The sequence below is a fragment of the Candoia aspera genome, chromosome 2, assembly GCF_035149785.1.
Source record: "Candoia aspera isolate rCanAsp1 chromosome 2, rCanAsp1.hap2, whole genome shotgun sequence".
NCBI classification, from domain to species: domain Eukaryota; kingdom Metazoa; phylum Chordata; class Lepidosauria; order Squamata; family Boidae; genus Candoia; species Candoia aspera.
The window spans coordinates 207835843-207907931 of NC_086154.1; the positions used below are offsets into that span (position 1 = coordinate 207835843).

Consider the following 72089-nt stretch of genomic DNA (forward strand, 5'->3'; position numbering starts at 1 on the left):
TTGTGAAGATGCTAGATCTAAAGAATTATTCAAGCCTGCCCCTGGATCTAAAGCTAATAAGTACTAAAATGGATACAAGAAGAATCAGGTTGGGAATGGTTGTGATTCAGCTAAAGGTCAATATAGCCAGGGAAACAGTTTGCAAGGTCAGATTCTAAGAAAGATATCACAAGGAGTGATTCTACTTCAGGCTCTACTACCTGGTCATTCTCTGCAGGAAGCTTTGGATTGCATTCTCATCCCCTGATATCTCCTTCTGAGAAGAAAAACCCAGAGCAGACACAACAATGCTTACTTCAACAATAGTTTTATTATTGTAGAGTTGTGAAGGATATCTCTGTACAATCAAGCCTTTTAAGAAAAAGATAGAAGTTGATCACATGTAGGACACACATTCAAGGACTGTGTTGCAAGCAGCAAAATTATCCAGTTGCTCAGAAATCTTAAAAAGAAGCTTATTTCCTTCATGTGTCTCTACTTTTGGATGGTGTCCCTTCACATGTTTTGCTCCTACTCTTCACTTTTTGGTTGGAGAACCTGACTCCTTGCCATAACCTCTTTCTGCCAAGCTGAGTGGAAAATGGGTTGGGATTACTCTCAGTGGTTGATGGAACAGTCAGCCAGATGTTTAGACTGGATTTGGCATTTTTGTCCACCTACTGAATCCTTCCCAAGGACCTGGGATACGCAGATGTTGTTCTTTAATAATATTAAAGGTATTGTTGCAGGATGTAAGCTGTTCCAAGTAAAGCTGCCTTTTGCAACTGACGGTGATTTTGTCAATGCCGATAGTGTTCAAGTGGTGCTCCAGATGTTTTGGAATTACACCCAAGGCACCTATTATTACTACTACTACTACTACTACTACTACTACTATTATTATTATTATTAATCCCACCTTTTAAATATATAACTCAAGGCAGCAAACATACTTAATACTCCTGCCTCTTATTTCCCCACAACAACGCTGTGAGGTGGGTTGAGCTGAGAGTGACTGTCCCAAAGTCACCCAGCCAGCTTTTGTGCCTAGGGGAGGCCTAGAACTCATAGTCTCCTGGTTTCTAGCTCAGCACCTTAACCAGTATGTCAAACTGGCTCTCTGGTTTGACAGGCTAGACAGCTGGTGTCAGCTTATAAACCCAACCAGTTGTGTGTGGTAGGGCTCAGTATTTTAGGAAGCGTGATTTCAACCTCATATTTGGAGATAATGGAAATGCAACGAAAAGGCATTTAGAGAGAAACTCAGATTCAGTGGACAAGAGAATAAATCCCACCACCACCTCACTTCCAATTAATGTTTTTCCCATTCAGTTTTCAAAGTCCAGATGGAGACGTGGCAGAAGTAATCAGTGGACAGAGAGAGTTACACACCCTCACCCATGCAAATGACCCTAAACCCATGACAGCAAAATGGAATGTGTATGTTTCTTTCATCATGTCTAGTTTGAGCATAAAAATGAAAAAGAAAAAAAATCTTCATTGTTCAGACCCTGAGCTGAAACTGCATGAGTCAGACAAGGTTTCTCCAGAAGTTTCCTTCCAGATATGTTAGGAGTAATGGCTGGGAATTCTGGGAATAATACTCAACACATCGGGGTGGTACCAGCCTGGGGAAAACTGAACTAGGAACTCAGAAGAGAATAACCCCTTTTGTTATGCCTTATCCTTCACTAGAATTTTTTATTATGTAAAATACCTTCTCTGCTACATATGATCTGACAAAGCCATTTTTAATGGTATAGTCATATGCTTTAATAATATGAATGGATTTAGGAATGCTTTAGGGAATATAAACCCACATCCGGAAACACAAAGGTTAATCATTTGTGCCAATTGCTGACCAAGCATTGTTGGCTTCAAGGAATCAAAACTAATCAGCTAATCACATACGTGCCTGAAGCTTTCCAGCATTTGTCTCTTAGTACTGAAGTATAAATTCTACTCTGTCAGTATAATGAAGGGTGTAGATTAATTGTGGTCCTCCTCTGGCAAAATCCTTTGCTGTTCCAAGGAATTTATCTTTGATGTCTAGTTTCAGTATAAAATTGGCTCTTCCAGTATGCTATTCAGTTCATTGCTTAATCTGGGAGCAGGAAATCTGTAATCTTCCCAATATTTTTGGACTTCAATTCCCATTCTTCTGAATGATACTGGTTATTTTGATCAGTTGGTTAGAGTCCAGCAGCATCTGAAAAGACATACCAGTTTTATCCCACTGATAATTTAAGACAGGGGATACAGCTATCATTCTGGATCTTTGGAAGCATGTGGCTATGATAGTTTTGGATCAGGAATGGGCAACATTTTAGCCAGAGGCTAGTGCAAATAAAGCAGTGTTGCTGACTTGCATCCTCCAAGCCACTTGTGATCATTCCCTGATTACAAAAAGACAATTGATCAACTCATATAATTCTGGATTACCTTTCTGGGTAATTCAATAGGCAAAAAAAGAGAGAAGAGAGAAAAAAGAAAGGCCTCATGTACCTAGTAATACTCTGGTCCAGGGCAGTCTGTTTCAGCTTTGTTTAATTCCAGCCTGTGCTCTCTTACCCCACCTTCAACTATTCCCAAAGGGATTGCCTTCAATGGAGGGGGTGGGATAAGAAGCTCTCAACTCCTGGTATCCTGGGTCAAATCAGTCACCTAATTCTGTACCCTGCTAGCTCCTCACCAAATGATTTAGGGTTAGGGTTACTGTTACTGTGGTCCAAAAACGTTTGTGACTTATAGATGTATGCAAAAGTTTAGTCACCCGTTGTCAACTTGTGTATTTCATTCATCCTATAATGGAAGAGAAACTGACACAACCTCCACATCTTTCTGGAAATCTGAAAGTGTACTTACTAGTCATGTGCTGCTGTTTATGGATTAAGAATAAGAAAACAGTAGATATGGCAAGTGCATACGTTTAGACATCCAGTACTTTGTTACTCTCAGAAATAACTTCCAAACATTTCCTTTACCTAGCTAAGTCTTTCTATTTTTGCTTTTAGAATTTCCCCCCACTGTTCCTTGCAGAACTCTTCTAAGTAAAAAATATATTTATGTCTGTTTACATGCTCTACATGCTTGAGATAGCCCCACAGATTTTCAATAATATTCAAGTTTGGGTACTGGGACATCATTCCAGAACCTTTATCTTTCTTTTCTGTAAGTATTTCACAGTTGATTTGAAGGTATGTTTTAGAATGTCATCTTACTGAAATAGCCAACCTCTTTTTAGCTGCAGTTCCTTCAGTGATTGTAGGACATTAACTGCTAGGATGTGTTGATACTTAATGAAATCCATTCTTCCTTCCTTCCACAGTATTTCCAGTCCCATTGGCTGCCACACAACCCCGAACTGTAATAGAGCCCCCCTGTGCTTAACAGAGGGCAAGCTTTCCTTTTTTCAAATGCTTCACCCTTTTTTTCCTCCAAATATATCTTAAAAGGTTGCAGCCAGATCGTTCAGTTTTTATTTCATCAGTACAAAGTGCTGTTCCAAAATGTTTCATGGGTTTTCTTTTGCATATCTTAAGCCATGACTTTTATAACCTTTTTTGACAAGTGTCTCATGAAGACTATTGTTTTATAAGCAACACTTAACTATGGACCTGTGGACAGTTATTCCAGTGTCAGCTTAATAAACTTATCAGCTAGTCATTTGTGGTGATCTGTTATTTCTATTTTGCAGAGATTTTTCTTGGTCCTTGAGATCTTGCCTTAACAATTCAATTTCTTAATAGTGTTTTTCAACAGTTGAAACAGCTAGCTGGAAGTGTTTAAAGATTTTTTTAGTCTTCCTGTGTTTTGTAAATGTGAATTATCTTCATCTATGAATGCTCAGATAGTTGTTTGGAGGAAAAGCACATGACCTTTGATTGTAGAGAGAAGAAGGATCACTTTCAGAGATGTTAGAAGGGTCAGCAAATCTGTTCACTTGTGGAATTGTCTTCCCCAGGCTAACTGTAAGCCAAACACCTTTTTGGGCCTAGCCACTTCACAGTAAAAAATAAAATAATAGTGAATCGACTAGAAAAATATCCAAACTTCTGTGCCTTCCATATTCACTGTTTTCTTATTTTACTATACATGAATAGTAAGCATGAACTCTAATCTGCACAAAGATGTCATGTTTAACTTCATACTACATAGAAGCATCAGTCTCTGTGTATTGATTGAAATGCACAGTTTGACTAACTTCAGTATAATTTATTTTATATCTTACTCTCATTTAATTCACGAGAACATTTCATTAAAAAAACTTTTTTGTGTGTGGTAACTTTCCTTTTCTACACATTTGCCCTCTTCCTCTGTCTTCTTTCTTCCCACCATGATCCCTTTCTACTGTTTCCTCACAACTTTAAATTCTGAACATATTAACACAGCAGGATATAATGGTTGCCTAGAGGTCTGATATTATAATGTTTGTTTAATTTTCCACCTTCGTTTCTGCCTTAGTTTATGGTTGCAATAATAATAGAAATGTTTAAGTAATAAACATTACTTAAGAGATGTGTATTTAGGTACATTGGAATTAAGCAATGATAAAATTTGCTTTAAAACCTTTGCTACTTTAAAAACAAAAGCAATATTGAGCTTGTTAAATTTCTACCAACATCTCCAATTTGAATCAAGAAAATATTCCTGGCCCTATTGATTCCTCTGACTCATTTTATAACAACTGCAGCATTTCATAAAATGAGGAAAGGGGCAGCATTCAGTTTTAAGGTTTTAACAAACTTGATTGTTTAGTGATTGAAAGCTTTGTTGCAAGGTGACAAAGGATCTATTCTATGCAAGGAGGCTGGTTCCACCTGTGTAGTATGAAAATGATCCAAGCTCAGTGGTATCATTTAATAAGAATAAATCAACCTCCTCATCATGAGTGGAGTTTAACAGATTAAAGAGTGGGTGTATTAGCTCTGATTGCCAGTGTGAGTACTGTGGGCACTTTAAAAGGATGTGTGAAACAGATTCAACCTCTATATTTGAGCAAGTACAAACTCAATCTTCATATGGCATATCAGCCAGCTGTCACCCTAGTAAGGAAAGCCTCTATACGGGCTAGGAAGAACAATCTTCTGTGTGGGGTGTACGGAATCTTATAGGAGTAATTGGGGAGTGCCCAGGAGGAGAGGACAATTTGCCAGTATATTGCTAAATAAACTATAGTCATATTGACTAGCACTAAGGAGACCAAGGTTCTAACTGGGTGATTTTGACAGTCTCTGTCTCTTAGCTTAACTGAACGACTAGGGTTGTTGTGAAGAAAAAATTGGGGAATGTCAAAAGAGGAAAAAGATAAGCTTTCTTAAGCTTTTTAAAGAAATGTGGGTTATAAGTCCAAATAAATAATCACATGCATATTTTATTCAAACCTCTTTATTTTTCATTATTTACTATTTAATAATTATTTACTATCAGACTGTTATAATACAGTTCCATGATAAGTATAACAATTTATTTTCTTGTCAAAAGAGACATTGGTTAAAAAGCACTGCAAATTTCATTCATTTCAGTATCCATATCTAGAATAAATTACTACTATGGTATATTTCATCAACCATTTGTGAAAGAGAACAATGTACCCACAGAACAGGCAGTGGGACATGCATTGATTTATGGTAGAAAGTTATGGAGGATTTCTTTATTAGGTATGCACACATACCAAACATTAAATTTAAGGAACTGGTCTTTTAGGCACCATTATTTCCCAGAAGCTTGTCTTACTCCATACAGCTTCATCCATTTTAGTCCAGCGTAAGAGGAACCCAAGTATTCTTCCAAAACCGATTCACAGAGAATCAAAAGGTGGATGCATTCTCTAGATACAGGGAGCAATTATAACCTTTTCCATTTCCTTTAGTTGTTTTTCTCTGTCAGCTGGTTTTGCATCAGTCTCAACATCAGCCAACTTGGCTGGAATCCAGCTTCACCTCATATAGACCTTGGGAAAAGTGAGGAAAGGTCAGTTGGCAGAAAATATTATACAAACCTGAGTAATGTAGTTTACATCCTGAAGGCATGACAGAAAGCTGTCAAAAGAAAAAAAATACTTATTTAGAAAACAAAAATTTGGCTTGCCCAAGTTGACTTATCACCTCCTAACTGAAGATTGACCAGTGTGATTAGAGCACATTGCCTAAATATTGTATTTGTTCTTCTTTATAGAAGGATCTCTATCACATCCCACAGAACCCAGAGGCCATTCTCATTAAAATAGAAGAAAAGAAAAGAAAAGAAAGAGAAGCTGAGTTGCTCAGTGTGCAGGAAGTAAATTCTTAAATGTATTTATCTGTCTGAAGAAAATGCTCTTGGTATTCTGGCAAACCAGGCATTTGCTAGCTTTGTATCAGGATAGAAAACTTGTTCTCTGAACTTGTGGATCATACAGTTCATGCACAAGAAAATGGCATGAATGGGCTTGGAAGGGTCCTCAGCATTTGTAGAAAATCTCCCTGAGTAGGATTCTCCACTTACCAAAATTTTAAAAAGCTGAGTGTGCTCAGTGGGAGTGGAGTGGAGGCTGGTTGGGAGAAGAAAGAAAATGGAATATTTGGTCAGAATGGAGAATCTGGGCAGAAAATATGGCAAGCTACAGCTCTGATCCCAAGCACTCAGCATCTGCAACATATTACTGCTTGGCCACACTTTTGCATTTATTAGTAGACCAGAGATCCCCAAAGTTTTGAGGGCTATGGGTACATTTAGATTTGAGGAAATAATTGCTAGACAAAGAAACAAAAACTTAAAAACTAATTACAATGCAAATATATATTTGACATTAATTTAAAAAAATGCCAAGAAAAATGGCAATAGCCAACAATCCTCCCAAATACAGAGACACCCATTTCCCACCTTAGAGCCGCATTTTCTGCTCATCTCAGGACACTTCCCACTACTTTCTTGGCTACCAGGCAACCTTTGCTCTTCTAGTATGGCCCAAAGGCATTTTGAGGGAAAGAAAGGTAGGCAGGCAGGCAGGCAGGCAGGCTGATGTTGGAAGCCTTTCCTCCCAAACATTAATAAAAGATAAATTACACAAACCTAAACATTGAGAGGGATGTGTGGTCTGGAGGCATCAGCACATTCATAGGCAAATTGTTGGGGAGCTAAGGCCTATATAATTTCCTGAGAAATATAATCCTGCTCTTTTTTAGAATAAAGAAATAATTTCCATCTACCTTTTTTTCTGACCAATTAGGAAACCAAGAAGTTCCATCGGGAGAAAAATGTTTAAGATAGATTTTAGATTTGTAACAGATGGGAAATATCTAAACTGAAGTTGACAATTGTTTGTCCCATGGATGGATTAATTTCTGCAGTTGTTTTATCTGTCTGCTGTGGCAAGCCAGCTAAATTTTAATAACATGCTGCATAAAGTTTGATAATATTTACTTAGTTGTTGCATTTATATCTCACCTTTCCTCCAGGAGCTCAAGGTACAAGTTTTCAAAAATTTGAAGAGGTAGAGTATCCTTTTAGGTTCTTGCATACCACAGGTAGATCTGTCAATTCCAGACGCATTTTTTACATCTGCAAAATATGGTCACAGGCTCCCAACCTAGTATCTTCCAGAGATGTTGGGACTACAACTCTAATAACTAATATCAGACTGAAGGATTTAAAATGTGAATAGCTTTTAGAAATACAGAAATTATACATAGATACCATAAGGCAGGGGTGGCATGCTTTTTCAGCTATGGCTGCAAGTTGTCCTCTGGATGGCCACCAATGGATTTTTTTTTTTTAACATTTCCTGTGAATTAACAATGGAGTTCAGGCTGGAAGGAGGTGTTGGAAGATCTCATTGCACCTTCTCCAACTGTTGATCATGAGGGGAAATAGTTGAAGTCAAACTTAGAGTAGGGATTGTTTTTTATTCCCTCACTGACCTTACCTAGCATGCATTTATTGATTGCTTGAGTGATATCTCTCCATTTGTATAGGAGCTCAAGGCGGCTTACACAGTGTTTCCTCCTCCTCTTTGTCATCATGCGAGCTACTACACCACACCAGTATATTACTGCACCATACTGGCTCTTTTTAATTGGTTAGACTGACATTTTCAGGGCTACCCTCATTTTTCAGCTTTCTTTCTCTCTCCCCCTCTCCTTCCTCTCGTAGTGGAGTAGATATATCATTGCCAAGCTTCATGTAGCATGGTAGACTACATGACCTTTTATCCTTCTACTTGGGATACAGCTAGATTGGGTATTTTGGCTTTTTATCTAAATGCAGTTTCCTAATTAAGTATTCTCTTATTTAAGATAAACCCTATCTCCAGAAATCCTTCTATGAATTACGGTATCATTTTCACTTCTCTTTCCATGTCTGTGCTGCTTCATACAGCTACTCAAGTCACACAGTGGGAGATAATGCCTTTCAGAGGCTTCGCACACCCATATCCAGCTATATGTTGGTGTTTCCATGCTACATACACTGCTGGAAACAGCTATTTTGCCACCAAAATTTAGTGCCACAGTTTTAGGTTGCTTTGGTGAGCTATAAATAAATTGCTGCCACCCTCACTATAAGCTATAAGCCTATCAAGCTCCACAATACTTCTAGCTTTTAAAAGGTTAAACTACTTCACTGTGGCTTCCAGCACCTTGAAAAAAGAAGGTAGTATGCATATATACTATATATATACCCATATATATCAGAAGGTCGGCGGTTCAAATCCGCGTGATGGGGTGGGCTCCCATTGCTAGTTCCCAGCTCCTGCCAACCTAGCAGTTCGAAAACATGCAAATGTGAGTAGATTAATAGGTACTGCTTCGGCGGGCAGGTAACAGCGTTCCGTTTAGTCATGCCGGCCACATGACTACGGAAGTGTCTACGGACAAATGCTGGCTCTTCGGCTTGAAACGGAGATGAGCACCGCCCCCTAGATTCGGACACGACTGGACTTAATGTCAAGGGAAACCTTTACCTTTACCTATGCATATATACAGTACATAGATGTAGGTGTAGATGTATGACATACTATACACACTGGTGAATATGCCCAATTCATTGGGTGTGAACCTAAGATAATAAAAATTAAAACAATAGTTTGTAAAAAAAACATAGACGATTCATAGTTTGTGTAATATGTCCCAGCCTGTCTTAGCCTTAATCAATATAACCAGGTTTCATTATCAATGCTGATTCTGTGAAATTATGGCACAACAGGCTTGGACAGTTGCTTATTTCAGTAGTGTAAAATCTGAATCTGGTTGGCTTCTCTTGCCAGCTTTCAATGCCTGCCTGGCCATACAAAATAATCCTTTGGTATTGTTGGTAACTAGGCATGCATTTATCATCTTGTGGTGGAGATAAAGGTACAGTAGTAGATGGTTCCACATTCTGTTGCTGATTAACTGATCTAATAGAAAGTTCATCTTGATTATATATTTTGATAATGGTCAGAAGTTCTACTCCTCCATTAGGCACAGAAGCTGATTTTGAGCTGATCATAATTTCTCAGCCCAAATCACATCACAGGGTTGTTGTTCTGGGGAAAATTGGAGGAGGGAGCATTATGTTTGCCATCTTGAATTGTACAAAATAAAGGCAGGACATAAATAAAAACAAATCACAGTCCATTGAAGCAAGGTGAATATAATTGTTTTTTAACTTTAATCTTACATTATGTAGCATTGAAGCCCTTTCCACCTTCGTTTTGGATGGAAGCAGTTTTGTCATAAGTATTGGTATGAACAACAAAGAACTTAAAATATTGATGTTACATACATGAAGCATTGCTGACCTGTGGCAAATCCTTATCTATCCATACCTCACCATTCAGCTCCCTTTATGGATGTCTTCTTCGCCTCTTCCTCTTCTTCTTGCCAACTTTTTTAATGCTGTTGAGGCAGTTGACACTGCAGCCCCTGTGCAGGGCAGGGTCACTCCTGTGGTTTCACTATATCCCTAAGCATAATAAGTCAGAGGGTGATGTGGATGTTTATACAGGGATACTGGGTACATGGCTGCGTGGGACAGAAGAGTCCACTATTTTTGGTGATCTTTTGGCCACCTCAATGGCCTGTTACAAGCAGTAACATAATGCTGAACATTTGTGGCTGGTGTTTCTCACTCAGTACATCAGATGATTATCCAGTTACAGAGCCTGCAGTGTGGTGATTGATGGTGGCTTTGCACACAGTGGCTTTTGTTAGCAGGGCAGGGAATCCAACTTTGACTCTAGTGCAGTAAGGCTGAGGGAGCAGGGTGCACAGCAGGCCTGCTCTGCCTGCATGGCAAGGGTGTGCTTTGGGGGCAACCTGCTTTAAGACAACATGGTTTCCCACTGGCACCAGCCCTGGATGAAAGGAGGGCTATGTGGCTGTGTGAATTTAGCCAAGACAGTGGGGAGGGGGAGGATAGCAGTTCTGTGTATGGTAAGGGGAAGGGAGAGAAAGAAGAGAGAACGTGGAGCTGGAAAAGCAAGTGAGGGGGAAGAAACTGTTGGACAGAAGGGGAGTCAGGAATATGGGGGCACAGAGACCATCATGCCCAGAGTGCCCTAAAAGTGCTGCTGTGGGGAAGAAGCATGCTGAGAAAAATAACTCTGAGGGACTATGAGTGATACTTCATTTCTAGTGAAACTATTCTCACCAGGTCTGCTGTTAAGGAACAATTCTAGAACACAAGAAACTATCCTCCACTTACAAATTTCAAGTGAAAGGAAGTTTACATTGAACTACTCACAATCTGCAATGGTAGGAGGAAAGGAGAGGAGAGGGGGAACCACCCTCTGGGGGGAAAAGAGGAACATGATGTCTGTGCTTTATTTTATATCCGTTGTTTTGGTCTTGCTTTCCTGTTCTCTTGAGTGTTAGTGTTCTCATTCTCATTCATGTCATTTGTTTTGCTTTCATGCCAGGGAACTGTTCTGTTTGGTAAATGGCCTGTTTTGAAGCAACAACTCCAGAACTTATGTACTGCTGCAGACTGGACTATAGATCATGTTGGTTTCAGAGGCAAGCCACACCTCCCTTTACGTTTCCAACATCAGAATGGAAATCTTGAGGGCTTGACTTAGATTCAAGTCCACACTTGGCCATGGGTGGACTTGAGTCTAGCTCCCTGGGTCTAGCTTGAGTCTAGCTCTCTGGGTGGCTTAGAGGCAATCAGAATTCTCAGTTCAGGCTACCTCACAGGATTGTTGAGGGAGAAACTGGACGACTGTATCATAGATTGCACTGCCTGCCCACCTAGTATATGAATACAAATTAAATAAACATCAAATACTCTGACTGGACAACTGTTAGGACAATAAAAGGAAAACCCTTGTAGGGTCCTTCCTAAGTACAATCCCCATTATTTCTTTTCATATACTCTCAGTTCAGGCAATTTTGCTATTTTTTTTGAAGGACAGCTAAGCAGCTAGACCTGAGTTAGCACAGAGTCAACATTGGAGAAGTCAGAGACTGACAACAGTTATTTGCCCCAGGCAATCTCTTGCAAGTGAAGGAAGCCATCCCTTTTATCTCTTTCATAAAATTCGATGTACCATATCTGAACCTTGTGAATTGACTATATATAGGCCAGTGAGAAAGAAACCAGGTGAAATCCAAAACACAGATAATATGGACAACAAAGTGATCAAAATCAATAGTGCTGTCTTATTAAATCTGCTCTATATTTTTTAAAAAAAACTGAATTGTAGAATGTCTTCTTGACTATTATACTTAGCATTTCAGTATGGAGCCACTGCAGGTGAGCAAAATTTATTCCCCTCCAGTGCAGGCTTTGTAGATGGAGACACTGACCATTAAGTCACTGCAGTGAAGCTACCTTCAAAAGTATCATACCTTGATGAAGTATCATGATGTGCAAACACAGCTTTTGGCAGAAAACAGTTCTGTGGACAATACTGAGTCAGATAGATTAAAAGCCTGAATAGTAAAAAACTTTCTAGCAATAAAATACTCAGGGCAAGACCAGTTTAGCATGATTCCTGCTTTGTAAAGATATAGACTGGCCACCTCTTCCTAGTATGAACCAACCTGAAGATACTTTTAAGAATTTTGTCCAACTTTCTGTTGGAGCTTAGCTTTTCCTTATATTTATCAAGTTCCCAGCTTCAGTTTAAATTGGCATTTAAATTTAAGTTCTTGAAGTACACTTAAGTATGATATAAATACCTTTCTAAATACCATCATTGCTGAGATAAATCCTCTTGAAAAGGCAGGAGCTAGAATAGCCCTCCTCAACCTCATGCCCTTCAGATGCTAGAATGAATGAATGCATGCTTTACAGCTGAAAGCTATGCATCCAATACTTTAAACATAACATGCTACATTATACCATAGCACATGAGATTTTGTTAGTCCCAAACATCACAGGGTCGTAGGGTAGAGAACATCAAGTCTGAGAAGACCATACTATATGCATAAATTGTACCCAAGCATCAGTTGTACTGAACACTTCCTACTGTAAGAAAAAAGATTTGTGAAGAAAAACATTTTAACACCTATGTACCATTCAAGTTTATGGGAGGGGAGTACTGTAGTCATAACGGATAGAAAATATTGTATTCATGATTATGCATTTCCCATTCATTGTATCAGAGCTGTTTCAAAGCTAAACCCTAGGAAATCTTTTGGAAAGGGCTGTCCCATGCAAGGAAAGGCTGTTTTTCCTGCAAAGGTTAGTTGGCCTTATTTTTAGTTTTCCAGCGTTAATATTTTTCCATTTTTGCAAAGGAAGTGTAAGGAACTGCCAGTACTAGAAATTAAATTCCTTATGTACAGATCTAATATGGTACACAGCCAATAATTACAGTTACACCATTAAAGTTGACACCAATCCAGCATTTTCAGAAGAAATAGCAGAAATGAAATGAATGCCTATAGAAGTCCTATTTTAAAGGGTACTGAAACTCTGAGCTAAAAGGGGAAATCTAACTAAGGCTGTAATTCAGCTAAGGTTATAAATACACTTACTTGGATATATCACTGAATTTAATCAGACCTACTTCTAAGAGGGTTTCACTATTATGGCTATGAACAGTTATTGTTAATTAAATCATAATTTATGATTTAGTTTTATTCTGAACAGTATGCATTTTATTTCATATGCATGAAATATATCTTGAAATACTGTATATTTCAAGAAAAATTCTTACTAACTTCAAATGAAAACAGACTTTTTTGTATTGATATTTTCTTTTTAAAGCAAAGAGGTTTTAAAAAAATCACACTGAACTTGTAATGAAGTTTCAGTGAGCACAGATATATTACTTCCATTAATTTGATCAAGTATTTATAAAACCTGCCTTTTAAAAACTGCTTACCTCTCAATATAAAACATACACAGGGCATGGTTCTGAACTCTTTCCCAAGCTTGCTTCCTTATAGATATGCAAGAGCACCATCTGCTGAACACATCACTAAAGTTTTTGAATAAGTATTGTCTAACCTTCTTTGAGAACAGATATAAAAAAATAAGTAAAATTAAAAGAACAGATGGGAGCATGTAAAAACTTGGGCTATAAACTTAGTAGTAAGCTTCTGAACATTAATTATAAACAAAATCGATCTGTAAGCCCAAGATCTGGCCACCCATGAACTACAATGCCAGCTACATCTCTATCCTAGAGAAATGGCATTTGTTTGAAGTTAGTTCCCCACCAACAATTTCATCTGACTATTGTTGAGCCAAAATAACAGTAATGACTATTTAGTAATGATTGGATGATGCTATGAGAATAATTTAAGTCACTGTTGGGGAAATGGTCTGAGACAGGATGCAAGTTAGTAATCTTGTGGCAACAAACTGAAGAAATGAAGTCAAATCAATCTAAATATACAACAAGTATTATTCAACAAACACAATATATATCATTTTAATACATTCTGGAATTAAAGGCACCATGCTAGACAATGAATTGAGAAAATTCTCTCTTCATAAGAAAACCCTTCATAATAATTTTTCCATTTCTTTCCATGAGTGTGTTCTTCAGCCCTTCTGCCAAACTTAAATCCACATGAATGGAAGTATTCCCAATCAGTACTCCACTATTTGTGTGTTTTTTTTTAAAAAGCAATACATCTTACTGGAAGATTCCTTCCTTCTTCATTATACTTAAACTTTTAGTCCATTACTGTATTCCTGGACCAGTGTTAATGCCAAGAGAACAAGCTATTCCTGTAACTACTCTGAAAATATGCAATATACAGGCTAAAACTCCGGTTCAAAATTATAATGAGAACATTAAGAGGAAACAGCTGACATGTAGCACAATCTGAAGATTACACAGAAGTCAGTCCTATTAAGTTCACTGAAACTTAGCAAAAGGTAAATGTAGGTCCCCTGATTACCTACTGGTGTATAAATAATATAAACAAACTGTAAATAGCATAACAAGATGCTAGGTTGCAATCTACATATCTAGGATTAAGCCCAATGAATTCAACGTGAATTACTTCTGAGTGGAATGACTGAAATTATACCATTACAAGTTTTAAACCAACACTCCTTTCCTCAAGGCTAAAGGTTTAAAATGGTCTCCCTAAACTTGAACTAAATAATACTGTATGTGTACTGCATAATATTCATTGAAAATTAAAAAGTTTATAATTTACATTAATTGTATGAAATTCTGTAGCTTGCTTTTCTGGAATCTTTGTAATTATCTTTCAAAATTTGCAAACATTTTCTTTTTAATTCTGAAATAGATTATCACATATTTAGAGACTGATAGGAGAACAAATGTAAACTTGCAGTATATAGGAAGAATTAATCATTTCCACTGGAGGAATTAAAAGTTATGAAAGTCTTCCAGTAATTTTGATTAAAAGTAAAGACATCCTCTTAAACCAGAAAATAAATCTCAATTCATTTCCTGAATCAATTAAACTATTTTTTCTGCTTTTTCATCTGAACACATATACTTGACATTTTTCATGTTGAGAATTTTATATAGGCCAACATTATAGTAAAGAGATTTTATTTTAAAAGGAATTACATGGCATAGCTAATTAATCAAAAACTTTATTCTATTAAATTCAGGTGTTTTGCTTTGGTGTGTCACAGAATGGAACATTGTCTCGCAGCAGCTCCTTTCTTGGTAGAAGCACTGGAAGAAAAAGACATTACTTGTTAGATTTCCTACGCTATTGTTTAAACAAAAGACCATTGTCTTTCTATTCCTCTAACAATAATGGAGATTGTAGAATTAGAAGCAGTATTTTCTACAAATAGCAATTAGCTAAACTAATTACAAATATATGTATTTAAATGATCTGCCCACTGGAAAGACCATTCAATATTCTTCATCCATCCATCCATCCATCCATCCATCCAATTTGTCATTTTGCCATAGCCAGGACATTTCAGCAAGTGATGGCATCTGTCTAGGCTTGGAAATTAAGCAGAGTTGGAATTAGTTGGAATTAGGAAAACATAATAAATTGGAGAGTTAACTATAAAGATTTCATTATTGTACAAATAACGATAATAATAATAATGATGATATTTCTTCAATATTCCTCTATACATTTAAATTTAAGAACTACTTGAAGCTAACAATCACTGTGCCATAAACAGAACATGAAATTTGATTAAATCCTGAAAGGTAAACACATATACCTCTATAAACATACCTAATAAATCAAATACACTATACCAAGTTTAGTTTAGTATATGCAGTACTCAGTATTAAACTGTCTACTTTAATAGAAGTTGAAAAGCGGAAAATCTTTACTTACACACTTTGTTGGTATCCACGAAAACACCTTGTAGGACACATGTTCTAAGTATAACTTCCACATCTGAAGCAAATTTTATCAGCTGTGTGGAATTGAGAAGCAGAATTCAGAATAATTCCCCAATATATTTTACTTCCTGAATATCCATGAAATGTCATTACCTTACAAGTCTATTATACATTTCATAACTGAAGCTTTCAAAAGATGTTATCTTTGATGCTGAAATTACTATATTTATTTTATATATGCTTTAATAGAATATGGATTTTTTCTAGAACAGGCAAGATATATTCATCATGAGGAGAAGACTTAATCATAAAAACAATGCATTTCCTTCCAGAACAGAGCAAAAGGGACCTTTTCAATATATTCACTTTATAATCTCTTAAGAGTACCTGAAACTGAGTTTGTTTAATGATCTCTCTTTTCCTCTTTGACATTATATTTTTATTCTTCTAATATTAATATTAAATATTCATGTTAAAATCTTTAAATAGCTTATGCTGCACTTACTGCTAGAAATCCATACAATGCCATCCTATTGCTCCAAAGCAGCAGAGCTCTAGCTGGACAGCTGCTAAAAAGATCTCACACTTTATTAAAACACAAAGCCATATAGCAAGAATATACTACTTGATACACAGGTATTAATTACTGTAGCTTATTTTGGTTTCAGAATGCAGTGTTATAATTTTATCATCAGGTTCATGAATAATTTGACAGTCTGTTCCTCCAAATACAAATAATTATCTGCACGAGTCAGCTTGTAAGAATATCTGAGATACTGACTGAAAGAATAACAATCCATGAAAAAAATATTTTATTTATCATATTTTTATCACCACCCATCTCCCCCACATGGGGGAAAAATGCATGTCTTTCCTTTAGCCATCCGTTTTCAACCATCTAACATTTTGTGAAAGCTACATAAATTCATTTTTTACAGTTGGGATTTTAATATTGTCAAACACATGACCACTTGCTGAATTTGAGATAAGTTTTTTTCTTCAGGCAAGAGAACCTAAATATCAGTGATTCAGGGGATTAGACATTGCTGTTCCAATTTTAAGGGGGAGAGAAAATTACAAAATAACATAATCTACTATGCCAAATTCTGCAAGAAGACTCTTACATCAAAGATTGGTTCAGTTAAAGATGTCCATTTACCTATCCTGTATGCACATAAGTACTTGTTCCTGTTTTACAAGCAAATTATTATTCCTTTGAACAGATTCTTCAAAAATGCCTTTCTCCCTAATCTCTCTCTTTTCCCCTGTCAGATCCCCTGGCATTCAGTTATAAATGGTGGCATTTGTAGGAAAAGAATTCAATGAGTGGGGGAATGTTTCTGAAATGGAACAACAAAGAAAGCTTATTCACTAGTTTGGCACAGGTGGCAAAATATAACCCTTATTAGCTCATATGCTAATAAAGTTCAAAATAACAGTTATGGTAAGGGTGGAGGGGATTAGTAACGTATTCTGTTAAACAGAGAGGCAACAAAATTGTGGGCCAGTGTTTCTCAACCTTGGCAACTTTAAGATGTGTGGATATCAACTGCCAGAATTCCCCAGCCAGCAAGGGGTTGTTAGGGGACCCCATGTTAGGGGACCCCATACAATTCTCTTCTCTTCAAGCTACAACAAGAATTCTGCAAGAGATAGCATTCTAAGAAGAAAAATGAAGTAACTGTTGTCTCTGCTCAACAGCTGCTTGCTCCTAATTCATCTCTGATTATTGCTTTGCACTGTCTTTCCCTTTGAATGTGAAGCAGAGAAAACTACCAGCATGAAACAGAGATTCAGCCACTGACTTTCAAGCTGTGGTTTCCAATATAAAGGTACAGATCACATTTGTATTTTGTCAGTTTCACTGTATGGTTTCTCTTCTCAGAGAACAGTTAAGAATGCTAATTTTACGAAGACAATCACAATTGTTTGCTCGTAATCTCTATCCTCTTCTTGTTCCTAATCTCCTCTGTGTAGTTAATACAACAACTTAGTACACTTTGTAATAGTTAAGCTATCTTAAGTTGCAGTGCAGAGTTGTACTTAATAGCAAAAACCAATTTCTATGCAAATACCTCAGCTATTTTTTCAGGAGAAGTCTCATCTTTATTACTTTTGAATTCTTCATTTATCTTAAGTCTTGCAGCTGAATAAAAGGAGAGAGAATGGGGATTTTAAAAATTCTATTTATTCAGCTTTTCGTTAGCAGATAAAATAGATTCTTCTATAACATATTATTTCAGTTAGCCATATACCATCGAATGTTACCAGATCCCTCATATATTGGATTGAAGATATTTAAAAAGATGTAGTTTGTTTCCTCAACAGCTAAGTTACAATATATGGAATTACAAAATGTCACTAAAAATCCCAAATGCGAGTTATATCTAGAAATAACTATTGCTCTGATTGATATTAAGTATTTTCTGGAGAAAATGATCAGGGATTCTATATTCCCTTAATGATAATGTTTGACTCAATTAATATGACTGTGCTCTGCTAGAACCACAAACAATAAGATATGCCTGGTAAGCAGCTGACCAAGTTAAGCATGTTGTAGGAACATCAATCTTTCACCAAGTAAGGATCCAATCACCTGGAACTTTAGAAGTCAAGTACAGCATTTTGAATTCCATCTAGGAACATTTAAGATAGCACTTAACATGAATAGTATATTGCTGACAATACATTCAAAGCAGCTAACAAATCTATTATATATTACACAGTACAGTATTAGCTGGTATGATCTTTCTGGAAAAATGACATTATTGAGGAATGAAATGACAGCATTTTTAGAAAAATTAAACACAGTACAAGAAAGTGCATACCATTTTAGATAAATGAAAATGCATACCATTTAGAGAAATGAAGCCTTGGAGCAACACTTCATCATACTGATGATGCAGTTTTACTCTCCCATTCAAGATATGCCTTAAATGTCCTCTGAATACTGCAGGCAAAATTCCCACAAAATAAATTGGGGGAAATCTAAGACCCTGATCTTTGAGAGGAAATTCAACTGCCATAAATGGCTGGTTTGGGACCATCCAGTTGAGCAGGTGAGATGCTTTAGGTATCTTGGCTTAACTTTTACCACTCTTGTCCTAGTCAACCCACTGTTGTTCTGTTTTTCAGAAGTCAGAAGCCATTTTATTTTTGCTTCTGTGTTTTTTTTATTCAAATGAGATGCTACATTCCAGCTCCAATTGGAAACTGTATTGCTAAGCTGGCCACACAACTCCTATATGGAGCTTCTCCCATGTGGATAAAAATAGTATCTCAGGGGCTCTGTAATATTCAGGCCCACTTTTTGAAAGTCCTCTTAACACTACTCCACTATGTACGAAATGCCGTAGTCCTTTCAGACAAGACAAAGCCCATTGGAAGCCAGAGCATGCTGCAACTAAACTAGCTCAAAATGTATGTGTTCTATTCCACTTTGGGATTACTTTCTTACCTTGTTGATGACCCATTTATTAGTTCCTAATTTAAAATTATATTCCATAAAATTAGCCAAATTGGCTTTTCTCCAGATCACCTATTTTTAATGGGGCATACTTCAGCTTTTTATTAATTAGGCAAAGGTTCTGGGATATAAGCTCACAGGACTTGATTAATAAAACTAACCCTGTTTTCCAGTTTGTTTAGGCATCTATTACCAAACAATTGGTGTATGGCCTCATATTTAACCCATGTAAGTCATAGTTCTTAAATCAGGTCACTTTTGCCGAGGCGTGATTAAACGTCTTTCCATCACAGATCTGGATGAGATAAAACTTTATTTCTCCTTTATTGATTTTTCAACCAGGCTTTTAAAACCATGTTTAAACATTTTATCTTACCTGAATTTAGGCCTCTGTGACTCTGGCAGTAGCCAAATTTTTGGCTGCCATGATTAGATGCATGAAAAAACTATTTTCTGAATGATCTGTTTCCCATGAAATGTCAAAATGTAAGTTGTTTTCTTTCTTATTATGCTAGTTCTTGGGTCCTTTGACTATACTATAATAAACTTTTCATTCATATTGATCTTTTTTTTCTTATCTGGTTTCAACTGAGTTGTTCTAATGCATGAGTGCATATCCCTTCTTTATTTAGAAAATCAAAATAACTTAATGTTGTGCATTGAATGCGGGACAAAATATATATTGAGATCATGAAGCATAATACAGTATATTGATAGAAGGTCCAGAGAGTTTTACATTATTTTAAAATTTCAGGAAAAATTTTCAAGTATCCATAGCAAGGATGGAAAATCAAGGTTTAGAACACACACATTTAAATGATAGTTGAGTGATGAAACAGGTTTTTATCCTGAAGTATATATGGATGAAAAAAATGAACAGCTTTGTTTTTCTGACCTCTCCATATGGAATCAACCTGCAAAAGTCTGATTTATTTTAACAGTCTCCTTTGAGGTTGCAGGGGAGAGAAAGAGGGTTCTTGTTCCAGCAGCCCTCCTGCAAATTTCAGTCCCTTCTCCAACAGCTTCTTGGTGGTGAAGCTGGTAAGTCATCTCCCTCTTACACATATTTGATCTGAATGCACGTGTGCCAGCTTGAAGTTAGCCAGGCAGACTTCATCTTCTCATCTGACTGAGGAAATCTCTTTGGGGTCATAATATGAGACTTGTAGATACATAGAGGAAATTGCATCTTTTAAGATAAAAGCATGGAAAGAAAGACTGATTGAATAAACAGTGAAGCAATTAGAATTCAGTACTGGGGAATTTTATAATGAAATAAGATGGACTCAATGCATATACAGAATGACTTTTCAGAAAAGCATAGAGGTCCAAACACAACCTAGCAGTTCGAAAACATGCAAATGTGAGTAGATTAATAGGTACCGCTTCGGTGGGCAGGTAACGGCGTTCTGTTTAGTCATGCCGGCCACATGACCACAGAAATGTCTACGGACAAACACCGGCTCTTTGGCTTTGAAACGGAGATGAGCACCGCCCCCTAGAGTCAGACACGGCTGGACTTAATGTCAAGGGAAACCTTTACCTTTTTTACCAAACACAACTGCATACTAGAATTAATAATCATACCTTAAAACTATGTTTTTAAGTAGCCTTCTGTTGGAGAAGGGATTGAGCACTTGTTCCTTTCTCAACGCTCAAAAAAGCCATAGAGCAGGCCTGCTGGAACAGGATTATGGCTTTTTCTCTCCTCTGCCATTTCAAAGGAGGGCATTTTTCAAAAAATCATGCTAAGAATTTTTGCAAGTTGACTCACATAGTTGTTAATTACTATGTAAAAAGTTCCACAACAAACTTCATAAAAGTTTACAGCAGCTTCCCTCAACACAATTGTCTTCAGGTGAATTTATACTCCCATAATTATTAGCATAACCAACGCTGGCTAGAGATTATGGGAGTAGGGCACCAGTTGCAAAAGGGTGAGTGATACTATAATATATACATTAGATGTTAGGGTGTGTTACAAACTTGTTTTACAAAAAACACAAGAATTCTTACCGTCTAAGCTTCTGGTGTCATTTTTGAAAACATTCTGCCTTGTCCTATGCAAAACCTTGAAAACTTTCAAGACCTGTAAATGCAACAGAATGTTAAAAGTTTTACATTCTCATGTTAGAGAGGAAGCATCATTTGCTCAGTTAAATTTGAAGAATATCAGGGAATCAAAATATAGAAAATCTCCAAGAAAAAACATTTGGTCAAAGGAGAATGAAATGAAAAAGATTCCTAGAAGCAGCAACTAAAGTCTGATATGATAGCAAGCAACTCACATTCCTCACTCTCACTTGGATCCTGGTTTGTGGTGACATCAGTGAAACTCAGAGCAGAAAAGACCATAATATGATGGGTATTAGAGCCATAAATTCTTTGTCTGATTCTTAGATAGGCAAGCCTCCAGAAAGTGACAGAAAAGTTGTTAAAGAAGACATTTCACAGATATTCCAGAAATAACAATATATCTGACACAATAGTTTAAGATTTAAAAAATTTAGTTTTTAGTTTAAAAAGTCAGATTGGCCCTGACCTTATTGGCCTTCTGGAAGGGCCTGAAGACTTGGATTTCCCATCTTGCCTGGGGATCTGGTAGTGATGATGCAGAGCCTGCTAGATGGTTACATTATTAGCATGTTGGACTGCACCCTTGCTGAAAAACCATTTTTTAATGGTTTTTCATAGTTTTTACTGTTTTAATGTGTTTTTAAAATGTTTTTGTTGTCATGATTTTGGTTACTTTTTAAAAATGTTTTTGTGTTTTTAACTTTGTGAGCTGCCACGTATGTGAGTTGGGCAACATACAAATAAATAAATAATAAAATTTGACAGAGATGATGCTATCTCAGGGCATCTGGTCATAACTATGTTAAACATGAGATATGGACAATTAAACAAGTATTAGATTAGGAAGAGAGCCAGTAGGGTAGAGTGGCTAAGGCATTAAATGGGAACCAGGGAGACCGGGCTTCAGGTCCACCCTTAGCCATGGAAATTCTTTCCCACTCTCTCTCAGCCCAAAGGTTTGCTGTTGTGGGGGAAAAATGGAAGAGGGAATGCTGCCTTGAGCTACAGTTCTGAAGGAAAGGCAGATGTAAATCTGATAAAGAAACACACAGGTAAACTCCTGTTGAAACCACTCTTGCCATCTGCTCAGTTACTTCTTGCATACAGTTCAGATAGACAGTTAACCAACTCCTTTACATGCCTTGGTTGTTTGGGTGAATGCTGCACTATGCTAAACTAATCTTTTGATACTATTTTTGCCCATGTTAACCTATAATAGAACTGTCTTTTAGTAAAAAGAGAGAAAGGTACTTGAATCAGAGAATTGTTTAAAGATAGAAATTGTGTAATTATACACCAAAAAATCAAACTAAGAGAAATTCGTATTTCAAAAATGCTTAAGTGTGGTAATGGTTTAATTAAACAGAGACAGACATGGGTATTGTTTTTAATATAGAACAATCATATTATTAGCAGTAAGAATCCTTATAACACTTATTTTTGCAAAATCCAGTTCTTAGTTTATACACAAATAGGTGGAAAAGAAATTTTAAAAGTAAAGTAACTGTTTTCATAGTTCTCACATTTGACAGTGTGGAAAGAAAGATATAAAGAGTATCTAACAGATAAGCCAAAAACTTCATGATACCAGCCTGTTTAATTTGACCAGTGGAGTGGGAAAAACTCCCATAAACATACTAATTGGTTAGGCAGAAAGACCAAAATACAGTAATGACACCGGAAATATCCACAAATCAATTTAAATTGGCATGAATACTGTTTTATAGGAAGAAGAGAAAGAAAAGTATCCTCATGAACTGAGATAGCATCAAAGAGAGTAGACAGCAGAATGCAAGTATAGATTTATAGGTTATTTTGTTGCAATGCTTAACATTTTTATAACATGCACAATTATCAGGGATTCCATAGATGTATCTTTCCAGGTCAAAAGGGGCATCACCTACTGAATTTCTGCTTGTCCTATAACTATTAAGGATACATGAGTTTAAGAGAAGAAACAAAAGTGGCAATAGTAGTTTTTGTGGATGGGGGTGAAGCAATAGACATTTCTTCTCATTCAACATAAAGTCTTTGTACCCATTTAAATAAGAACCAGTTTGGTGTAGTGGCTAAGGCATCAGGCTAGAAACTGGGAGACCCTGAGTTCTAGTCTCACCTTAGGCACCAAGCCAGCTGGGTGACCTTGGGCCAGTGACTTTCTCTCAGCCCTAGGAAGCAGGCAATGGCAAACCACTTCTGAAAAATCTTGCCAAGAAAACTGCAGGAATTTGTCCAGGCAGTTGCCAGGAGTCAACACTGACTCAAAGGCATACACACACGCACACACACACCATTTAAAGAGTAAAAAACAGATTAAGACAGAATGGCTTATTCAAGACTGTGAGAAATTCAGGGCTCATTAATTATGTTGAACTGTAAAATTGTGTTTATTAGCTTCTGTCTTAGTGTGTTGTGTAGAGTTGTATACAATAGGGCTCTACAGCATTTTGGAGGAAGTTTTCAAGGATTCATATACCATATTCATATTCTGAAAATCAATCATAATAACAATGTAGTCAGGCAGTAGAGCAAGAAAAGTCAGAAAAAGTGGAATAAAAACATCTCTTACACATTCATAGGTGCCATATTTTGCATGCATTCTAATTATAAGACAGTCTCATATCCCTCACACTATGTTCTCTGGCCAACAGCAAAACACTACACCAACACCCCCTTCCCGCCCCCGCCCCCGCCCCCGCCCCCAAACACTATCTAGCCTGCGCAGCCGCACCAAGCCATCAACGAACCTCTGCCCTTCTCATTGCTGAAGCCGCTGCTCTTGGAGGAAGCTGTATAATAGACGTTTCCGGGAGGGACAGCCACGCCCACCAGCGCACGTTATTGGTTCCATGTGACCCAATAGAGAACGACGCTTCCACGACAACCACAAATCAGCGAGTATCTTCCTGTCCAGCATCCTAAAACGGGAAGAGATAAAAGATGACTCGAGAGCTACACATATAGAGTAGGACAGTTACCTGCAATGTGAGAGGAATAAAACGGGAGCAAATCTGCAGGAAAGGGAACGGAGCGTGAAGCATCAGCATTCCGCTGACCTAGTGTTTTTCAACCTCATCAACTTTAAGATGTGTGGACTTCAACTCCCAGAATTCCCCATCTTAAAGTTGCTGAGGTTGAGAAACACTGCTGACTATGCACAAAACAGAGAACAATTTGAATTTTTTTTACAGTTAATTCAATCCTTAGGTTTAATAGTAATCTAGACTATATTGCTTCATCTTCTCATTTTTCAAGTGACTTTTCAAAAACATAACAAACAGATAACATTCTGGTCTGGTTTTCAAACTATGATTATTACTAGGTATGGACTTCTCCCCCCTCCCATTTTTTTGTCTGTTTTGTCAACATCTTTTTGTGATCCCCCCATCTCAAAAATGCAAACCTGCAGTTGAATAAATAACGGATATAAAGGCAATGCAAATTAGGAAAAGAAATGTTAAAATATAAAACTGATTACTAGAGAGGGTGGGCAATGACTGAAAAGAAAAGGCGACAGCTATGTATAAAACCTATACTAACTTATGAGAAACGCTGAACTCATTTAGTGTATAATTATTCTCAGCACTTTATTGCCGCATCATACGATTGCCCCCCCGCACTTGCTGCTCTTCGGGAAAGGACGCAAAATCAAGAATAAAATGACGGGCAGGGAATCGACCAGTAAGATGGAGAGTTCTATCAGCGTATCGCTTTGATAGGGCAGTCTTGTCGTTTGTTTCCCACCCTACGCTCGCTATTGGTCAACTCTAGGGGGTGGGCCCGGGGTGTAGAAGGTAGGAGGTTCGAGGCGCCGGGCGCTTCTCGGGCGGAGATGGCTGATGAGATCCGCAAGGCTCAGGTGGCTCAGCCGGGCGGGGACACCATATTCGGAAAAATCATCCGCAAAGAGATCCCCGCCAAGATAATCTTCGAGGATGAAAAGGTGGGGAAGCGCGGATGAGCTCGGCGGCTCCTCCTCCTCCGCTCTTGGGAAGAGTCCGCACTCTCATGGCTGCGGCCATAAGCGGCCCAGGTCCATTTGCCTTTTCTAGCCACATCGCCGGGCTGGACCGCGACTCGCATGATTTCAAGCCCCGCTCCGTGGCTGCGTTGGCTTGGAACTGTAATCCCATGGTATGTGGGTGGGGTGCAAAGCGAGTGCCTCGCTCCCTTCCCCCTTGAAGCCAGATAGGCGGCTTTGGAAAGCCACGAGCAGGCTCTCAAGCTCCCCCACCCCCCTTCCTCCACGTTTTCTTTTTTTCCTGAAGCGTGGCTCACGGAGGTAGACTGCTTTTGCACGTGGAGGCTCTGTTTTTCGTGCCTCCTCCTCCTCCTCCTCCCCTCGCCCCCGGAGAACGAGCGAGAAGGATATGTTACCTGCAGGTAATGGGTCCGCCCCTGAGTCCTTACGTTTTCCGTTCCGAAGATGAAACTTCTTCAAATTCTTTAGCGTAATTCTAGCAAGGCAGAGATCAGGGGACTAACTCCCCCCACCATTGCAGCCTCTTCTTCTTAATTAGAAGATAAATTTCAACTACTGGGCCCTTGTCCCTGCATGGTGTTTGTATAATTTCACATACACATGGCAGGAATATGATTTCTTTTTTCTGCTCTGTCCTCATGATATCTTCATTTCATCCCAACCCATAATGACTAGAAAAGGGAATGCTATGTACTTTCTCTTTGCGCTTCAGGAGGAAAAGTGCAATATAAATCTAATAAATAAGTAAATCATTGGACTTTTCTTCAAAGTAATAGGTGACAGAGCCTAACAGATTTTGTACACCTTTGGGCTAGGTCAGACTGAGGGAGAAAACACTAGTATATCTAAGGCCAATGTAAGATTGTTTCACGCCTGTGCTGAGGACAAGATGAAGACACCATAGGAACATGCTAGAAAAATACGTTGCCGGAGCATGTTACTGCCATGGTTAGATGCAAATGAGGAAAAGCCTATTATGAGCAAACCCAATCCCTGACTTGTCTCTTCCCTCTAAATCCAGGAATTAAGTAAAAATAAAACCTGGTTTGCAATTCCCAACTCTAACTGCAAAGGAAGAGTCCCAGGCTGGAGAAGATTTGCTCCTTAGGGCCTCTGAAGACATTCTGATACTTCCTTCTTTCTCTGTGGCTCTATTTTGGCTACAGTCTTGTCTGTACTCAGTCTATGATTGGAAGGAGTGTTATCATTTTTAGCCAGGTTATTTTTAAGGATCCTAGTAGAGTGATATTTTAAAAACGTGTGATTGCAATTCAACAAATCCATTTGGATTTCTCACAGTCTTCATGTCCGTAACCCCTAATAAAGTTTTGCTTGAATTGTTAATTGTTAAACTACTAAAGCAGTGCCTTTTTCCATTCAGTGCCTTGCGTTCCATGACATTTCTCCACAAGCTCCAACTCATTTCCTCGTGGTCCCCAAGAAACCTATTGCTCAGTTGTCTCAAGTGCAAGATACTGATGAAAATGTAAGTATTGCAAAAGGGCTTTTTATTTGGTAGCAGCCAGGTTTTCAGTAAGAGTTACTTCAGAGCAAAGTTTGAGAGATCTGAAGAACAATGGGTGAAGTTTTGGCATGTTGGCTGAACCAGCAAAAGCTCAGAGTTTTATGCGAGTGATGTAGGGTGATCATAATATACATGTAACACTAAAGGATATACATTTAAGTTTTCAAGAGTTTTGTTCAAGGCTTTATTTTTTAAAAATGTTACAGATTTGATTGAAAAGAAATCAGCCCCCCCTCCCAGATTAGTTTCATATTTGTCAACAGAAAGAGCTATTTTCTTAGCCTATGGGGGTGGTGTGGTGGAAGGAATATATTATTGATAGCATGAGGAATGGTAAATTTTCCTGGAGAATTCTATAATTTGGCCATATAATTTTGTATTAAGACTATGGTATTTTATCAATTTTCTTTGAGCTTATACTGTAATTCTTAAAGCAGGTAAAGTTCATATACTATACATTGTGCAAATGATAGAGCTACTTAATTAATAAATGTAGGTTTAAAAATAACTGGCATTGCTGCTAAATAACTTCAGAATGTATTACTGACCTTCATATCTGCTGATCAAACAGGATTTTTTGTTATAGGCAAGAGACCAACAGTTTGTACTTTTAAATAATGTTAAGGTGGATGCTGCTCTTCTTACATCACTGGCTGCAAAGAAGACCTTTGTTAAATTTTAATTGGAAATGTGTTTTTTTAAATTCTGTCAATTTTGTTTTCTTCAGGAATTATTAGAGTAGATTACATATTTTTATTCATTTCCAAAAACAGATGAAGACTAATGGGATGTTACCTGATCACTTGAGAAGAAATGTACAACAGAGTTAACTTCTCTTTCTTTTATCTTTATTTGAAGCTTTAGTGTGTGCAGTTAAGCAAAGCAGTGGACCTGCAGATAAGGAATATAAAATAATCCTTATTTGCTGCCAGAAGCCCTGTTTGTAAGCTTACTGATAGCCCCAAATCTTTCATAGTAAAATTAATAGTTTTGTAGTCTATTCTAGATATAATAAATTGGTCTAACTGTGAATATATATCTTTTGGAGATACTGTGTTGTCAAAATCAGATTTCAGTGGTTAGCTCCAATGGTATCTGGGAGCATTAACCTATCTTGGACTGAGAGTACCTAGATGGTTAAACTGAACTGAAATATATTATTATAAGATATAAGAACAGATTTGGATGGATAGGGCTTACTTAAATTGAGCATCTGTAGAAGAAATAACATTTCTAAAATGAATGTTTTGCATGAATAATTTATAACTGACATCCTTTATTCCAAAAATCTAGTTTCAGAAATTTAATGCCTTGTTTCAAAGGGCTATTTGGGGAAATGGTACGCTTCATTTTTCACCAAAGATGCTTCAGTTTTCAAGGAAAAAGTTTTTAATTTTTCACATTCAAGTTTAGCCCATATAGCGGATCTTTTTTCTTGAAATGATGATTGGCAAATTTTGCTTTCTGGAACCTTGCCCTCGTGGGCTATCTTGGTATTAGCATATTTAGTTAGGTCCAGCTATCTTGGAAGCTGTGGAAATCCGTCTTACTAATTTTTTTTTTCATTTGTTCAACATCTTTTAGGAAGCATTCTTTATGTTCAGCTAATTATTGGAGATTATGGTGCTCAGAATGTAACACTGGATTATATGATGTGGTCAAGTAATAGCTTCTGTTTAAAATGAAGAATTTCATATATTTGTCAGAAAATGCATTGATTTTTGTAGGCTTATTTTCTTTGAATTAGAGACCAGTGGTTTGGCAGTTAACAGGGCAGTAGAAATTGATATTGTACAGCTTTAAGATTTAAAAAAAATAATATTACAAAACTGGAAGGATACCCATTCTCAGACGGTTATACAGTGGTTAGGGAAACTAAATACTTTTGCTGTATTTGAAAAAAATTCAAGAAGACTTCTTGCCAGAAGTCCCGTTTCAACCTCATTTTGAAATATGCTTCGGGTATACTAGTTCTTACGTTTAGTTTCTCCTTCCCACTTGCCTCAGGCAAGGGTTGAAGATACAGGCATTATTTCTTTTGGGAGGAGATAGAACAGCAAACCCTCCTATTCTGACCCTGCCTTGCTAGAGAGGGCACACCCATCTTGTTGCTCATCCAGCAACTCACATGGCCAGGATCAGCTGAATTACCAGATGTCTCCCCTCCATTTTTTCTATTTCACATTCTCTTCTGCATGGCCCATTACCGTTACCGTGGCCAGCAAGGTCATGGCCAGCAGTGCTCTGCCTGTGGAGAATTGTAGGAGCAATTCAGTTGCTATGGCCAACAACAGGTACTGACTTCCACCTCCTGTTTCTTCACTGCACTCCCCTCAGAAGACCTTAACCAATACCGTGGCTGTCAAGGTGTCAGCCATGAATCAGGCAACAGTAAGAGTCTCTGAAGCTGCTACTCCATGGACTGCCAAGGCTTCAGAGGGGACTGGAGCTGGTGACTCTGGGCATCCAAATTTCCCATCCCCCTTCACAAATGGGACAATAGTTCTAGTTCTCATCATCTGGTTCTGCTAGGTAATATCCCTCCTTGAAGGCCTTTGTGACCCTACAGTCACCAGAGACACCTGGGGAAGGCTAAGGCTGGCTATGGCTTCCTCAGATCAGGCCTGAACTAGTGTTACCCACCCCATGAGAAATAAAATGAGTGAGAAACACCGTATCAAGGCTACTCAATTGAGATGACCCTAGGAGAGAGAGTAGGAGAAAATTGTGCTAATCCCTGTCCTTCTCTTCTACACCAACAAAAATACGGAGGCAAAGGCAGTAGGACATTAGGGTATACCTACCATTACTTTTGTCCCTACCACACCCAATGCAGATTCTTGGGTGGGGGAGCAGGGAGGGGGAGGCAGAGACCCTGAAAATAAGTTGCACTAGTCTCAACACCATCCAAAGGGTATTGCATTTTTCCCACCACCAAAAATGGAAGATACAGACACCAATGGGCAGGAGACTAATGGAATTCTATGGATCCACATAATTTTGTATGCACAAGTCCAAAAGATGGTCTTAAAACCATAGAGTTGACCCCATCCCGTCTAATCCTGAAGGCCATAAATCACATCTGAAGCATTCAGGTGCTCAAACAGGTTCTTCTGTTTTGAGAGAAGTATGGTTGGGTCACGACCATTCAGCAACCATTCAAAGTTACAATAGTGCTGAACGAATGGTACAGAGTTATGGCTGTTGCAGTGTCCCTGTAGTCACGTGATCATGATCCAGGTGCTCAGCTTCTGGCTCACAATTACAACATTGCAGTGAGCCGCAGCCATGTGATTTCCAATGTTCCCTACCAGCTTCCTACAAGCAAAGTCAGTGGGGAAGCTGGCAGGAAGTTAGAAGTTGTGGTCATGTGAGGTCCTGTGGAGTCCTTGCTTAACAATAGCAACTGGGACTGCCGGAATTGCCTTTGCTAAATGACAGAGTCACATGACGTTGCGCTTTTCCAGTCCCAATTGCTGTCATAAGCTGAGCACTACGTACAATAAAATCTGGATAGTTCTTACTATGTAAGGTGTAGAAATTATGGCTGGACATCCTAGCCAAACTTCACTGCCTTATACAGTAACTATCTGTGAAGCCCAGTGCTGTCACAGTTGTTAAATTTCCAAACAAGGTTTATTTGGATTGCATACTATATTTAGTTATAAATATCTAGAAGCTCAATAAATAATACTTACAGTATTAAGTACTTACAGTATTAAGTAAACACACTTTGTATTGTTACATTTTCAGTATACTCTAAGGGTGAACACTACTCCTGTTTAGTAGCTGCCATGGCTAATAACAGATTTCTTAATGGTTTCTTACTTTCCCCAAGTTTCTGCCTTGAATGGCTTTTTAAAAGTTAGTTATAATAGAGTATGAGGAAATGTTGCATCTTCTCTAAACTTTTATGCCAGTCTAGAAGAAGGAAGAACTGGGTTTCAGCCTTTTTTTTTTTTTTTTGCTGTCACTGAGATAATCTTCAGTGCAACAGTCAGTAAATCTGCAGAAAGGAACACCTGAGATGGTGGCTGAATATGCAAGTTGCTTTCCCCTTTTTAAACTGTATGTTCCCCACTTGTGTTGAATAGCTAGGTTCACACGTACTGATGCTGAAACTGCACTGTATGAGTACACTCTTCATATTGAACTTGATTTTTGTTTGGCTATTCTGTGACGTTTGTTTGTTTGTTTATTTTCCTTTATGTCTTAGAATGGTGTGTTTTTCTTTTCTTTTTCAGCTTCTTGGACATTTAATCATTGTGGGCAAGAAATGTGCAGCTGAATTAGGCCTGACTAGAGGATTCCGAATGGTTGTGAATGAAGGTCCAGATGGTGGTCAATCGGTCTATCATGTGCATCTCCATGTGCTTGGGGGACGTCAGATGGATTGGCCTCCAGGCTAAGAGTCTGACGGGAAGAAAAAATTGTCCTCAGTCAGTTGAATGTAGTCCACACTTGTTTTGAAAATACAGCCCCTGTCAATAATACCGATTAATCTTTCTTGTGGAACACAATTATAAATTTTGCCCATAAATCAATAAAGTTTAAGCATATTGGATTCTTTTTTTCCCCTTGTCATATTATCTAACATAAATTTGTACAATCAGACCTGGGGCTATATTTAGCTTCTAAAAGCTTTGGATGCAGCACCCAGAAACTTTCCAAAATTTGCTTCTAAATTGTAATGTTAATGTGTTAGAAAAGAAAGTATTAGCTGTATCAGGAACAATCAAATTGTGTTTAACTTTAATATTCTTTTTCAGTATTTTTGTTAAAGTAGAAAGCTCAAAAATGCACAGGTGGAATTCTGAAAATAACATTAGCACTTTATACGCCTGGGTATTTTCCTTTTGCTTCTCAAAATGCTGTTTTCTTTGCTGAAATTAATACACGTACCCACAGACACACCCTGAAGAAAGCCAAAATACATTCTCAAAAAACTTAAATGAGCCAAAGACTCTACATAATGGCTTAACATCAGTGCAGATGGGTGTTACTAGGCTGCAAGGGAGTAACCTGTCTTATTCATCCTCTCAATGGGCATTTTGGGGCTTGCCAAGCTCACGGTGGCAGCCATTTTGTAACTAGGCGAACTCCCCTCTCATGGCATTTTGAATGCCCACAAGATAGTAGAACGTACTTGCTGTGGAAGTGCAGGTAAATCAAAATGTGATTCAAATTTGAGATTAAAAGATAAGATGTAGGGATGTGCAAACGGTTCTGTATTGGTGGGTCATGCCTGAGCTGAAACTGGATGCTTTGGTTTGTACTAGAACAATTTGGGGCTGTTTGGTTCTGTGCATGGATCAAAACAGTTGTTATGGGCAAAAGTGGGGATGTAAGAGCAGAAAAAAGCCAAAGACATTGATGGCAGTTGAGCAGAGAGAGGGAGATGTGCTGGGAAGAATAGAGGGACAGGACAGCTGATGGGATATGGGTTAGAGTGAGACAACTGTAGTAAGGAACAGGCAGATAAGCTAGTTCATCAGCAGCGGCTGAGGGAAGAGGGGGCACTGGGAAAGTTGGAGATGTAGATGGGCCAGTGGGATCTGCTGAGAGAAGAGAGGGAAAACTTGAAACAGCCTTGCCTTACTCAATTAAATCACTCCAGCATCACTCTAGGTTTTCTCTCGTTTAAAACAAAACTTTGGTTTTATTCCTGCCATGATCTGAAATGTTTGAGTAGAACTTCTAGAATGCAGTGTTCTGGGTTGAAAACCACACATTTTCCAGTATGTAGGTAGCCCAAGGAAAGTTCTACTAGATTAGAAACAATTCAAGATTTCATTCAGTACAAGATTCAGTCATAGACTATAATGGGGAAGCTTAAAAACCCCAGCTGCTTAATTTTTTGTTACAATGGGATGAAAATTGCAAGGATGATAAACTCTTTAGACAATGATACTTCTGCAGAGCTCCAGCTGGATAGCTCTAACAGTTTCACCACAATTACGTATGGTTTGTTAGATTGATAACCCACTTTTCCTTCAGGAGCACTCCCTCCTCCAGTTGTCCCCCACAGCGGCAACTTTAATTTAGTTTGGGCTGAAAAAGATTACCCAAAGTCACCCAGTGCATGAAGAATATACATTCAAATTTGCAGAAAGATGATGCATTTGACTTTGTACCACAGGGAGGCTGTGTCAGCTTCTGTTCATTTAATGATCAAAATACACAAATTGACCAGGGTGTCTAGCTTTCTGCATGTAACTGCATGCTGCTTGCGCAGCAGTTAAAAGATGCCTGAGGAGTGTGTGTCTGCAGCATTATTGTAGAGATAATATTCCACTATTTTGTAAGTCTGCACTATTACGTGATAGCATACTAGCATGCATGCTCATTAATTCAGTGAAAAAGGATTAGTACCCAGACAAGTTAAAAGAACACAGGATTATTTTTTCACAATGCGGAGAATGAAATGGACTGAAAATGCTGAACTGCAGACAGGGTGGACAAAGAATAATGGACTTAAGTCAGGCTAGGAGATGGAGAATAAATGAAGAGTGTGAATTTGGCAAAAGAGGATCACAAAAAGAGCAAACAATAACAACAACAACAATACATCTGAATCCCTCTTTATAAGCAAAACTGCCTAAACAAACTCTAACAGAAGAGCAAGGCATACCTAGCTTACCAATGCCTCCCAGATCTCATAGGCAGGATTAATGCCTATTAGTGAAGGAAGGTGGTAAAACTCACTGGCTAGCTAGTCACATCAATACTGAGAACCCATCTCAATGCTTCACCCTCCCTCTTTATGTCCATGTATGGATGAAAAGCTGCAAGTGTTTGGGACTGCAAAGCCAGAAAGTCTATCACATCTCCAAATCATCTTGTAACATTTCCAGAGATGTCTGATCTGATTAGATGCCTCCAATGGCCTGTGGGATTCAGTTTAGATTTGAAGGGATGATTTGATTGAAAATCTCTTGAACTGAATCAACACTTCAAAACTTCAGACGGCTCTATTACCCCTTCTTGCAAGGATAGGAAAAGAGTGGGAATATTTGCATGAACCAAGCCATAAACCAAGCAATCATCCAGCCTGCATGATTAACTAATGGCACAGCAAGTTGTGCAACCCCATGATAATGTATCAGATGGGTGTACCATGATTAAATTAACCATGAGGTAATGAATTATGCAATACAATCACCTATTTCAGGTTGAAGAGTATATTAGAAAGTGAAATGGCTTTCGCACACAGGATTTAAGTGCTAATTCTAAAGGGATTCTAAAATCTCAGCCCACACTATTTATATTTTAAAAAGTAACCTCTGTTGTTTTCTATGTTAAGAGATAAGAATCCTTTCAAATAGTCTTTTATTTCATTACTGGGGACTACCTGGTTCTTGAAGTGATCTTTTTCTCATTTTTTTCCTTCCACCCAAGTGCAAGAGAGTTACCTGCTTAGAACTACATTCAAATGCAGACTTGTGCTTTCATTGTCTCTTGATATCTTTCAATTATTTAAAAACTACTGTATGGAGATTCCTTTGGAATTTTTGCAGAAGCAAGACTTTTACCATTAGCAATATAATGCATCTTGTTTCAATGTTTTGCCAGATAGAAATGGTTCTTTGCAAGGATTAATATTTTGTCCTGGACAATGTTTTGAAACTAAATCATACATTTTATCATCAACAAAGCTGAAGAAAATTTGTTAATACTCACTCCAATTTTGCAGCTTTGGATCAAAATTGCAGAATGTATAATAAGACAATGCATATGGAATATAAGGAGTTGTTTGGTGCCTATGGCAGAAGGATTTTCACATTCAGCATTTCCCAGGCAAAAATCTTTCTTATGTCCTACAGGGAACCCTTTTAACCTTTCTTGCTCTGAGGTCTAGCAAAGAGCATGAAACATTGCAATGGTCTTACAATAGATTAGTTTAGAATCCTTCCTTTTAAACATTGTGATTGGAGACTGGAAACCCACTTACTGTAATTAGAAGCCTGAGCTGGTAATCCCTAGGCAACATTCCACTTCTCATCACTGCCCACTCTGGATTTTTCCTTATACAGAGAGCTTGGGAAGAAAGGTGTACAGTACAATTTTTACAGGCATGCTGTTTTTGTACTTGTGAATTACTAAACAAGCCTCAGGAGGTGCCAGTCTTGGCCTGCCTTGGACACTGCTTAAATCTGCCCAAATTTGTCTAACTTAATTCAGGATACCAATGAACAAAATGTACAGCCCCAGTATAAATTCCTTGTTTGATCAGTATTATTGGAGTCATTGCAAATAATTCATAGAAACACAAATATCTGAAAGACACTGAAAAGGAAGCCCTCAATGGAGAAAGCTATCTTTCTGGATGTGCAAATCAACACAGATCTATCTTGGCAAATGAGACATTGGAGCAGAGATATCCACAGAATCTGGTGGTTGCATCAGATTGATGAAACAAGGATTGCAATGTCACACTGCAAGCTTCTCCCTTGACTTACATGCCTACAATGACATCTCTTACAAAAGGAGCAGAGCTTGTGTCACAGTACTTGTTTCATCATTTGCCTGCCCCCACAAGTTCCTATATTACAAGATGTTCAGTAGAAGAAAAAGAAAATTCTGTTCTTAGATATTTAGGCGTATTTAGTTATGAGAGCTAGTTTGGTGTGGTTGAAAGCATTGGTCTAGAATCTAGGAGAACATGAGCTCTTGTTCTGCCTTAGACATGAAGCCAGCTGATGACTTTGGGCCAATTGCTCTCTCTCTCAATCCTAGGATGAAGGCAATCACAAGCCGCTTCTGAAAATGTTGCCAAGAAAACTGCAGGGACTTCTCCAGGCAGTTGCCAGGAGTCAAGACTGTTTTGAAGGCAGAAAAAAGATAATTAGCTGTCCAAGAAGAGATAAGTGGTGTCCAAGTTCATTTGGAGGAAGAATAAAACTTTATTGTGTAATGATAAGATATCATACTAGCATCTGGAAAACGCACATCAAATTCCCACCTAACTATAAAAATCACTAGCTGTATTCATACCACATGCTTAACCTGGCCAGCTAAAGACCTAGCGGATGCTCAATGTGGTTAGGCATTTTTGTGGCTTCAGTGTTGTGCAAATCTACTCCGTTTGGCTAGTTTATAGCTCACAGACCTAGACAACAGATTAATTCTGTATCCATATTGTGTGAATACAGCCACTGCAGGACTTCAAATCTGTTATAGTGCTTCTGCCTCCAAAATATTGTGAAAGTGGAAAGTTTGGGGAAAACTATGCAGGTGGCCTGGAACCTCTGAAGAAGAAGAGGAAGAGGAAGAGGAAGAGGAAGAAGAAGAAGAAGAAGAAGAAGAAGAAGAAGAAGAAGAAGAAGAACAACAACAACAACAACAACAACAACAACAACAACAAATGTTATAAATTTTATAATGGCATCACTATTTAAGTCCCTTTAAAGGGGAAAGGAAAATGTTGATTTTTAAAAAAAGCTGTATTAATCAATGACAAAGACTGGATAAAATCAGTGGATTTTTTTAAAAAAGCAGATCAGTTGTGAGTGAAGAAGATGAATAAAAAACAATTTTATGTTTCCATTTTGGGAGCCATAATGCAAAGAAAGATTTGTATTAAAAGGACCTTTCTAATGCTAGTCTTGCAAGGGAGCCATAATTCAGCTCTGTCTCATCTGCTTTTTAAAACTACTAAGAATGTTTTAATTTGCTTGTTGTTCCAGTGCAGGAGTTGTGCTAATCCGCTAGAATAGCTTTTTACATTTATCCAATGTTATATAATACATGTTTATAAAATGATAAAGCTTAATTTCCTTCTTGTATTATAATTCTGATAGAATTTATTTGCATGTTTGAGGCTGTGTGATTTCAGAATTGACCACAGGAGGGCAGAATAAGATTATTTTTTGTGGTTCTTTACTGGGACTCCCTTACTGTAGTTCTTTTTTTAAAAAATTATTAACTTTATTCAATTTCAGTGTATATAGTTACAATACAATATAAAAATTATCTTTTGTTCCTTCGCTTTTATAGTCTCTTCTTCGTTCTTACTGTAGCTCTTGAAATCTGTGCAGGAACATAAACTGGACCAAGCAGTCTTGAAAATAGGAGCATAACTGAAGACAGAGAGACTTTATACATTTCAGCAAATCATACAGAATTTTCACTGGTGGGTGACTGCTTCTCCTTGATAAAAGGCAATGACTATGAGTAATCTATACCATAATACAATCCTATTATTATTATTATTATTATTATTATTATTATTATTTTAAACTAGAGAAAAGATGCCATCTTGTAATGAAGCATAGGGACCCACATTTCTGTAATAAATGGAACAAAGCTAGAATGACTAATTTTTCTAAACCATTAATTATGTGTTGGAGGGGAAGGAGAGGTTTTGGGCTTTAAGCAAATGCATAATCTCATCTTGATTTCCTCATTCTTAGCCAAATTATTTTCTTCCGCCTAGCATTCACAAAACAATAACGGTAGCGAGCTCAAACACTGGAGCTTCTAAGACTTCTAAGACTCAGCTAGTGTCAGTCCTGTGAAAGTACAAGAAGGGAGATCTTTGCATTTCTTTTTTCTGCCCTCTGTCATTTTTTACAGGAGCCCATGCCTATTGAAACCAGCGGGAAAGAGTGAGTTTGAAATAGGGGAATAATATACTATTGGTAGTGGGAGGTTGTGGGAGACCCCATTAGCTGATCCCTGACATGTCCCTGTTTCCCACTCTTTCAAATGTTCCAACACTGGAAAGAACTTGGGTTGTGGGGGGCAAATATTGAGATGGGATTTCTCCCTCTAAGGTTCTAATGATCTTTGGAGGCAAAATGTGAATCATTTTAGAATTTCTTCGGTGCTTTTCCCATAGGATTTCAAAGACCTCTTTAACAGCAAACCCAATCTGAGCCCATCTAGTCTGTTTCACAACCATCCTTTCTAGAAAAAAAATGGCTCAGCTTGAATTTTCCTGGTTATGCAGGTAGTATGCCCTGTAGTCTTAACTCATTCTGACTTCCAGCCTCAGGGCTCAAGCAAGCCATTACTGTCTCTCCCACCCAAGCAAGGAAACTTTATATGGAACCCATCGGAATGGTTGTAGCTGTTGAGAAATGTCCTTTGCTGCAAAATTATGATATCATTCCATTAAAGCAGTGGTCATTGTGGATTATCTGTAGGAAACAAGGCAGGCAGTGTTCCCTTCTATCAACAACTCAGACTTGCTTAAAAATGTTATTATAGCCAGTCTCAATAAAAGTAGTTTTAGCCTTCCTGTAGAGTTGATTTCCTGGTCTGGTCTCTAGTGGGGCTCACAGGAAGGTATTGAAGAAATGTTTGAACTTGATTAGCATGGAGGTCAGGAGCTTCAGAAAAAAGCAAATTGTTTAACTAAACAATCAAAGTTTTGTCCAGAAAACTAATGGAAAATGCAATTTATGAATCTTTACAAGAACTGCTTTTGCTACCTGGATGTTGAAAGGCATGTTTATTCTTGCTTCCCGTATTTACAATCAAAAGCATTTTATTCCACCCCACCTGCTTTCAGATTGTAAGCTCCAATTTGGTAAAATGAGTGCTTTCCCCAACTTTTGAAGAGTTCAGAAATAAGGGGCAGAAGGTAGTAATCCCTAATAGTTACAGAGTTCAGGAGCTGGTAATCATGGACTACATATCAAGTTGTTATTCTTGACAAAAAAGTAGGAGTACTGGCATGGGTGGTTTAAATTTTTTCTATAAGTTCTTATCATTAACTTTCTGCAGGCAGCCCAAATCTGTATTTGACATTAGGTGGTGACATTTTGAGTGAAACAGTAAGATTGATTTTGCAGTCATAGAATTGACAGGGAGGAAGGTTCTGTAATTCTTCCTTTGCAAACACTTAAGTGTTGTCCATATAGTTGGCAGACTAATTTGGAGAGTGCACTTGCTGAATGGTAGTGAATGAAGGGGATTGAGTCCTTGCAATCTATAGGCTTTGCATCCTGGCGAGTCAAAGAGGATATCATCATGGATCCAATGAATATATGGATTGAGAGTCTGTAGCCAGTCCATCTCCAGGACTTTTAAATGCAGTATGAAGTCTAAATAAAGTTGCAGGTCTCCTGATACTGACCAATGGTGAATTGTACAATGTCTGAGCACTCTGTGATGGGTCCTGAGCATGTGTAAACCATAAGTAATTTCAACATGAACAGGAGGTTGAGTGGGCAAAGCCTATTTTTGTGTGATGGATGATTAACTGAAGTTAGCTGTGATGCCAAAATCTACTATGGCCTACAGTTGTATCCTATGCCATTCTGGGTTTCTAGGGTAATAGAAACAATTAAATATTGTTGCATAACTCCACATGTCTGGGCTCTACTGGTTCTCCCAGTTTTTGAGCCTTGAGGGCTGGGACTGTATCATTACCTGACAAGCCATGCATCTGCTTACAAAATGCTCACAATGACATTTTGTTATGCCTTGGAATGGTAGTGGTAATGATTTTAGCAGGCCACTCATGTGTGAAGTGAAATTCTCCACAATGTAAAGATGATCCATATGTGTACTGATATAACTTTTCTCAGGGTCTGCTAGATCCCAAATGCATGTAAAGTCTCTCTTGTATGGTAGAAGGATAAAGGAGAAAAGGAAAGAATAGTGGCATCTTTCCTTTCTTCCCATACTCTGTTCTTCAAGTCTTCCATCAGTGCCCAGACAGATCTTGATTAATGCTGTCACCGATTTGGGGATGCCTTGATGGATGAACTCATCCTGCATTTCATCTGATAGTCCATCTTTAAACTGGTCGATTAAGCTTCTTTCATTCTTGCCCATATCCTGAACGAACAGGTGAAATCCAACAGCTCATTCTCGCGCTGAACACTAACCCTCTCATAGGTGATGGATTTCATGGCTGGCAGTCACTTGCTTGATCAGATCCTCAATGTTAGCTCTCAGATGTGCCACAAAAATTCATGTAGTTATCTAAACCCAAGCTATTCTGAATCAGAAAGGGGATAATCAAGCTGTCGGGCTTCTTCAATAGGATTTGGCAATAAATTACAGTAAATTACACTTCACAGTTTTAGGTCAATTTTTCAGCTTGACTTGGCAGCAAGCTAATAGTCATGGCTCAGCTAGATTAAAATCTTTATTGCAGACAAAAATCCAGCCATATACAACAGTTGATTGTTTACTTAGTGCAATGATATCAGGGATTTTTCAATATATTTCAAGGATTTTAAAGCCAAGGATTCTTCCTTCCATCTTTTCAAATTAAAAAAAAAATCTGATATGGCATTGGTGGCCTCAAGCCCAGCGGTGGTTTTATATTTATGTAACTGACACCTCTAGCTGAGGAACTGCTTTTTTCTTTGCCGGCTTCAACTCTTATAACTTCGGTTCTGTCAAGAAGTGGGTATTATCTTTTGCTTAAATGAATTAAGGACTACCCACTGAAAATGCTTCTCCCTTTGGCTCAGGCAAGGCTGAAAAAAATCTGGAAAACCCTATAAACTGACTGCTGATCTGGCTCAACATATTAATGTTTATGTTCTTCCTGTGCCATCAAGTAGTTCTGAAAGGATATGTAACTATATCCTGTCTGGAACTGGATTTGAAGATACAGCGTCAGACTGAATTGAACATCTAAATGAAAGTGAATTCTCTTTATTTTTTTAAAATACCTTTTATTAAAAGAAGATTTTAAAAAGTTTTTTAAAACTACAGAAACATAGAAGAAATAGAAAAAGAATATAAGAGGGTAGAAAAGTGAATAACAAAAAAGAAAGAAAAAGAAAGATATCTGAAGAAGCAACTTCTGATCTTCTTTGCAGCATTTACAAACATAGCAATTACCATCTCCACCCTCCCATATTGCATATTATAATTCCTTTCTTCTCATAAACAAACCTTTTTAATCAATACATCCTGAAATCAGCAGTTAATTTTTGTCCATTTTCAGCAAAAAGTCTATAAAGGGTTTCCAGTCTTTTATAAAAGTAATTGTAGTTCCCTCCTTAATCAAACAAGTCAATTTAGCCATTTCTGCAAACTCAGCTATCTTCACAATCCATTCCTCCATTATTGATGTTTCTGTAGTCTTCCATCTTCATTCATATAATAACCTCACTGTAGTTACCATATATATAGTAAAACCAGTTGTCCATGAGCTTTTTCTCATTGAATGTCCATAAGTCCTAGTAAGAAAAGTTCTGGTTTTATCAGAATGTTAATTTTTAAAATTCTCTGCATCACCATATGTATTTGTCTCCAGTATCTTTTTGCTTTTTCTTAAGTCCACCATGCATGAAAAAAAGTCCTTTTATGTTTTTCACATTTCCAACAGTGATTAGAAGTACCTTTATACATCTTAGACAATTTCTCTGGTGTCATATACCAATGGTACATCATTTAAAAAAAGTTTTGTTTTAAATTGTAAGACAATATGAATTTCAGACCTTTTAACCACATTCTTTGATCCATTGGAGTATTGTAACCAAAATTCTTAACCCATTTTACCATGCATTCTTTAACTTGTTCTTCCTCCATTTCAAATCTTAACAAAAGTTTATACATTTTAGCAACCACATGTTCATCATTTGTACATAATTTGCTTTCAAATTCCATTTTATCATATTCTATTCCTGATACTTTTTAATCTATATTAAATCTTTCTCCTAACTGTGCATATGAGAACCGTTGAAAACTAAATCCCTCTGCAGTCAATTGTTCTCTTGATTTCATCTTAGGCTCCCCATTTTCCTGTGCTGACAAGTCTTTATATGTTAACCATTTGTCTTTGCCTGCTGTTTCTTTTCTATTAGATGCTTCTTGAGCTAAGGCCAAGAAAGGTATGGGTTTGTACCTGGGTTTGTACCTATTCCATATGTGTAGAATGGCATTCCAGATATAATGATTTGAAAAATCCACATTAACTTTATCATACCATAAGTAACTATGCCACCCAAACCTCAGACGGTGACCTTCTAAAACTAGAAGTCTCTTATTTCTTAACAACAGCCATTCCTTCATCTAAACCAAACAGCAGGCAGCAAAATACAGTTTACAATCAGGTAATTCCTGTCCTCCTCTTTCCTTTGCATCTTGGAGAATCTTATATTTAACCCTTGTTTTTTTTTCCCCTGCCATATAAATCTGGAGATATCTTTTTACCACAGTTTAAATGGTGCATCAGTTCTCAAAAGAGGTATTGTCTGAAATAAGAATAACATTCTAGGTAACACATTCATTTTTATCACAAAAATCCTTCCCAACAATGACAGTTATAATTTTCCCCATCTTAATAAATCTTCCTTAATTTCATTCTATACTTTAACATAATTATTTTGAAATAACATACACTTCAGTTATAATGATAACTAAATGTTTCACTTTTTTCCTCAATCTGAAAACCAGTTTTCACAGACAATTCTTTTTGGTCTTCCATCTGATATTCTTTGTCAGTATCTTCATTTTTTCCTTACTAATTTTAAATCCAGCCAAAGAACCAAATCTCTTAGTTTTTCCATTAATACATCAATCTCTCCTAAAGGCTTCTCCAAAATTAGAATCAAATCATCAGCAAATGCCTTCATTTATAAACTTCTTTTTTAACTTTCACTCCAGCAATTCTCTCATGTCTTATAATTATATTCAAAACTTAAAGAGTCAGAATGAATAACAATGGAGAAAGTGGGCATCCCGGCCTCGTTCCTTTCTGTATTTCACAGGGCTTGGTCAATTCCCCATGAATTCTCTTTAGTTTTGAGGAGTATTTGTGATTTTGTAAATAACAGCTGCACTGTGAAGTAATTAAAACTGCTCCTCATTTCAAATTGCCAAAGTGAAAATTGTAGGACATAGTTTTCCATATTTATCTTTCTGGTACAGTTCAAGCAATTCTTCTTTCGAAGTCAGACAACATTATTTTATTTATTTAGGAAATGTATAAGCTGTCCATCTCATATACTGTACATGACTCTGGGTGGCTCACAACTGAAACAGAATAGAAGCAATAAAAACAATCAGAATTAAAAACAACAAAAATGACATAAAAATAACAGCTGAGAAGTGTCATGAGTGCTGTTGAGCTGAAGTCATCAGCGCAATGGCACACATGACAATAGCAAGGAAACAGGGGAAGGGGCTCAAGATAAGTAGCCATCAACCCATAACGACTAACGGTCAAGAAACAATAGCTAAACGGATCACGGAACACACCCAAGCCATCAGCGCTAATACAACGGAGATCGCCCAGCTGAAAGCAATCACCGGAGGAATAGAGAAACCGATGATGGGCGATCCCGGAACGCCAGCGGGGCCTCGCAACCCCTCACCCACCGGCAGGGCAACGTATTGGACAAAGGGGGGTGACGTGACCGCGAGTGAGGGGGCGCTGACCGGCGCGGGGTATTTAAACCCCGCACCGGCGCGCTCCTGTCACTCTCAGCTTTTTTCCCGATGCTGTACCTACGCTACGAATAAACCAGAGCCTGTTCCACCGAGTCAGTGTCTGAGCATTATTCAGGGGTAGGCAGCGCATGACAAGAAGACGCATAAGCTCATAGCAATTTTCTATTTTTACACCAATATATACAACATTAAATGCACCAAAATTATATTGATAATGTGGAACCACTTAATCTTTCAGTCTTTGAGCTAGTGTTGTATAGTAATTAAGGCTGGGCTAAACCCAGAAAGAAGAAAATTAAAGTTCATTCTCAGTCATAGAAGCTCAGTATATGAGCTTTGGGCCAGTCACCATCTCTCAGCTTAGCCTACTTCACAGGGCTGCAGAGGGGATAAAATTGGAGACAGAAGGGCTCTACACAGGACATTGTCTTGAACTCCTAAAGGAAAGGCAGGATATGAATAGGAATAATAATGGTTCAACCACAACCACCAGCACTAAGTGATATGACAAATCCTGGGAATGAAAACTTAGAAGTCTATTCTATGATAAACTGATGGTTTGTTATGTGAAAACAGGATTAACAATTTTAGCCTTCCAAATAACATCTACAACTTTCTGAGCATGGGCAGAAACTAGGTTCTCTGAATATGCACATCAAACCTATGTACATCAAAATCAATAATGCATTGAAACTATATAGAGATATACATACAAACTATGCACATCAAAAGTCAATAAGACTATTAAAGGCACATATTTCGATGTTAGTATTACAATCTATTTTAGGAGTCTCCAGCCTGTTCGGGTCAATGGCACACTTAGAATCTGGGTTATGTGCCTTGCAAACTACCTGACAAGAGGGAGGGACCTGTTCACAAAATAGCTTTCCAATCACAGAGGATCAATTTACTGGAATAACCTCCTGTAACCTCGCCCATCCAGGATGTGTGCTAGTACCCCATCTTACCTCAACTGGAGGCTTGGTGTTGGAGATGGCATTATCTCTTTACACCATTCAGCTTTTATTTTTTGTTTCAAGAATTTCATCACGTTTTGAGACAAGGCTAAAAGCTACAAAAAAACAAACTACAAAAAAAGAAAAAAGAACTAAAAAGGTGTGAAAAAACAGGAGAATTTTTTTACATTACAGAAAGATGTGACTTTCAACTTTTAACAGCAAGGATATACAAAAACTTCCATAATCAATCTCTTACTCTATATTAAACCAAAACTACATTATTTCTATAAATCATTCCACTTTAGTACATTAGAAAAATCACTAAGTACAGTTACTCCCCCCTTATATTAAAATAAAGAAAAAACATTCATATAGACCCCCTAAACAACTTTTCCCCCAAAAGATAACACTTATTGAATTATTCCCTTCCTACTACTATTCTATACATTTCTGTCTGCTGTAAGAATCAAACTAAAAAGCACATAAATTGTCTGCCATTGTACTAAATAATACAACAGTTTTAATAATCCGAATCTTAATAAACCCCAAACCCAAAAACAATTCAGAGTGGCCTTAAATCAAATCCTTAAAACCATACAAATAAACACTTTTATACCCTAATAACCTTAATCCAAATCCTTAAAAGAAAGTAACATCAGTCAAACCCTTCAAGAAATCCAGATAAACATTCTTTAACCCTTATACCACTTCAAAATAAACCAGAGCATTTACATATCCCTACAATCTGCACAGAGCCTTTCTCTTGAAAAAATCAAACAACTCAACGCCCCCCTCAAAAATTCCAGGTTCTCTTCAAGAAATCTCTCAGACATAATGACCCCTTCTTTTTCATGACATTCCACCAGAAAGTCAATTTCACTTACTGCTTGCAGATCATTCTCTCCATTAAATTTCTCCAACTCCAATATCTGATCTTCATCCAGCATCTTAATAGAAATCTTGATCTCACTCTTAGAAGAAACATTTCTATCACTGTTGAATTCCTCAATTTCATCTACCACATCCCCAACCTGATGGCACATTTTAGGACTCATATTTTCTGCGATGTCCTGAATAGCTTGCATAAAAGCTTGGTAGAAGTAAGAAAAAAATCTGTTTAAAATCTTCCATGGCTCATGCAGTAGATTATAATGTCCCCTAGGAGCTTAACTAGCAAAAGTCGAAGATATGGGAAGGTTCCAGAATGAATTTACACAAGCGGAAGTGAGACAGGCAGACAGTTCCCCAGGGAAAATAGAAACAGAAAGCTGAAGGTTCAAATCAGCCGATTCAACATGTAGGAAAATGCTAATATTTCAAATTTAGTACAAAAATAATAACAGGAAGACAACTGTTAACTCTCATTCCTCGTTTATATTTGGAAGGAAAACGAAGTCCAAAACTTAAGAATTTTTTAAAAAGTAATCCCGGAAATAATGATAAGCACCGAGAAGGCCAGCTACTCCTTGCTGTAGAAAGCCTCTCTTAGGTTACGCATACTTAAAAAATGCCATAAATTTAGTGATTTAGAAATGGGGTGGCTGGTTTTAGTGTCCCTTTAAGGCTACAGCACAGCTTGGAAAATGATGACAGCCCTGCCTCCCAGCTAGCTCTTTCCAGTTGAATGCGAAATGCTGTTTGTGATCTTCTGGCTGCAAGCAGCCTTCTAGAGGACAGATGGGATGATTCCAGGTGTACTTCTTTATCCAGAGAATCCTCCTGGGCTTCAGGAAAACTTGCCTGAGCCCCCAAAAATTGCTCTGTTGTCAGCTCCACCCACTAAGTCCACAGGCACAATTGCTCAGTCCACCATTTCCCCACCAGAAATCCACACCTATCAGCTTTTTTGACCACTAGGGCAAATGGTGAGAGATTAGAAAAGGGGAGGGTCTTCACATAGGTCTGCTTTTAACCTGGCCTATTGTTAGTTAATTGAGTTTCTATATGTAAGAGCCAGAGATCCAGTTTGGTGTACAAGTAGTCCTCAACTTATGACAATAGGGACCAGAAAATTCATCAATTAAGCAGTGTGGTCATAAAGTGAGGCACCTGATTTTATGACCTTTTCTGCTGCAGCTGTTAAACGAATCACTGTGGTCATTAAGCAAGACATCACATGACCGCAACTTGTGACCTTCTGTGCCTGCTTCCCCATTGACTTTGCTTGTCAGAAGCTGGCTGGGAAGGTCACAAATGGTGATCAGGTGACTGCAGGACGTTGCAACTGTTGTAAATGTGTGATGGTTGCCAAATGCCCAAATCATGATCACGTGACCGTGGGAATGCTGCGGCGGTTGTAAGTATGAGGACTGGTCACAAGTCACTTTTTTCAGTGCCATAACTTCAAATGGTCGTTAAACGAATGGTTGTAAGTCGAGGACTACCTGTAGTGGTTAAGGCACCAGGCTAAAAACCGGCAGACTGGGAATTCTAGTCCTGCCTTAGGCACAAAGCCAGCTGGGTGACCTTGGGCCAGTCACTCTCTCTCAGCCGTAGGAAGGAGGCCATGGCAAACCACTTCTGAAAAACCTTGCCAAGAAAACTGCAGGAACTTGTCCAGGCAGTCACCAAGAGTCAACAATGACTCAAAGGCATGTACACACACAAAGTAAGAATCAAAGAGAACTTCCTTCCTCCCCTCCGCCTTGTGTTTCCCTTTCTTCAATATATATTCTAGAAGTAAAGCTTTCCTAATCAGGGGTGTTTGCAAGTGGTGGATGGGTTGAAAAATCATATTGGTGGCTATGACTGCATGATTGAGTCTATGTGTGTTGTGTGTGCAAAGATGCCAAAAGGAGTGGGGCTTTGTGCAGCCACAATTACCATCTTGCATTTTTTTCTGTCTGATGTATTTCTTAATAAATCTAGCTTTTACTTCAGGTACAGTGACTGTTTGCTGGCATTCACTGATAGCAGGCTAAGCCCATTCTCTGAGTCTAACTATATCACAAATGTTTTTATTTTTATGAGATCTTCTGTTACTTAATGAGTCAGCCTTCTTTCAGCACTCTGCTTATGTTCAGGAGTTATCTCCTGTAAAATAGGTACCTGCTAAGTTCAAATCTCCAGCACTGGTGCTTTGCTGTGTAAAATGCCACACGCACAAATAAATGTCAGATGGGGCAGAGGAGTCTAATAGGCACATTGATGCATTGTTATTCTCAGGTGTATCTCAAAAGCTGCTGTGACATTTTGCTTCCTGACTGATAAGCTCCTAAATTCAGTTTTACATCAAATGGTTATTGTTCCACTAGTGCAATCCTTTGTCAACTCAAAATTAAGCATCTTAAAGTTCAATGGTACTAATTTCCAGATTTGTAGCCAAAACCAGGTAAATAATGAGGTTATATAGTTTTTAAAAGTTTAAAATATTGCCATAATTTTGTTGCGATGGATCATAAATCATAAACCATCATAAATCAAATTCTCATATGAAATATTTAAAATCTATAGTCAAGCTGACATGTCTAGATAGTTTTTTACATCTCTTTTTAGTGAACATTTTAATAAAAAGAAGAGAAAAACATAAGAAAAACATAAAGTAAATAGACAAGAAAATTAGAAGCACTATAATTTTAGGTAACTTAAGTAAAAATTATCAAAACTTCTCTAAATGTTTCAGCCACATCTATACAAATTTCTTAGCAATCATAAAGAAGTGGTTTGCCATTGCCTTCTTTCAGATTTTATTTCTGAGTTCCTTCTCCTAGGTGGGCTGGCTTTCGTTGTGCTTGTAGAGTTTCACCTGACCATCACCCACACTGTGAAATATGCCTTCACATCTCCCTTTGGCTCTTACCAGCAAGGCTAATCCTATCAGGAGCTCCCACTGCTCTTCAAGCTTCAAGCCCTCCAACCACAACAATTTTGGGGAAGCTAAGAACTCTAAGGTAGTTCTAATTTTAATCAAGGGTTACCATCTATTGAGGCATTCCACCCCATATATTCAGTGCCTGCAGGCATTTCTCTTGACATGAGTGTGCCTAGAGACCACCCTACCCATCTTAGGCACATTTAGCTGAGGGATGCTTAAGCATGCAAAAAGAGCAACTTGATGCCATCCAGATGTTTTGAGCTACAATTCCTATATTTTATAATTATTATTTATGATGGTTGGAGATATGAATATGTGGGGGTTTTCATTCGTCATTTGTCATGATGTGGGTTCCTGATAATGTGACATATAGAGGCAGAGTCCTTTCCTATGTCCTTCACTTAATGTGGGTAGGTTAGAAGCATGACTAGAAGGTATAACCTTGCCCCACCCATCCACATTTGTGAAGGAAATATCTGACCAGAACTATGCTATCATATACAAAGAACTCTTTTGGAATATTTGGTAGAAACTAAAGGAGGCATTAGAGCCGGTTTGGTGTAGTGGTTAAGGCACCAGCCTAGAAACTGGGAGACGATGAGTTCTAGTTCCTCCTTAGGCACAAAGCCAGCTGGGTGACCTTGAGCCAGCCATTCTCAATTAGCCATAGGAAGGAGGCAATGGCAAACCACTTCTGAAAAACCTTGCCAAGAAAACTGTGGGGAGTGGTCCAGGCAGTTGCTAGGAGTCAAAAACTGACTTGAAGGAGTGCATGTGTACACACACACACACACACACACACAAGGAAGGCATTAATCATTCCCCCAAAGAAGAAAATGCATCACACCCACCACAAGACAAATGACAGCACAGATTACATGGAGTTTACACTTATGTAAAAGCCTTGACTATAACACCAATATGTATATAGAGACAAACTTGGAAATAATAAATACAATACATTTTAACATAGTGGGAAAGTCTGAAAAGTAACCTCTCAGTTGGTCTCCAGTATGAACTATTCATAGAAAACTTGGAGCACTACTCTATCCTGTACTTTATCTTTAAACTGAACTTGACTTAGGTGGTTTTTCAATCTTCAAATGGAGAACTGCAAAATAGGACCTATACAACAATAGTGTTGACACTTCAAAAATAGCTTCCTGAAAAGGAAAGCAAGAATCAGGAGCTCCCAAACTAGACATAGGTGTTATGTAATCATTTCATAACTATCTGATTTCAAGATACCCTTGAGAATATAATCTTTTGTTCTGCAGTGAATAATTAACTGCTGTGTGTGTATAGCTTCATTCTTGTCTGCAATAAATATTCTAAAGTAGCTGAGCCATGTCGGTGAGTCTTCTGCCAAATCAAGGTGAGAACTTGAGCTAAGGGTGAAGTGTCGGGAGCTTGGTCTTTTACTGCCCAGCTTGCTTGTGAAGCCTGCCACTTCTCATTTCCTCTGTATTGGAAGCTTTTGTTTTAATACAAAGAACGGGAAAAGATTGTCAGAAGGGTTTTCATATGGAATCAAGATGTTGACTGAACCTGCAAAGGGAATCCAGTCATTCTGGAATGCTTCACAGAGTTGCCAGGGTTTATGTGTATGATATTCACAGAGTATTAATTCTGTGCTTAAGGGTGTGAATTGGCAGTGATATTAGCTACAATGTTCTCCAGTTCAGTTTGGCTGTTGAAAATAAAGTTCTTTTAATAGTGAAAGTAACTTGGACCACCCTGACAGGGCTTTTTCTCTAACAGCAAAATGAGCAGAAAGAAATTCCTCCTGAGATCCAGATGTGAGACAGGTAATTTTCTCAGATGACTGCATATTGTTCCTAGAGTGGGAGTTAAACCACTTGTGGTAAAAGAACATTGCTGAAAGTCTGCACTGAATCTTGCTATTCAGTTGTCAGTTCACACTCTAGTAGAGTAACTTTTAGATATTGCAAATAAGGCCCTGTTCTACCAATACAAAGCCTGAGTCTTGCAAACATTAAAGCTGCGTTTCTCTGATCAACAACCCTGAAGCAGTCAAACTACAGCAAATGAGACAATTCTGGAGCACATTGCTAGATGACTTAACATACTCTGTGTGTGTGTGTATGTATATGCATGTATGTATATGTGTGTGTGTATATGTGTGTATGTATGTGTGTGTGTGTGTGTGTGTGTATAAATAATAGAATCAATACAATCTGAATTGTGGGTCTGTTTTCTGACCTGGCCCACCGCAAAGGGTGACAAATATTGCTTGCAATGTGGTTTCAGATACCCTGATGTGGAGATCAATCAGCTGAGTACAGTGCAAAGACCTTACCTACCTTACCTAGTAGGACCCTGACTATGTTTGGAGGCTCTGGTAGAGTAATTGGTAAGAATCTAAGGAAAAGATATTAGGAATATGTGCATATTCGTCTATTTGTTCTGAAAGCAACTTTTTGTGCAAACTACTTTTCACTATAGTTTTCCATCCATCATCTCAGTTCGTCCTCCTAGAGTACTTACCATGAAAGTAGAGAGATACAATCCCAGCTGAGGCATCTCATCATCAGAGTCATGGTCTTTCTGTATGAGGTTTACATATTGCTGCTGCTGCAGTCATTAGGTGCTATTTTTTTTTCTTTACTTACATTATAGTCCAACATACTGACATGTAATGGATGGCTTTTGATGGGCTGTGCCTTTTTTGAACAAAAAGAAAAAAGAGGACAAGAAAGAGGAAGAAATTTTCCGGTTGAAATCAATGGGGAAAAGTTATTTTGCACATGAGGATGAACTGAAAGTCTACAGGATGTGCCACTTGATTTTTATTCTGCTGCATGTTTCAGCAGCTGAGTGGTGTGCTGGCATATCCCAAATTCAGATCCTGGAGCAATGCTTTTGCCAAATCCTAAATCTGTATATCTAAGGATAGGATTGCACTCAGAATGGCTGCTAATATGCAGCTCTGTTTTTACAAACTTGGAAACAGAGCTGCATGTTTGGTTTCCATGAAAAAGGTACAAATCTCTCTGCTTAAACCAGGGAACTTGTGGTGATGTTGCTATAGCTACTATGGAGCATAAAACATCTAGTGCAACAAATAGTCTTAAAATATACTGATCCCCCCTTCCTCCCCATTTTAATTCTGAATACATCCAACAGCAGGTCTTGAAACCCTGCTGAGAATTTTACTACTCAAACTGAAATTCGAAACAGTGCCTCTTGCATGTAAAAGACTGGACAAAATTGTACTCCTGAAGCTGTTCTGTCAAGACCCCCTGTTCTTCAGACATCCCTCTATTTCTCTTAAAATGGTAGGCATTTTGGAGGGAAAGCTACTTTCATTCATTATTTTATTTCTCTCTACCCTGCCTTCTCACTGTTACTATATCTTCATGTCTAAAAACCAGAAGGAAACATGTTCTTGTAAAAAAAAAAAAGTAAAAATACAGAGCATGTCAAGGAATCACTGGAGATGCTTTTGGGGAAATTATTATTGGATCTTCTGACAGCATCATTTCTCCCTTTTGAAAATAATTAGTAAACAATTCTTTCATATAGTCAGTTGGCTTATCAGTTCTGCATGTATTTGATGAAATGAATTCTTCTACAAAATACAAGGAACTCTTCTGTCTTTCCCGGGGATCAATTTTTGAGCTTGCTGCAAATGATTTAGAAGCCAACCCTGTTTCCACTCAGAAATAAGTGGAAATGAAGTGTGTTGAGGATTATAGACAAATATACATTTCAACTACTTTATCCAATTCTGCACCATTTGAATGTGTTGGACTACAATTCCCAAGGGTAAAGCTGGCTGGAAATTATGGTTCAGTACATTTGGAAGGCATTATGATGGGAAAAGCTGAATTTCAGTATCAGAGGGGTGGGGGGGAATGCCAGTTATTTGGTTTAGATACCTAAGAAATTCAGTTCCCGGCATGTGCTTGATTAGGGAAAAGAGAGATGATTGTACAATACACTTCCCAGAGTATTGTACTATCATTAATCATTTAAAAAGGGATTTATGGCACTTCTGGATTTGCAAAGTAATATAGTGTCTGCAGTGTTATTATACTCCAGTATAATAGTACTGGAGATCTCCATATTTATTAAATACAAGCTGGCACAGTGAAAACCATACATTTTTATTAGGATAAGTGGATTTCAGTGTGCAAAGGTAATAGATTATCATAGCTCATCCATCACAGCTGTTGTATTTTCATTTACCACATAACATTTTACAGATGTTGTAAATATCTTCTCCCCCACCCCTCACTTTTCAAACTCTGACTAGCTTCAGATGAGTCATTCCTCCCTTTTCCTAACTAGTTCTGGTACTGAAAATGAGAGTTTTGGTGCAGTGTTGGCATCAAGTTACTGCTTTCTGAGCGTTCAGCAATTGAATGTCTAAAATATTAATTTATTTTGTATATAACAAGCCAGTTTTTAGAATGAAAAGGAATATTAAAATTCTTCACCAAACACAACTATAGAGTCCTAGGGAAAATGTCAGTGAAGGATTTTCATCTGAAGGATTAGTTTTATATTTAATTAGTGACTCCCAAGCTAGTTAGTGACTTGGTATGGCAGCAAGCAAAGAGTGCTATGCTGGTGGTTGGATAAATTTCTGAGACCCCACAATGTTTAGACACACTCAAACACAAACAATCCATGGGTAGAGGTGGACGAGAATTTCATTCAATGGTGGGTGAATGTGTATAGTGTGTATATGCTAATGTCTGCAGAAATCTCCAATTGACGTGTGTGTCTGTGCATGTGTAAAAGACATTTAAATACATTTTTGGATTCACAGTGTTCTTTTATTAAATAAACTAATATTTAGTAGTACAAAAATAAAACACTTTTCTTGGCAAATCCTTGTTTTCTCTTAGAACAATATGTGTAATATTATCCAATACAAAAAGCTAACTATAAAGAAGAATATTGCAATCAAGATGAGATTTCTCCTCCTTATTCTTTCTTCCTTATTCTCCATAGAAGCAGGCTAACACCACATCTAAAGGTGAAGCGGGATATACATGACTGTTCTCATGTCTTATTTTAAAGACGTGAGCATGAAATTAATTGAAGAAAAATATACAGCAAACAGAATATTAGATTTAATGCGCTCTTCACCTCACAGCTAATGAAAGCCTGCTGAAAGCCTGCTCTGAAAGGTGTCCGATACTTTCCAGTAACAGACTGTAACTGAATTTGCAAATACTCTGCAAATATCCTGCAAGACAGCAATATAAATGTTTGTTAAGAAACTTGCAAAGTTATCAAAACTTGTTTGAATCTTTAATACTGAAACTTCAGTGGCTAGCACAGGGAAGAGCATGAGTGTAGTGTAAGGCTACTGGCCAGATATATATTTGTTTTGTATCTATTTTAATAAATTAATGCAATTGTGCATGGTCTCTATAAACAATCTAAAATCTTGCTGGATTTAGGTGATGGATAAACTGCAGAAATAAATATATCATCAATAAATAAAGCTAAGCTATTATGTGTTGTATGAATTCCTATTATTCTGCAGAGAGGGCTTGCTGAGACATCAGCAATCATTTCTCTCCCTCTCTCTCTCTCTCTCTCTCACACACACACATAACAGACTGAGCAGCCTCCTTAGTCTTCATTTCAAAGGTATAATACAGTGTACATCTTTTTGTTTTGTTTCTTTAATAGAATAGAGAGAAAAAATGTGAGAAGAAAATAAGAAAAAAGAAGAGAAAAGATGCAATTACAAGAAGATAAATTGTATATATAAGGGCATCTCCTTCATATATAGGGGTGTACACATACACACACTTAACAGTTATAATAAAATATAGCCGTATTTCATTATCATTATCCATGCACTATCTACAATATGTCTATAGGTGATGTTAGTAGGATGCACATTGCAAGTAACACCAGGTCATCAAGCCACTGGATAATTGGGGCCATAAATCTGTCTTTACAATGTTGAAGAACTAATCTCTTGGCAATAATAAAGGCACAGAAAATCAATTTCTGTGATTCATCTGTCAATTTCCATGTAGTGCGTATGTAGTTCAAAAGATGTGCATCCAAAAATACTAAACTTTGTTTCAGACTCAAATAAATTTATGTAATTACTTCTTCCCAGAACAGTTGCAAATCCCAGGACATTACAAAAAACATGGGTTTTAATGAAGTATCATACTGGTTCCATCTCCAACAATACAATGACTTATTTATTCCTTTTTTGTAAAATACAATGGGGTCTAATACATCCAAAATATTATTTTGTGTTGGAGAAGCTGTAATATAAGATCCAGTGATCCATAAGATCCATTGAGGCTTTTGATATTGAGGTTAAAACATTTTCTCATTGTTTAGGCAAAATGTGGGTCTCTAGTTCCTTTTTCCACTCAGTCTTTAAATTTTGCATCTTACTTCAACTTATTGATAACAGATATTTATAAAGATTGATTGTGGGTGTTTTGGTCTCATAGTATTAAACAATCCTCTCTAATATCTTAGGTGTCTCCAAGGCTGCAAATGCCGCTGGTCCAAACTGAAAGGTCAATAAATGTTGCTATTGTAAATACTGACAGTGGATGGCAACTAACAAATTGCATTTATATTTTATCATAAAAAATGATATAAACTCATAGTTATCACTCACTGGATGATCTAATGTAAAGATCCCAGCATCTATCCAGACCTTCCATAAAACCCTTTTTTAGTAAGTGTTATGATCTGGATTATACCAGAGTATAATTTTTGCACAAGAAAAAGACTAACATTTTCCCAGAATAATTATGCTAGTTTTCAAATCAATATGAGAGTGACAGGAGATATAGCAAATCTATTATATTATGAACCCCAAACAGTCCACCTAACTATATACAAATATCCCAAAAGGACCGAGGATAGAGAATTTGTACTAAGTGAAGCTGTTTCAAATACAGGCCTTGGCTCGGGCTTTTACATTGGGGCTTAAAGCCAACAATTCTGCTCTTTCAGATACTTAATTCCATCTTTAACCACCGAAGCAGTGAAGATCAATACTGCCTTTATTATTATCAACTTCACTATCATTTTTTTAAAAAAATCCTATACACGAACCACTTCTTTGATAGAGGACTTTCTAACAGGATTTAAAACTGATACCCTGGATTTTTTTCCTCTCAATTCCTATAGGCATTTTGGCTTATTCTCATACCTTATTGAGTGTCTGGGTGAATTGTCAAGTTATGCAGTGCCTGAATATTTTTTCTTCTCTTTTTTCCTCCCCATTCTCCTCTTTCTTCCTCCCTAACCCTTTTCCTTTCCTTGTTTACTTTTTATTTTTCTTTTGCTTAAGGATATTATATGATCCTATTTTAGCTGAGAGGGAGTAGAGCTAGGTCAGATGGACATTTGCAGGATTCCCATTTTCCTAAGTTTCTGAGAGTCTCTTAAGACCTGGCTCTGTTCCCAGGCCGTGGATTAGGGCAGGTGTGTCCAACCCACGGCCCATGGGCTGCATGCGGCCCTGAACAGCTAGTAATGAGGCCCCCCAAAATCGTAAACTTTTAACATTATTTTGTGATTTTTTTTGTGACTCGATTGTGCAGTGCTCTAGTGTGGACTGCGTAGGTAGAAACAATGGAACTGTCATGAGTAAGGATGGCGAGCAGGGGGCTCCCATCCAGACTGTCAAGCGCATGCGTAGCACTGAGGAATTGGTCAGCCATTCAAAGAGACACAGATCGGGACCGCCTTAACCTTTGGGGTTTATATGTCTGGGTTTTCCCACGCTTCTTCAGTTTGTTAGGATTCCTGTTAAGTACTAGCAATAAATATTAGAGACCAGTTCCTTGTCTCAGCGTGTTTCCTGGCTGTTAGGACAGGAACGTTGTGTAGGGGAAGGGGCAGGGCAGTGCTAATGCTGCTGCTGCCCTCTACACATGTCAGCTGGTGGCGAGTTGGCATTATATATACTATTTCAACCTACCTATGCATGTTCTGTGATGACAGGCATTTATTGTTATTATATTAAGCAGACATGTAAATTTTCTTATTTGATTATTAAACTTTGCTTTGTTTATTTGCCTGCCTAAAAATTTACAATGGGCTTGTTGTGTTATTTCTTAAAATAAATATTTATTCTTAAATAAATTTATTCCAGCATGGCTTCAACATAATTTCAACAGAAGACAGAACCCAGAAAATAAAATAAAAAAAGAAAAATCATGGATGAAGGAACAGCATTCAATGAAAAATGGACAGATGAGTACATTTTTGTTGAGACAAATACCAAGGCACTATGCTTAATTTGTAGGGAAAATATGTCAGTTTTCAAATACTACAATTTGAAAAGGCATTATATGGAGAAACATGCTGCCAAATTTGAAGTGTATCAAGGCATTTGTCATAAAGACAAATTAGTGGAACTGAAAAAAAGTCTGTTGTCTCAACAATTTTTTTAAAAAAAAGTCACAACTCAAAAGGACTCTATTATAAAAGCTAGTTATTGGTAGCTAATTTGACTGCAAAAAAATCAAAACCATTTACCAATGGTGAGTTTATTAAGCAATATATGGAAAGCGTGGCAGATACGATTTGTCCTGATAAAAAAAAGCGATTTTTCTAAAATCAGTTTGTCTCACCAGACTATAGCCAGGTGAACTGAAGAAATAGGAAAATCTATTGAAAGAGGTTTGAACAGCAAAGCTGCTAATTTCAAATTTTATGCTTTGGCGATAGATGAAAGTAGTGATGCTACAGACATAGTTCATCTTGCCATTTTTATTAGCGGTATTGATAACAAATATAATGTCACCGAAGAAATGGCTTCTTTGGTGCCATTAAAAGACACAACTAAATTTCTTGATTTTTACGAAGCAATAAAAATGACATTAAAGCGATTTTCTTTAACCATTGTCAACATATTTGGTATATCTACTGATAGCACCCCGGTGATGGTTGGTAAAAGTGAGGGACTTAAAAAATTGATAGAAGTTGATGCAAGTGCCACAGGCAACTCATGTTTGATGAAGTATTACTGCATTCTACATCAAGAAAATGTATGCACGAAAGCTTTAAAAATGGAAAAAGTCATGCAAATTGTCATCAAAGCAGTGAATTTCATAAGGGCCAAGGGTTTGAATTATCACCAATTCCAGGGGTTCCTTAAAAGTATGGATGCTGATTATGGGGACATCATTTACTTTTCTGAAGTACGGTGGCTAAGTTGGGGTAAAATGCTGAAAATATTTTATGATTTTGAAATGAAATCAATTCGTTTATGGAATCAAAAAGAAAATTTGTGCCAGAACTTGAAGATGAAAAATGGCTCACAGATTTAGCATTTTTGGTGGATTTGACCACTCATTTAAAAGAGTTAAACGTGCGTCTTCAAGGTGAAAACTAACTTATCACTGCAATGTTTCAAACCATAACAGCATTTGAAATGAAACTTAAAGTATGGCAAGCTCAAGTTATGGAAGATAATTTTATACACTTTAATACATTGGGTAAAAACAGTCCTGTGAACTTGCTTTTCAGTTTGATACAGAAATTTGAGAACAGGTGTCAAGATTTCTGGAAAACTCATCAATATTTTGGTATATTTTCGACTCCATTTTCAGTCAACATAACTACATTACCTCTGAATTTTCAAATGGAATGCATAGAGTTGCAATCAGACATTCAACTCAAATAAAAATTTGATCATGTCTCTCTACTGGACTTTTATAAGACCTATCTTCCCAGATAAAAATATCCCTTGCTTCACAATCACACCTTATTCATGATATCACTTTTTTGGCAGCACGTACATTTGTGAGCAGCTATTTTCAAGGATGAAACACACGAAGAGTAAAATCAGAATTAACGTTTCTGACAAGCACCTTGAGAACACACCGAGAATTGCAACCACTCTCATCGAACCAGACACTGATGCATTAGTTTCACAAAAAGAAGGTCAAATATTTTTATAATAAAAAATATAAAAAAATAAATGAAGCTTTATTCCTTATATACATTATCTATATTATATATTTTATGTGTGGCCCAAGACAATTCCTCTTCACTCAGGGTGGCCCAGGGAAGCCAAAAGTTTGGACACCCATGGGTTAGTGTGTCAGTGGAGCCTCTGTCAAGTCATTCTTGCCTGTCTGAGCAGTCATGCTGTTTTCGTTGTGTTTAGTTGTGTTGTTAACTTATGAATTGGACATATTGTAAGCCTCCCAGAATTTTCAAATCCAATAAATAATAATAAGTGAAATGTTGTGATTTGTACTCAGGCAGTTCTCAAATATTAATGTGCAGCTCTAGAAACAAGAATAATCCTTTTACTGCAAGAATGTTTTATATCTACAAAGATACACTATAGGTCTTATAAAAGATTGGTATTTGAGTGATATACATTTGTTGGGCCAATAGAATGCATTTAACTGAATTTAGTTAGCCTTAATGTGCAAGGTGACAGCCAATTTGGCGTAGTGGTTTAGGCACCAGGCTATAAACCGCGAGACTGTGAGTTCTAGTTCTGCCTTAGCCAGCTGGGTGACCTTGGGCCAGTCATACCCTCTGAACCATAGGAAGGAGGCCATAGCAAACCACTTCCAAAAAACCTTGCTAAGAAAACTGCAGGGAATAGTCCAGGCAGTCACCAGGAGTCAAAAACTGACTCAAAAAAAAAAGAAAAAAAGTGAAAGGGTTGAGATAATCTAGGCAATAACACATATCTCCAATCTTTAAAGACTAATGTTTCAATGAGGGTGAAGGCGTAGCCATTCTGATTAATAAATACTCTTCTTTACAGGTTCAACAAGTTCTAACTAACATAAATGGTAATTTCTTAGTTCTATTTGGTAAAGTTTCTGATATAAATATGGTTAATATCAATGTTTATGAACCAAACTTATCCAGGCTTGGATAATCTTGTGTGATTAAGAATAATCAAATGAGCCTTGCCAAAAGTAGTCATGGATCAGATAATATTCGACTGGTAGTAGATTTGATTGCTTTAAATGAAAATAAAGAAGATAAAGCTGCAATTCTATCACTGGATGCAAAAAGCAAAACAAAAAGCCTTTGATAACATTTATGAACAATAATTGTATATTATCTTAGCCATATGAACTTGCTAAAGAATTTATAAAGTGGGTCCAGATTCTCTATGAAGCCCCTAAATTGAAAAGGAAGTTTAATGGTATTTTTTTACCTTCTTTTATATTCTATAAAGGTACTAGAAAAGATGTCCTCTTTATCCTTTGATCTCTGATATTTTTCTAGAGTTCTTAGCTTGTGCTATTGAACAATACCATAATATTCATGGGTTTTAGCATAATTCATTAGAATATAAATTATTCTAATGAATTATAAATAACCTTGTACAAAAATGTACATACAAAAAGAAATCATCCCTCTTTGTAGCCTTTCTTGACTTCACACAAGCCTTTGATTCAATATCCAGAAATGTTATTTGGGAAAAATTAAAAAATATAACTATTGATAGGCACCTCCCCCATCTCATACAGAAATTATATTCCAATTCCACCTTAAAAGTGAGGCGTAACCCCCATGGGACCCTCTCTGGAATAGTAAATGTGAAGAAAGGAGTGTGACAAGGATGTATTCTTGCCCCTGCCTTTTTAATCTCTATATTAATTCCTTGGTGGACCTCTTACATAACATGGATATTCATGCCCCCAATCTAGCACAGTGCAAAATTCCAATACTTCTATATGCTGATGATGCTGCTATAATTTCACAAACCCCCGTTGGATTGAAAAGAGCAATTGTAGCAACACTAAGGCACTGCAGACAAAACCATTTGGTTCTCAACTTTGATAAATCAAAAATTTTGGTTTTTGCTAAGATAGCTAAGCAGCATCCCTGGAGAGTAGAAAGGCATAAATTAGAGCAGGTTAATGCATTTAAATACCTTGGGATGGTCTTCCACTCGAAAGGTACTTGGAATGCACACCAGAATTATGTAACGCAATCAGCCCTTAGATCAATGAATGCCATTAAACGGTTCTTTTACACTGGTGGAGGACAATTAATACCTGCAGCTTTAAAACTTTTTGAGGCCAAAACATTGGCTAAAATTCTCTATGGGGCACAAATAGGAATTTATGTGAAGAAGGAGCCTCAGGAAACAATGCAAACAAAATTCCTGTGATCAATTCTGGCTGCACACAATGGCACATCAAATGCCCAGTTAAGACTCAAGACAGGAATGCTATCAATTCAGGTTAGGGCCTGGAAGATGATAAATTATTGGCTCAAAATGCAATTCTTCCCAGTTGGTTTGACCTCTAGTGCTAACAGATAACTTCTCTTCATCCTGGAAGCAGGCGGTAGAATATAAGATGGCTTCATATGCGCTCTCTCCACTATTCATAATATCATTAGGTTATGATCAAGCTAAGCAACTAATCATTCAAAGAATAAGGGATATGAAGATCCAGACTGAAGTTAACAGGTTGCACCAACATGATAGAATTTGGATAAACAGTGGTGTATGAGAACCAGCAAGTTATTTGCTAAACCTAACTTTCCCTGAGAATTGCATTCTTTAAAGCTAGATTCTTCCAACTGCACTTCTTCAAGGCAGGTATAGTAAATCCCTATAGCTGAGCGTATCTGTCCATATGGTGAAGAGGAAGTTGAAACTATTTCACACGTATTATTACACTGTAAATTTTATAGGGGCATTAGGTCAATCTACATTTTGCTCCTAATAGATAAATTCCCTGGGAATCCAGATAATTTTTATGTGAACCATCTTCTTCAGGATCTAAAACCATACATTATGTATGTTGTTGTTTATTCATTCAGTCGCTTCCGACTCTTTATGACTTCATGGACCAGCCCACTCCAGAGTTTCCTGTCGGTCGTCAACACCCCCAGATCCCCCAGGGATGAGTCCATCACCTCTAGATTATCATCCATCCATCCACCTTGCCCTTGGTCGGCCCCTCTTCCTTTTGCCTTCCACTCTCCCTAGCATCAGCATCTTCTCCAGGGTGTCCTGTCTTCTCATTATGTGGCCAAAGTATTTCAGTTTTGCCTTTAATATCATTCCCTCAAGTGAGCAGTCTGGCTTTATCTCCTGGAGGATGGACTGGTTTGATACTCTTGCAGTCCAAGGCACTCTCAGAATTTTCCTCCAACACCACAGTTCAAAAGCATCGATCTTCCTTCGCTCAGCCTTCCTTATGGTCCAGCTCTCGCAGCCATATGTTACTACTGGGAATATAATTGCTTTAACTATGCAGACCTTTGTTGTCAGCGTGATATCTCTGCTCTTAACTATTTTATCGAGATTGGTCATTGCTCTTCTCCCAAGGATTAAGGGTCTTCTGATTTCCTGACTGCAGTCAGCATCTGCAGTAATCTTCGCACCTAGAAATACAAAGTCTTTCACTGCTTCTACATTTTCTCCCTCTATTTGCCAGTTATCAATCAAGCTGGTTGCCATAATCTTGGTTTTTTTGAGGTTTAGCTGCAAGCCAGCTTTTGCACTTTCTTCTTTCACCTTCATCATAAGGCTCCTCAGTTCCTCTTTGCTTTCAGCCATCAAAGTGGTATCATCTGCATATCTGAGATTGTTAATATTTCTTCCAGTGATTTTAACCCCAGCCTTGGATTCCTCCAGCCCAGCATGTCGCATGATGTGTTCTGCGTGCAAGTTGAATAGGTAGGGTGAGAGGATACAGCCCTGCCGTACTCCTTTCCCAATCTTAAACCAGTCCCTTGTTCCCTGGTCTGTTTTTACTGTTGCTACTTGGTCGTTATACAGATTCTTCAGGAGGCAGACAAGATGACTTGGTATCCCCATACCGCAAAGAACTTGCCACAATTTCTTATGGTCCACACAGTAAAAGGCATTAGCATAGTCAATAAAAAAGAAACAGATGTTTTTCTGAAACTCCCTGGCTTTTTCCATTATCCATTGGATATTGGCAATTTGGTCCCTAGTTCCTCTGCCTTTTCTAAACCCAGCTTGTGCATCTGGCAATTCTCGCACCGTGAATTGCTGAAGTCTACCTTGCAGGATCTTGAGCATTACCTTACTGGCATGTGAAATGAGTGCCACTGTTCGATAGTTTGAACATTCTTTAGTGTTTCCCTTTTTTGGTATGGGGATATAAGTTGATTTTTTCCAATCTGATGGCCATTCCTGTGTTTTCCAAATTTGCTGGCATATAGCATGCATTACCTTGACAGCATCATCTTGCAAGATTTTGAACAGTTCAGCTGGGATGCCATCATCTCCTGCTGCCTTGTTATTAGCAATGCTTCTTAAGGCCCATTCAACCTCACTCTTCAGGTTGTCTGGCTCTAGCTCACTGACCACACCATCAGAGCTATCCCCGATATTGTTATCCTTCCTATACAGGTCTTCTGTATATTCTTGCCACCTTTTCTTGATCTCTTCTTCTTCTGTTAGGTCCTTGCCATCTTTGTTTTTGATCATATCCATTTTGGCCTGGAATTTACCTCCAATGTTTCTAATTTTCTGGAAGAGGTCTCTTGTCCTTCCTATTCTATTGTCTTCTTCCACTTCCGTGCATTGCTTGTTTAAAAATAATTCCTTATCTCTTCTGGCTAACCTCTGGAATTTTGCATTTAATTGGGCATATCTCCCCCTATCGCTGTTGCCTTTTGCTTTCCATCTTTCTTGGGCTGCTTCTAGTTTCTCAGCAGACAGCCACTTTGCCTTCTTGGTTTTCTCTTTCTTTGGGATGTATTTTGTTGCTGCTTCCTGAACAATGTTGCGAACTTCTCTCCCTAGTTCTTCTGGGACCCTATCTACTAAGTCCAGTCCCTTAAATCGATTCTTCACCTCCACTGCATATTCCTTAGGGATATTAGTGAGCTCATATCTAGCTGATCTGTGGGTCTTCCCTAATCTCTTTAGTCTGATCCTAAATTGTGCAAGAAGAAGTTCATGATCTGAACTACAGTCAGCTCCAGATCTTGTTTTTACTGACTGTATAGATGTTCGCCACCTTTGGCTGCAAAGGATGTAGTCAATCTGATTTCGGTGTTGTCCATCTGGTGAAGTCCATGTATAAAGCCGTCTCTTAGGTTGTTGGAAGAGAGTGTTTGTTATGCAGAGTGAGTTGTCTTGGCAAAATTCTATCAGCCTATGTCCTGCTTCGTTTTGTTCTCCCAGGCCATGCTTACCTGTAATTCCAGGTGTCATTTGACTGCCCACCTTAGCATTCCAGTCTCCTGTGATGAAAATAACATCTCTTTTAGGCGTGCTGTCCAGTAGGTGCTGCAGATCCTCATAGAACTGCTCTACTTCAGCTTCTTCAGCATCTGTGGTTGGGGCGTATATTTGGATCACTGTGATGTTAGATGGCTTGCCCTGAATTTGAATTGAGATCATTCTATCGTTTTTTGGATTGTATTCAAGCACAGCTTTAGCCACTTTACTATTAATTATGAAGGCTACTCCATTTCTTCTGTGGTCCTCTTGTCCACAGTAGTAGATCTGGTGGTCCCATTCCAGTCCATTTCAGTTCACTGATGCCCAAAATGTCTATCTTTAATCTTGACATCTCACCAATAACCACATCCAATTTGCCCTGGCTCATAGATCTTACGTTCCAGGTTCCAATGGTGTGTTCATCCTTAGAACATCGGATTCGCCGTTCACTACCAGCACCGTCGGCTGCTAGCCGTCCTGTCGGCTTTGAGCTAGCTGCGTCATCACGTCTGGGGCTAGTTGAACTCATCCTCTGTTCCTCCCCAGTAGCATTTTGACCATCTTCCGACCTGGGGGCCTCATCTTCCAATGGTATACTGACATATCTCTGGTTGTACTGATCCATTTAGTTTTCACGGCAAGAATACCGGGGTGGGTTGCCATTACCTTCCCCAGGGATCACATTTAGTCTGACCTCTCTGTCATGACCTTCCCGTCTTGGGTGGCCCTTCACAGTTTAGCTCATGGCATCATTGAGGTGCTCATCTCCAGCACCACAGCAAGGTAACAATCCTTTGCTGAAGACATTATGTATACAGTAGCCAAATTTTGTGTTGCTGCAATGAAAATAAGACAAAGCCAGCTGAAGAAGTAATTACCCATGTTTTAAATATTACTTTTAAATTGAAATATCTTAATTAATAAATTGTTAGGGGATATATATATATATTATACTTATTAATGTTTTAGACTCATGCTACCTGGGTAACAAATGTGTTAATATAGTCATAGAGGAATGAATGCTATATTATTATGTGATCTATTTTATTAGTTGGTAGTATATTACTGTATTTTTTTGTTTTACTTTGTTTTTGTGCTTTTAAATTTTGTTGGTCATTGTCCGAATAAATATTATTGATATGCTGATGATATTTTATTATTTATCTTTGAACCTCTTACTTCAGTTGCATCTTTGATGCATCTGATTAGTGTCTTTAGACAAATTTCAAGATATTCTGTTGACTGGATCTGATACCTTTAGGTAAAGACTTGTTTATTCATACATTAAGGGACTATCTCTTTTTAATATATACTGAATTTATGAATTATTTAGGTATTCTTATTCCAAGCAATATTTCTCAAATAATTTCACTGAGTATGAATAAGAAATATAAAGCGGTTTCTCTGGACATTGATAGATTGGAGTCATTAAACTTTACCCTCTGGGTAACGTCATTCCCAGGATATTTTATATTTTATCTGAAATTCCTATAAATGTATCTGGTAAATATTTCAAAAACACAGTACACTGCTTTGGAAATTTCTATGGATTCTTCAGTTTCAAATATATCTTTGAAAAAGATGTAACTGTAAATTAAATATTCGGTCCCCCGAGTGGGGGAGATGGGCGGTGATAAAAATATGATAAGTAAATAAATAAATATAAATAAATATGGAGGATTTGGTTTTCTGAATCTTGAATTATATCTCTATACATACTTTTGGACTAGTGCAAAATAATACAAACCAACCAACCAACTCTCCCACTACTTTGCAAAATGCCCAAGGCAACAGTTACACGGTAGAACAGTTTTTCCTCACCCTTTGCTTGATGCTTGACTCCTCCACTTCCCCCCTCTCTCTGCCAGTCTGCTTCAGTCTGCTTCTCCTGTTTCATTCTCTCTCTCTCTCCCCCCCCACACTTCCATTGGCCAAATCTTGCCAATTGATAATCCCCAACTCTTTTCAACACTTAAACAGCTCCCCCTTCCCTGTAAGATGCAGTGTCATGTTCATCGTTTCAATGTTCTGAATACATCGTAACGTTTCGCATGTCACTTTCCTGATCCGTGTTTGCTGGGTGGAGATTTCCAGCCGTGCCAGGCTGTAATCTCCTTGCTGTAACTGTGGAATGTATGTTTGGGTTATGGAATGTGTTCAAGGTTACTTTCTCAGGCTGATGTGGGCAACAGTTGCTAGCACCTGGGAGGGGGTGGTTGCTAAGCGCGAGCGAGGGTGGAACCGGGCTTGAAGCGAGGGTTTTTAGTTTGTATTTGGCGCGCTTTTGCTCGTTCTCAGCTTTCTTTGTATCTGCATACTATTCTTTCAATAAACCAGTTATCCTTAAGCACCTGCTTGTGAGACTGAGTTTGTCAGAATAGGCAACCACTACATGCAGGGACTGAACTCTCAGCTCGGCAGACGACTGCAGGGAGAAAAGCCTCATGTTACTGCTCTTCTATCTTTTGCTTACTCATGATAGTCTTTCTCCATTGTTTCTTTAAGCTCCACCTCTCTAAGCTAACTTTTTCCTTTTCTTCTTCCTAGCCACAGTTCCAGGCTATACTGCTCTACTCCTTATTGTTTTTGGATGCCAGACACACCCAGTTCCACACCCAGTTACTTTTACGTCTTTCCTACCTCCCAAATTTTGATTTCTGTCTCTCTATTCCAGCCTTTCTTAACCTTCTGGCCCTGGAGGAACCCTTGAAATATTTTTCAGGCCTCCAGGAACCCCTGCACATTCAGGTTCAAATACAGGCCACAAGTTACAAAATCATTCTATTTGTTTCATGTGTAGGCCTGTATATATGCATTAACAGTGTTCTTTAACTAAAAATAAATAATGAAACTTACTTCTTTAATGTGAAGTTGCCTGAATTTGAATTAATTTTTTAAATAAATTGTGATCTCCTAGGGAACCCCTAGTGACATCTCATAGTGACCTCTAGGGATTCCATAGAGTCCCATGGAATCCTGGTTGAGAAACCCTGCTCTATTCCTTAGTGCAGCCCCTAATTCTAATTTCCTTACTGACTCCCAATTGTCTACTGTCAGACATTTTATCTCCTTCTGTTATTTGTTCTTTCTTTCTGTTATTTATTCTTTCTTTCTGTTATTTGTTCTTTTTGAAGATTCTTTCTTCCCCTTGAACTTAACTTCCCCCAGTTACTTCTCTAACCAGATTTACTCTATTGCATACCTTCTTAGCAAACGTCTATCAGTCTGTACCAAACTTTAATTCCACCATTCCACTTGCAACATGATGGTACTTTTCAAATATTTGAAGAGGTGTCACAGAAAGGAGTTCCAAGCTCTGTTCTCTATTATCCCAGTGGGCAGGACACAGAATAACAGAACAAACTCTCAGGAAATTAAGAAAAACACTTAGAAGATTATGAAAAAGAAAAAGAACTCAAACAATAAGAGCAGTTTGAAGGTGGAGCTGAGTGCCAAAGTTGGTGGTGGGCTCCTCTGCAGTAGATAATTTCCTGCTCAATAGCAATGGATAAGTACAGGCTCGATAGCCAAATGCTAGGAATGCTTTAACCTGCACTGTGCAAGGAATTGGCTTTGATGTCCTGATTGGCCCCTTCCAACTCCATAGACCCCCAGACGGTAGAAGGAGAGGTATGTTAGTCTACGGTGGCAAAAAATCAGGAGTCTGATAGCACCTTTTCCAACTAACAAATGTTAGTCAGTGGCATAAGTTTTTGTGAACTACTGTACATCTGCTGCTGATGAAGTAAGTAAGCAGCAACTCATGAAAGCTTATGCTTTTGAATAAAATTTGTTAGTTGGAAAAGGTGCTGCCAGACTCCTTCTGATACAGAGATCTACAGTGTTTCTCCTGAACCTGCATGCTTTCTGACTATGCCAAACCACTATTCCCACTACTCTGGCTACTGCTTCTGTCTTTTTCCTGTCATGCTGAAAGATTAATTTCCTGCAGCAAGGGATTGTGACAGGTATGTGCAAACATGGACATTTGAGCTCTGTTGCTGTTGGTAGCTTTGTTTATATTGTAGCAGTGTGTCAGCGCATATAACATACTCATTTTTGTCCAGTGAGATCCAGCTTTTTTAAAAAAACAAATCCCAGACTTATTTAAAATTATATTTGTATGGCAGGAGATCTTTCCCCCCTCCTCCAAAGGAGTATCAGACTCAAACAGTTTGATTCTGTTTGAACAGGAGAAACATGATTTGTTGCCTAAAGCAAGAAAGCTTTACATTGAACATGTAAATTTCTTAGAATGTTATGGTTAAATCCTAGTTCAAAAACAACAGGCATCCCATCACTGCTTATGATAGCATTTCATGTGCCTAAATTCATGACACATCTATGTGTTAGCAAATGCAACAGAAAACTTGTCAAGAATGCCCTGATTTATCTACTACTTACACTTTCATCTGTCCAATTGACAGTGGTATATGTCAGGCAAATTTATTACTTATCTGAACGATCAGTAATAATATGACAGTTCTTCCAGACATGGCTTTTGTTATGTAGAAACCTTGTCTCAATCATGGATTTTTATGGTGGCATCCTGACAATGTTATCTTCTAGTTTTAAAGCCCTCTGTTCTTCAGTCATTTTTCTTTCAGCAGAATATCTATTAAAGAGAACAGAATAGCTGTGTTTTTGATCAATAGTATGAGGTGCTGTTGTCTCCAGAAGCACCCATAGTTAGGTTTCAGGTCAAGGATATTATCTTCATTCATTAAAAGAACGTAATACAGATTTAAAAATAACCTCAATCATTATACACTATATTCTGACAGGGTTCTAGCAGGCCAGCATATTTCTTTCTAATGTTCATAATGTTTATTAACAAAAAGCATCTATCACCAAACATTTGCTATTATGAGGTGATACTGTAGCTGTTTTTAGACCCACTAAAATAAATATTAAACTTGGGAGTAGCAAGATATACACACAAACACATAAGATCTCACTATAGGGAAGTGATAATGTATTGGGGTAGGTAGAGAAAAAGCATGTGTTATCAGCTGCTGGGAGTGGTTTGGATTTTATGTATGGGTTAGCAGAGGAAATGATTTGTAACTTATGTTACAGTAATCCAGGTAATAACCAAAACCATAACAAAAAACACTCCTTGAATCCCAAGTGTCCACAGGTAGTCCTGGAAAAGATCTGTAACAGATGACATGCCTCTTTTATGCTCATTCTTACTGCAGATTCCCATTTTGCAGTCCCTCAAAAACAGTTTGAAGCCAACCCACAGATTCTCTCACTTCCATCTATCTTGAAACACTGAGGAAAATATCATGGCAGCTGAACTTCAGGGGAAGGAAAAGAGAGGAGCTAGGGGGTGGGGTGAAACCAGACTTCCTGCCAGTGGGTGACTGGATCATCCCCAAACTCTACAGAACCACAGTGCTTCCAAAGGAAAGGACAGGTTTGCTGTAATTCCAGATGTGCCACAGCTGAACCCACAATAAACTGACTCAGCTCCTGGACACATAGAAAATAATGAGTTGGACAGGTCTGGAGAACTGGAATAAACCATATGGAAGTATCCAGAGACAATTGTATGGTGCCTGGACCAATGGGCACACTGCTTCCTATCTTCCTCAGTCTTTTTTTCCCCCTCAAGTGAGTCAGTAATTCAAGCTAAGTGGTAAAATGAGTGACTTTTCTGAATAAAGACAAATATATGCCAATTTTCTAAAACCCAGCAGAATTATTGTCCCATTGCCATTAACCCAAGCAGTATAAATTGGCATGACAAAAATGCCTGCCAGTTTTCCTTCACTAAAAAGCAGGCAGCTCTGTTTCAATTGCTGCACAAGACAATAAAAAGCCATGAAATTACAGCAGGCAATAAATTATGGCGAATCCAACAGGTATCTCAACTAAAAGGCTTGAATGCCAGATGCTAACTGCATAAACTAATAAATACTACCTGACACACAAAGCTCCTTGTAAGGGGACTAGAAGGCAACAACTCAGGAGCCTGAGAAAGAGCTGAGACTTATATTCTTCCCACGCTATATCTTAGCCAAGGAGCCAAACTGGATGTGGCCATAATGAGCTGATCAGGTCACCCCAAGTAAAGTGCATGATTGGGGGCTTTATCATGCAGCCAGCCTGCATGGGGGAACAGAAATGAGTGTTTCCCACACCATAACTCTCCTCCTCCAAACTGCTGTTACCTTTTAATAAGCCACTGTGACTAGAAGTTACTGAATGGGCAGAAAAAGAAAGAGGTGCCAATTTTTTTTTAGATTTTTTTAAATCCTTTATTATTTTTATAAATAACTCAAGGCAGCAAACATACCTAATACTCCTTCCTCCTCCTATTTTCCCCACAACAGCAACCCTGTGAGGTGAGTTGGGCTGCGAGAGAGGGACTGGCCCAAGGTCACCCAGCCGGCTTTCATGCCTAAGGTGGGACTAGAACTCTCAGTCTCCTGGTCAGGGCCGCAACTAGGGTCTGTGTCACCCGGGGCAAACATGGATTCTGCACCCACTTTGGCGCCCCCCCAGAACTCATTTTGGCTCCCCCCAGCACTCATTTTGGTGCCCCACCGGTTGCCCCCCCCCCCAGTTGCGGCCCTGCTCCTGCTTCCTAGCCTGGGGCCTTACCCACTAGACCAGACTGGCTCTCAAACTGGTTTGAAAGGAAAGTGTGGTGGGTGAAGCTCTTCCCTCAGAGCCAGATCCCCTATGCCGTCAGAATGAAGGAATTCCTGTGCTATAGCAGCTCCACTGTAAAATTGAAAAAAGATCCATGAGTGGAGTGTCCTGGCTCACCTGCGTGAGCAAAAGAGAGAGTGAAACACAAATTCTAGTCCCACCTTAGGCATGAAGCTGAACATTAGCTGACTGGCTAGCATCAGTGGAATGGTAAGTGAAGTAGGTCTGACATTTGGCAGGCCCCCACCCTCCTAGCCTTTCGAAAAGCACTTAAGACCTGGCTTTTCCCCCAAGCACTGGGATAGGGTGAGATCAATGAGAGTTTTTGTGGTGGACTGCTTGTTAAAGTTTATTACGGTGCCAGGTTTCTTTACTATCTGTGGTTTTAATAGGTATACATATATATTAATTGTACAATGATGCTCTTTTAGCTGTTGCTTGGGAGCTGCCTGGAGTTCAGTATAAGTTGGGTGGCTACGTAACAGTTATAAATAAATAAATAAATAAATAAAGATTGCAGACTATATTTACACTGATGTGCCTAAACAAGCACAGCTGGACATGGATCCCCAAGTGCAACGTTTATAGAACAGTAATGCCATTCCTCAGATCAGTTTACATTTAGATTACATATAGTGAATGGAAAGCTTTCATTCTAATAACACTTTGTAGGGAATAAGTCCCATTTTATACAATGAGATCACAGTGCAATGTGCACAGTGCTGTGGCAGAACCAGGCTCTTCAATTAAAAGGGTAAAGAAATAGTAGTTGGAAAAGACTTCTCCTAGGCTGAGAGCCTGGAAAACTGCATCTAGTCAGGTTAGATAATCCTGAAGTTGATGGATAAATGATCTCTCCTAGTACAAAGCTGCTTCCTGTTGGAAGTCCTGGCAAATCCAGCATGCCTCATTAGCATGTAAATTGAGTTTGTCCCAGGATGCAACTCTCCATGCTATTGACGAAGCTGTTTTGTTGCCTCTCCCACTTCCTCTCTCTCTCTTCCTCCTTCTTTACAGGAAGCGAAGCACACAGTTGTGTGCTCTTCCATCTCTGGGCACCACATGGTGGGCCTGGAATTCCCCTTTCTTCACGCAGCCCTTAGCAGCAATGAGAGCTAAGGGTGAATTAAGTTTAGGGACAACAGAAGAACAAAGATTTAATCCTTTCTGAACGGAAATGTAACTGGACCAAAGAACAAAGTCAGTAACTGTCAGTGCCTGATCATTCGAGCATTCACACAATCACAGCCAGGAGGCTGGGATTCCTTTAACTGTTTTAATGAAGCGTAATGAACGGTACAGAAAGCAAGCTGCGAATAAAGATTTCCCGCTCAAACCTAATTTAAAAACTACATTCCCTTACTTAGTCCTCTTTCCCATGAAACCATGTCGCCCCCCCCCCTCCCATCCAGATGGTATTCCTGGCATATCTCAACCCCATGTCCTTGATGTCCTCCATAGCCATAGTAAACCACTTCACACTCCAACTTCTCACCCCCTCCCATCTAGCGACACGGATTCCATTTCTTGGAGAAGGAAATGATGGTAGATGCTTTAATAAGGATTTTTGTAAAACCTTTGATCTGACTCTTTTTACTTTACTTTGAACTTACTCTGTCTAAGTGAGCAATTCTTTATGCTTGGGAGGGCTGAGTGTGTAAGATCAATAACCTGTGCTTCTCTGATGTGCTCATTAAAGCTATTTAAGATAATATTCTTTTTCTGTGCACAGCTTCTCTGCTGTTTTAAGCTATGCTCCATTCTGTGGTCCTACCTGTCCACTAATGGCTTCACTTCCTATGTGCCACTGAGATAATATCCACTGGGTTTTTACATGATGGAAAATATCAGGCCTTCCCAACTTGGTCCACTCCAAATTTGTTGGGGCATGTTGGCTCTGAATTCTGAGAAACTGAGTTCCATCATATATGGGGAGTGGGGCGGGGGACGGGGCAGCTCATACATGCAAAACAGGATAGCTGTCAGAGCTCATCTCTATTCTTCTTGGACAAGCCGGTTGTCAACTTGTCTGAAGAAAATGGAGAGGAAAGACCTGGGCCCAGTCTGAAGGGCTCTGGCTATGCCTGTAGAAGTCTAATGGACTGAACACTCAAAGCAGGATTGCTGTCAAAATTTGTTCCCATTTTGCCTAGATAGCTGGCTATTAGTTTGTCCAACCAAAGTGGACAGGAAAGCCCAGAATGTGATGACAGGGTTACAACTTCGCACAGTAGCTGTAAGAACTCACTCTCACTCTTCCTGGACAAGTTCTGCTTGGGTAGACAGCTTGCAACGAGTTCTGGCAAGGATCCTGCTTTTTGAGAATTCTTACTTCTGTCTAGAGCAGTGCTTCTCAACCTTAGCAACTTT

The 72089-nt window shown here is 38.2% G+C and overlaps 2 protein-coding genes across 4 annotated transcripts; one reads left to right on the forward strand and one right to left on the reverse strand.

Moving 5' to 3' along the window:
* Nucleotides 1-14912: 14912 nt before the first annotated feature.
* LYRM7 (LYR motif containing 7) lies at nt 14913-24134 on the reverse strand. 3 transcript variants are annotated; one of them, XM_063295258.1, is made up of 5 exons: nt 23987-24134; nt 21180-21252; nt 17773-17843; nt 15690-15771; nt 14913-15058 (listed from the first exon to the last, which is right to left on the reverse strand). In XM_063295258.1, exons 1-5 carry the CDS (start codon nt 23999-24001, stop codon nt 14988-14990), a joined length of 312 nt encoding a protein of 103 aa, XP_063151328.1. In that variant the 5' UTR covers nt 24002-24134; the 3' UTR covers nt 14913-14987. The 3 variants fall into 3 exon arrangements, with proteins under 3 accessions (XP_063151328.1, XP_063151327.1, XP_063151329.1); XM_063295257.1 differs by lacking the exon at nt 23987-24134 and adding an exon at nt 23809-23896; XM_063295259.1 differs by lacking the exons at nt 15690-15771; nt 23987-24134 and adding an exon at nt 23809-23921.
* An 880-nt stretch (nt 24135-25014) lies between these two features.
* On the forward strand, nt 25015-31310 carry HINT1 (histidine triad nucleotide binding protein 1). Its single transcript, XM_063295260.1, has 3 exons — nt 25015-25182; nt 26603-26707; nt 30991-31310. The coding sequence occupies exons 1-3, from the start codon at nt 25072-25074 to the stop codon at nt 31153-31155; spliced, it is 381 nt and encodes a 126-aa protein (XP_063151330.1). The 5' UTR covers nt 25015-25071; the 3' UTR covers nt 31156-31310.
* The last annotated feature ends 40779 nt before the right edge of the window (nt 31311-72089 follow it).

Coding starts and splice junctions, on each gene's coding strand:
- LYRM7 (XM_063295257.1), bottom strand. CDS start 23,838: ATGCATGCAAAATATGGCACCTATGAATGT. Junction 17,844..21,179: donor TGACACCAGAAGCTTAGACG/GTAAGAATTCTT, acceptor CCTTTTATTCAG/CTGCAAGACTTAAGATAAAT. Junction 15,059..15,689: donor CGTGGATACCAACAAAGTGT/GTAAGTAAAGAT, acceptor TTTTTCTTCCAG/TGCTTCTACCAAGAAAGGAG.
- HINT1 (XM_063295260.1), top strand. CDS start 25,072: ATGGCTGATGAGATCCGCAAGGCTCAGGTGGCTCAGCCGGGCGGGGAC. Junction 25,183..26,602: donor TAATCTTCGAGGATGAAAAG/GTGGGGAAGCGC, acceptor TTTTCCATTCAG/TGCCTTGCGTTCCATGACAT. Junction 26,708..30,990: donor TGCAAGATACTGATGAAAAT/GTAAGTATTGCA, acceptor TTTCTTTTTCAG/CTTCTTGGACATTTAATCAT.